The sequence below is a fragment of the Lactuca sativa genome, chromosome 3 (genome assembly GCF_002870075.4).
Source record: "Lactuca sativa cultivar Salinas chromosome 3, Lsat_Salinas_v11, whole genome shotgun sequence".
NCBI lineage: Eukaryota > Viridiplantae > Streptophyta > Magnoliopsida > Asterales > Asteraceae > Lactuca > Lactuca sativa.
In genome coordinates this window covers 229,658,097-229,730,185 of record NC_056625.2, presented here as the reverse complement: position 1 = coordinate 229,730,185, position 72,089 = coordinate 229,658,097, and the positions used below count along the sequence as shown (strand labels likewise).

The 72,089-nt window shown below is 37.0% G+C and overlaps 1 protein-coding gene and 1 pseudogene across 1 annotated transcript; one reads left to right on the top strand and one right to left on the bottom strand.

Annotated features, from left to right (window-relative positions):
* Positions 1–27,726: 27,726 nt before the first annotated feature.
* Positions 27,727–32,687, bottom strand: LOC111909523 (uncharacterized; annotated as a pseudogene).
* Positions 32,688–46,812: 14,125 nt separating this feature from the next.
* On the top strand, positions 46,813–49,047 carry LOC111909518 (protein SRG1). The gene is made up of 4 exons (XM_023905330.3): positions 46,813–47,107; positions 47,323–47,570; positions 48,249–48,573; positions 48,700–49,047. The coding sequence occupies exons 1-4, from the start codon at positions 46,856–46,858 to the stop codon at positions 48,940–48,942; spliced, it is 1,068 nt and encodes a 355-aa protein (XP_023761098.1). The 5' UTR covers positions 46,813–46,855; the 3' UTR covers positions 48,943–49,047.
* The last annotated feature ends 23,042 nt before the right edge of the window (positions 49,048–72,089 follow it).

Here is a 72,089-nt window from a genome sequence, read left to right as displayed (position 1 = left end):
GGAAGGGGTGGGGTGGATATTTGTTTTGTTTTTTCTTAACCTGAAAATGATAAATAAATAAAATAAAATTGAAAAAGAAATCACTTAAGGGCAAAATGGTCATTTTATGTTTGCAGGGACGGCCCGAGTGAAAAAATAATGATACAGGGACGATCCGAGTTAAATTTTGAAAATAGGGACTAAACGTGTATTTTGACACCTACACGAGGGACGAATCATGTAAATTACTCCAAAAGTTTTCTACAAGTTCTTCAAGTATTTTCAAAATGGTGAAATCTAGAGCCTCAAAGAACAATCCAAAGGATTTGGATCAGTGCAACCCACTGGTTCTGAATCCACTACCAGAAACCAATCACTAGCAATCGCATCAAGCAATTTTATGGCAATTTTTGAAGATCATCCCTCGTACAACGAATCAATTCGTCTGATGATCAAGTTCTTACCTTCACACCCTCTTTGGAGCTTTTGACTCATTTACTAATGTTGTTCCTCTCTCACCCTTTTCAAATGTGCATTCTCAGTGTTTCGCCCAATCCACAACCTACAGGTAGTTCGTCTTAACCTAATCGATGATTCTTTGGTCATCTTGACTAAGGACAAATTTATAAATGCCATCAACAAGGTGTTATCGTGTTACACGCCAAGCATGAACAACATCATCGCTACACTCTATCAGATGGGATACCAAAAGAAACTCAAAGGCATACAGGAATTCAAGAAGAACTAGTTGCCTGCGGTCTGGCAGTTTCTTTGTCACTTCATCATCCGGAGTCTCTCTGGCAGAACCGGAGGAACTGGCAACATAGGCCTGAAGTTACTTGAAATTGTGTGGAGCTTCTTCACTGGGAATGACGTCAACTACAGTCAAATATTGTGGAACGACTTCCTTCAATATATTCCCAAGGAGCATCCGAGTGTAGGCGCCACAAAACTCACCTTTGCACACTTCTGGTCCCTGTGCATTTCTGACCTTCACCATGACGTAGGAATCAGCATGGTCAATGACATCAATTTCTTCGTCACACGTGATCTCAAAAGGTACCCTCCATCTAAAGATCAATCTGTTTTTGGACCTCAGAAACGTTTACCCATATACTTGTTAATGTCTGTTGGACTGGAAACCAAGGAAGTTACAGACCATATAGAGGCTACGGAAGGTATTGACCCATAACTTTCTACCCCGCCTCTACCCAGTCATTCCATTTTAGTCTCATCCGAACCATAATGTCCAAAGAGTATCGCAGCCCCAACTACCACTACACACTCAAGCCAACCTTCAGCCCAAAGGAAAAAGTTGTTAGTATCCTCAAGGAAATCCCCTCACCATAAGTCAAAGAAACTAAAGTTCTCAAAGAAACGAAAAGCAGTTGTGTCCTCAGATGAATCCCCTCTTCATCCGCAACCCTCTCCTGTACACTTTGCCGAAGAATCAGACAGTGACTCCTGTCCACTTATTGTTCGCAAGAAACGGAAGACAAACCCAATTCCTAGCCATATACACGACTAGACTAATATTGAAGTCTCTAAAAAGACTCCAGTAGTCCTTGGGGTCCCCGCAGACCCATTTGCTTCAACCCTCCCCAACCACTCAGACACAGTAAGTGTGTCTGATTCATCTGATCATGGAGACTCGACCCTAATTGAATCCCAAGAGGATCCAGTTGGTTCCAAACGCCCTAAGGTCTCCAGGGCTTCCCATCTCCACTTTTTAACGAACAACAGTTGCGCTCCATACTTGACTCTGTCATCCAAACACTTGATACACATTGCCAACCGAAGGGCAATTCTTCAGCCCTTACCAGAACTGAGCCGAGGCCAAACTTGACTACGGGTCAAGGAGACCGGGGAAGCTCAGGAAATCCTACTCTTCTTACCTTACAATCAGATGGTTTAGGCATGGTGAGCACAACCGTGCAAGGATCCATGAACCCGGGGGACACCTCGGTGCGACAAAAAAGATTTGACAGTTATAATTCCGGTGACTCTTGGGTTTAGTATAAACCTTAGACTGAATCTGAATTCAAGAAGTATGAAGCTTTCAGAAGGGCATTCCAAGCCCGCAAGGATCAGCATACTAAGCGGCAACAACTGAAGGAGCAGGAGATTCAGACTGTAGCCAAGTACTGGGTCGATGCAATTAAAAATTCCAACACCATGGCCAATATCCTCAAAGTCCAAGATTGGATGACCTCAGCGGCTGAAACCATCCAGAATGCCCAAGCTCTTCAAAGTGGTGCAGCTGACTCTAAGCCCACTCAACCTGTTGAAACTCATGCATCCAACAAAGATGGTACCGCAATAGAAGTCAGCACCGGACCGATCTTTGGTCTGGATGATATTGATATGACTGAAGTTAATCAACCACCTCATTCAGATGACTTCATGATGGTGTTCAATGATGAAGATTCTAGCGGTTCTCTGCAATCAACTTCCAAATCGAAAGAGAAGAAGAAAAAGAAGAAAATGGTTGTGACGCGCAAGGAGTTTCTACGTCTCTAGAAAAGGTTGATAAAATTTTAGCTGCAGTGCCCACCCCTCCTCAATTTAAAGTTATTGGTCCTCAGTCTATTGTTGAAAGACTTGAACAATTAGAGACAAGAGAACGCCTAGCTGCTGAATGAATATCGCCCAAAGTTGAAATGGGGATCCATGCCCTTGATAACAACAGAACCACAGACCACAAGGAATTCTTAGCCGCTGCTGAAAGACTCATTCAAGAGGTCACCGCAATCAAAACGGACCTTCAATCAACAATTACGGACCAGGCGATTCAATCCAAAAAGCTTGTTGAGGAAACTCACAACGCTTACAAGTCAACCATTTCAGTACTCCAGTAAACGATCAACAATCTTCACAGATCCCTGACCTCAAGCTCTCATGGCCATGAACTCCTCAATCTAACCAAAGACATTCATCAGTTGCTGTTGAACACCAAAATTCCTAATAATCAACAGCTATCTGATATTTTGAAGTCCCAGTTCAATGATGTATTCACAAAGATTGATGGACTCCGTTAGTGGTTTGAGGATCAACATATTGATTCCTCAAAAGGGGGAAGTGAGCACTCTGATCCGCAGCTCCATCAATCTCTGATCACACCAGACTTCGATCCATCTCACTTCACTTCAAACACCCAATTGCAACCCCTGAAGCTCACTAATCTCCGATTTTAACTATGAGTCAAACTAAATCTCCAACTCCGTTGCCTTCTCCTCAACAAATTCAAATTGAGCAACATGAATCTCCTCCCCGCCAAGAAACCCTACCCCAATTCAAGAGCTTAGCACCAACCATCTCATCAGATCACTCATATGACTCCCCTGCAAAAAAAAAACAAAGAAAGATCGACTGGAGGGCGGCCAAGCTCGCAGAACAAATATGGAGAGACAATGGGTTCGATACTACCATGGATGAAACTCTCATTAACTCATGGGTTAATCCAACCCGCTGCCTGCTGGATGATTACTACAGGCCAATGCTAATATACGCTGAGCCCCCGGAAGAGGGCTACTGGGACATTCCTATTTCTCCGAATGCCATGTTTTTCAAAGTATTTGAACCATTTGACCTAATTATCCCTAATGATCAAATACTACCTCTGGAGTTTGAACGTCTCAACAAATTCCATGGAAAGCATGGATCCAAATTCTAGGACATATGGTCAAGTGATAAGCCTTCCGGAGTCAAAAACTTCAAGGTCCGTAAATTCATGAAGTCCAGTTTCATCCAATACACGTTGACTAGAAGAGAATGCGATTACATCTGGGTCTAGGCCGATTTTCCATGTATGAATCCGGAAGAAGTGTTTCTCATTGCAAGGGTGTTTCAACTCAAATCCGCAAAACACTCTAAAATGAAGATTGCCTTTGAAAGGGCATGCAAGTACCTAAGGAGCAACATATGTGATTTTGCAAAAATAAATCCAGATATTCACCCAACATTGGCTCAAAGGTTTAATATCCATGCACTCGAACCCGCACCCGTCTTTACTGAAGGATATGAAGAACGATCCTTGGGTGCAACCAACTTTCCATAGTTGGGAGTTATATACAAAAGGGTGAACAACAATGTCAAATACTTTGACCCTATCATTACCATGCACCGCATGACCAAAAGGCAACTAGAAGTCACTCTAACTTCGGTGCGAAGATCAAAACACATAACGTATGAAGTTAAATTCGAGATCACCTGAAGGATCAACTGGTTGAGTGAAGTATGGAAGTTCTGGTGGATGCTGATAAAATTTCAGAAGCTCAACAAATGAGAAGGTTAAAAAGGTCACTTAGGGGGGAATTGTTGAAGCAAGAAGTGACCCTCTTGAACCTCACATCCGAAGTCCCGCTCATCATTGCGGATTCATCTACCACAACATGAATTGATGTCATCCGCAGTCTACCACAACTGGAATGAGGACTTAGTTTTTATCTTATCTCTTTACATTGTAATGTCCAGTGTACCTTTCATGGACACTTATTTTGTTAGTCTTTATTCAGACCCTGTATTGTTCTTGGACCTCTATAAATAGAGTGTTCCGCTTCTATGTCAACTTACATCTCTAATATACATCTCTCTTGAATCTCATATCATATATTTTTCTCTCCTTACTCTCAAAGATCTTACTGAACTCAAACTCTTATATTAAGATTGTAATCTCCCCTTCGGAGCAAGTCACTCTTGACTTAATCAATTTGAGCTGATCACACTCATTAACTAGGTTTGATTGCATTCCTTGTTACGAATCCGCCTAAGTGTATACTTGATATAATACTTGTTGTCATTTATATTTCCTTATATTTTCGCACCTAACTATCTAACTATCTAATTCTAACTTATTATTGTTGAGCTTTATGATCCTTTGAGTTAAACTTTATTCCATAATTTTACTTTTACTAACATTTGCTTAAGTGTGTTACTCAAGTTTTTCTCTCAACAAGAAACCTGCAAAAATTAAACAGTAGAAAATCATCAGAGAAATTCGTCTTCATCAGATTTGCTACCATGTAAGATTTAGATGTAAATTAGGGTTCCGTATGATGGAGATTCTGATTATGATCTGTAACACCCAAATTTTCAAAATAATTTTTCACATTTTATAAAACACATTTTCATTCATGATCGTTATAAAAACACCATTGTATCACTTAGTCAAAACATAACATCGCATCCCAAGATCAAAATGTAAAAACTCCTCGTGTGTGTACTGATCAAGCTGGCGCCTTCCCGTGATCCTCACTGGTACCTGAAACACATAACACAACACTGTAAGCATAAAGCTTAGTGAGTTCCCCAAAATACCACACACAATACATATTAGCCACTCGAGGCTAAAACTTTGTTTGACCCGCTGGTTAATCTGTCTCAGCGGGACCCGCCAGTCCCATAACTCTGTGGGCCCTCTGGCCCTAACTCTGTGGAACTTACGGTCCTAATTCTGAAAACTCTAGCACATACATAGCATAACTCACATAGAAATCACATCATGCAAAAGCATACAAAATAATCTGTCACATAACTCTAATTACCACTCTATGTAAAGTATAGTGAGAAGACTCACCTCGGGTAACTCGGTGAAATCTTGACCACTTTAAAATCCGATCTAGCGTTCGCCTAATCATATGAAATAAACACTCTAAATCAATACATCTCTCAAGGCTACACTATTCCTCCTCTTAGTACTCTAAGAAGGGTAAAAGACCATTTTACCCCTCTCATGGCTCAAAGACCCTAAAGTTGACCAAACCCTATAAGTCAACAAAAGTCAACTCCCCGGGTTACGCTGCACGTACCACACATGTACGCTGGGCGTACCCGGTCTCTTCACAGAAAGCGGGGTGCGCGACCCCTTACGCCACGTGTACTAGGATTACGCCCAGTGTAACTCCTAGTTTCAGACTCTAAGCATTTTGGGGTCTTAATCCGTTAAAACCCACGTCCAACTTCTAGATCTGACCGTTTATAACCCTATTAATCCATAAAATCGGTGACTTTAAGCCTTTGCATGACTGGACAAGTCACTAACACCCATAATACTCCATTTCCTAACACTAGAAAGCTCAATACTCATGCATAATCTCATATCCACGACCAAGATGGAAACTTTACGGATTTATAACACAATACCACTGAAATGGGACAGATCTAGGTCCATGGAACACATTACACTCATCAAGTCTCCACCTTTGGGACTTTTAAACCTAAAATGGTCCATGAAACATTAAGCCAAAATGATGAGGAAAGTTTTGAACTTTATACCTCCAAATGCAGCTCCTTCCTCTGTAGATCTCAGATCCAAACTTGCACTTCAAGCTCTAGCCTCCACAGGCTCCTCTCCTTCTTCTTCACACACACACCAAGGAACTTTTAGCTCCAAAACACTCACTCTCAAGCTAAGTACGATTGGGAGGCTCTCTTAGGGTTTTACTCACTGGTATGGAGGCTGAGAAATGAGCCTTAACATCCATTATATAGTGCACAAGTCAAATATTAGGGTTTGCATCTGGACCCATTACGCCCATCGTAACCCTGGGTACGCCCAGCGTACCTAGGCGAGTCCGCGTCCAAATTAAGCGCATAAGTACGCACAGCGTACTCCCCAGTATGCCCAGTGTAGTCATTTGCTACTAGAATTCTCACAAAGGACCACTTTTGACAACTTGACAAAATGGAAGGATATAATAGCTTTACCTGGATTTTGGGATGTTACATGATGATGATGATTCTGATTATGATACTGATGAAGAAGACATTGAAGTATATGATGGAGATTTTGATTAAAAAAAATTAAATGTTTTTTTGTAATAGAAACTTTATTTGATGCTTAACTTTTATCCATATTGTTTGTTTAACTTTTATTTATGTTGTTTGTCTATATTACTCATCTTATAATTTAGCAGGGAACTAACTTTTATTAATATTGTATTTCTATATTGTACATCTTGTAATTTTACTGGCTACATATGAGGTTTACTTAGGCAATATTCTTTGTCATGATGGCCGATGTTATGGGCATTGGACACGGAGGTGATGGAACTGGGGATCCACCAATTCCAGGAGGCTTTGGTCGCGGGCAGCATGAACAGGATGGTAAGTTTTATTATGATATATTTATAAGTTATTTTTATTAATTTATTATAAGTTATCGTGACTAATATTTTTAATTGTAATTTTTCAGCCGAGCTTCCAAAGAAAAGGAGGGGCTTGTCAAAGAACATCAAGCTAGGAACATGGATACGGGAAAACAAGGGAAAACCCGTGGATTTAGCTTTCGACAGGGAGATCACATATTCCCCTGTCGGGAAGCCTGGTAATTGTTTGACACATGAAATTGGGAGGTATTTATGGAACAACATCCCTTTGAATGTATCTAGCCTGGTAATTGGTTGACACATGAAATTGGGAGGTATTTGTGGAACAACGTCCCTTTGATATGGAGGCTGAGAAATGAGCCTTAGCATCCATTATATAGTGCACAAGTCAAATATTAGGGTTTGCATCTGGACCCATTATGCCCAGCGTAATCCTGGGTACACCCAGCGTACCCAAGCGAGTCCACGTCCAAGTTAAGCGCATGAGTACGCCAGCTTACTCCCCAGTACACCCAGTGTACTCGTTTGCTATAAGAATTCTCACAAAGGACCACTTTTGACAGCTTGACAAAATGGAAGGATATAATAGCTTTACCTGGATTCCGGGATGTTAACTTTCTCCCTTACTAGAACCAGACTTCGCCCTCGAAGTCTCATGCTGAAAACAACTCTGGATGCTGCTCCCGCATCTCTGACTCCGGCTCCCAAGTCAGCTCGAACCCCTTCCGGTGCTACCACTGGACCTGAACCAGTGACACATCCTTGTTCCTCAGAATCTTGACCTTCCGGTCCAAGATCGTGATCGGTCTCTCAACATAATTAAGACCCGCATCCACCTGGATATCCTCTAATGGTACCACTGCCAACTCGTCGGCTATGCACTTCCTCAGCTGAGACACGTGGAAGGTATCATGAATCTCGCTCAACTCCGCAGGTAGCTCCAATCGATATGCTACCCTACCCACCTTCACAATATCCCTAAACGGTCCAATGTACCGGGGCCCCAACTTGCTCTTTTTCCTGAATCGAATTACTCCTTTCCAAGGAGACACTTTCAGGAGTACGAAATCTCCAACCTGGAACTCGAGCTCGGATTGACACCTATCCGCATAACTCTTCTGGCGACTCTGGGCCATCAACAATATTTGTCTAACCTGTTGTATATGCACTGTAGTCTGAAGCACTATCTCAGTGTTGTCCATCACTCGCTGCCCTACCTCTCCCCAACAAATGGGATTTCGACACCTCCTCCCATACAGTAACTCAAAGGGAGGCATACCAATGCTCGAATGGTGGCTGTTGTTATATGAAAACTCAGCCAAAGGCAGATACGTATCCTAACTCCCTCCAAAGTCAAACACACATGCTCGAAGCATGTCCTCGAGCGTCTGAATCGTCCGCTCACTCTGACCGTCCGTCTGCGGGTGGTAAGCGGTACTGAAATGCAGCCTAGTACCCAACTCCTCATGGAATTTCTTCCAGAACCTGGAAGTGAAATGCACATCTCGATCCGACACAATCGAGATCGGCATACCATGCCGCGGTACCACCTCTCTCACATACACTTCTGCCAACCTCTCTGCGGAAGAGCTCTCACTGATAGCAAGAAAATGAGCGCTCTTTGTTAGCCGGTCGACTATCACCCAAATTGCATCGACGCCTCTCGCAGTCCTCGGCAATTTGGTGATAAAACCATGTAAATCTGTTCCCACTTCTATTGGGGAACCTCAAGCGGCTACAACTTGCCATGCGGACACTGGTGCTCAGCCTTAACCCTGCGACAGGTCAAGCACCTCTCTACAAACCAAGCCACATCCCTCTTCATACAAGGCCACCAATAATCTATTTTTAGGTCCAAATACATCTTAGTGGCCCCGGGATGGATCGAAAACCTCAACCTGTGCGCCTCCTCCATCAAAATAGCATGTGCCCCACCCTCAAATGGCACCCAAATCCAGCCCTGGAAGGTCATAAGCCCCCCGGCTATCGAAAATGAACTATGATATCTTCCCAATCACCCGCTCTCGATCAGGGTGGTCTGGATAGACCCAAACATCTCTGGAATCTCAGCGCGGATGGCAGCAGCCACCTCATCAAGAATCATCTGGTGGAGCTCCTCATCGCTCACACCCCTCTCACTAGTCTCTGGCATATGGCGTGTCCCCACCATGATGTCTCTTTGAAATACAACACAAGATATCAGAGACTCGCTCGAGTGTACACACACTCGATATCCCAATCCTACTTGATCTCTGGTACCCTAAGGATTCTTACTTGGGCTGCACACTGATCTGGTGCCTTTGGTAGTACGGGCCTAATACTACCGCCCACACTGCACCAATATTCACCCCAAGTCCCCCTCTTAGGATCCGAAATCCCAAGCACTCTACTCTCTCTCTCTCTCTCTCTCTCTATTCATAGTCTACTCTCAAGCAGATCTCTCATAAGGTCCTCGCTGCTATCTATTCACTCTCAAGCATCTCCTAGCAGCAAAATCCCTAGGCTAAGGCATCACAAATCAGGCGACTCTAGTCCTAATAAGAATACCTAGCCTACTCTAGCATGCATATCATATCATAATATATCTCATAACTCATAATGTAAGGGTATTTTGGGAAATCACCGTTCGGGCGCTGGCTGATCGTACACACTGCTTTGCTCTGCTTTTTCAAAAACTTTTTACTCTTGATAAAATTTTGTAAATTTGATTTTGAAAATCTCCCAAATCCTTAGTTTGAGTTCAGATACGCCAGAAGGTGTACCCGAATCCCTCAAACCAAGACTCTGATACCAACTTGTAACACCCAAATTTTCAAAATAATTTTTCACATTTTATAAAACACGTTTTCATTCATAATCGTGATAAAAACACCATTGTATCACATAGTCAAAACATAACATCACATCCCAAGATCAAAATGTAAAAACTCCTCGTGTGTGTACTGATCAAGCTGGCACCTTCCCGTGATCCTCACTGGTACCTGAAACACATAACACAACACTGTAAGCATAAAGCTTAGTGAGTTCTCCAAAATACCACACACAATACATATTAGCCACTCGAGGCTATAACTCTGTTTGATCCTCTGGTTAATGTGTCTTAATGGGACCCTCCAGTCCCATAACTCAGTGTGCCCTCTGGCCCTAACTCTGTGGACCTTACGCTCCTAACTCTAAAAACTCTGGCACATACATAGCATAACTCACATACAAATCACATCATGTAAAAGCATACAAAATACTCTGTCACATAACTCTAATTACCACTCTAGGTAAAGTATAGTGAGAAGACTCACCTCAGGTAACTCGGTGAAATCTCGAACTCTATAAAATCCGGTCTAGCCTCCGCCTAATCATATGAAATAAACACTCTAAATAAATACATCTCTCAAGGCTACACTATTCCTCCTCTTAGTACTCTCAGAAGGGTAAAAGACCATTTTACCCCTCTCATGGCTCAAAGACCCTAAAGTTGACCAAACCCTAAAAGTCAACAAAAGTCAACTCCCCGGGTTACGCTGCGCGTACCACACATGTACGCTGGGCGTACCCGGTCTCTTCACAGAAAGCGGGGTGCGCGACCCCTTATGCCACGTGTACTAGGATTACGCCCAGTGTAACTCCTAGTTTCAGACTCTAAGCATTTTGGGGTCTTAATCCGATAAGACCCACGTCCAACTTCTAGATCTGACCGTTTATAACCCTCTTAATCCATAAAGTCGGCGACTTTAAGCCTTTGCATGGTTGGACAAGTCACTAACACCCATAATACTCCACTTCCTAACACTATAAAGCTCAATACTCATGCATAACCTCATATCCACGACCAAGATGGAAACTTTATGGATTTATAACACAATCCCACTGAAATGGGACAGATCTAGGTCCATGGAACACATTACACTCATAAAGTCTCCACCTTTGGCACTTTTAACCCTAAAATGGTCCATGAAACATTAAGCCAAAATGAAGAGGAAAGTTTTGAGCTTTAGACCTCCAAATGCAGCTCCTTCCTCTGTAGATCTCAGATCCAAACTTGCACTTCAAGCTCTAGCCTCCACAAGCTCCTCTCCTTCTTCTTCACACACACACACCAAGGCACTTTTAGCTCCAAAACACTCACTCTCAAGCTAAGGACGATTGGGAGGCTCTCTTAGGGTTTTAGTCACTGATATGGAGGCTGAGAAATGAGCCTTAGCATCCATTATATAGTGCACAAGTCAAATATTAGGGTTTGCATCTGGACCCATTACGCCCAACGTAACCCTAGGTACGCCCAGCGTACCCAGGCGAGTCCGCGTCCAAATTAAGCGCATGAGTACGTGCAGCGTAGTCCCCAGTACGCCCAGCGTACTCATTTGCTACAAGAATTCTCACAAAGGACCACTTTTGAGAACTTGACAAAATGGAAGGATATAATAGCTTTACCTGGATTTCGGGATGTTACATGATGATGATGATTCTGATTATGATACTGATGAAGAAGACATTGAAGTATATGATGGAGATTCTGATTAAAAAAATGTTTTTTTTTGTAATAGAAACTTTATTTGATTTTTAACTTTTATCCATATTGCTTGTTTAACTTTTATTTATGTTGTTTGTCTATATTACATAACTTATAATTTTGTAGGGAACTAACTTTTATTAATATTGTATTTCTATATTGTACATCTTGTAATTTTACAGGCTACATATGAGGTTTACTTAGGCAATACTCTTTGTCATGATGGCCGATGTTATGGGCCTTGGACACAGAGGTGATGGAGCTGGGGATCCACCAATTCCAGGAGGCTTTGGTCGCGGGCAGCATGAACAGGATGGTAAGTTTTATTATGATATAATTTTAAGTTATTTTTATTAATTTATTATAAGTTATCGTGACTAATATTTTTAATTGTATTTTTTCAGCCGAGCTTCCAAAGAAAAGAAGGGGCTTGTCAAAGAACATCGTGCTAGGAAAATGGATACGGGCAAACAAGGGAAAGCCCGTGGATTTAGCTTTCGACAGGGAGATAACATATTCCCCTGTCAGGAAGCCTGGTAATTGGTTGACACATGAAATTGGGAGGTATTTATGGAAGAACATCCCTTTGAACGTATCTAGCCTGGTAATTGGTTGACACATGAAATTGGGAGGTATATGTGGAACAACGTCCCTTTGAACGTATCTGGTTGGGATAATGTTTCCCCCACGTTATGGAATACAACAGTTGTCCATCTAAAGGTAACTTGGATAATATTTTGAAGTTTAGTTGTGATTGTTATTTAATTAACTAACTTTTGTGTATTTGTAGAGTACGTTTTATTTGGATAAGGTTAACTTAGATCTGGAGTGTGCACAATTGTTGTGGAGCATTGATTCGAGTCTTGCAAAAGTTTACATAGGCCGAAAAAGTAAAGCCCATTCTTATTTTAAGAAAATCGGGGGGCCTGTAGATCACACTATGTCATTTGAAAATTGGGCGAAGGCGGTCGAACATTTTCAATCGCCCGAATTTTTAAGGCGTTCGACGTGAAACACATAAATTCGTGCAAAACGACTAGTTGTAAACAGAGGGGGGTCAAGCTCGTACAGCAATTCATTTTTCAAAGAAGTAAGTTATAATATATTTAAATGTTTATTTAAAGTATAATTAATCTAATTTTTAATGTTAAATAGGATATCACTTGAATCGAAGCATTCCGTAAGGCTAATTCCAATCGCCAAGGGGTATTTTATAGTCCTGCAGTCGAGCAACAATACGTAAGTGGTTAATTTGTATTTTCATATAAGTGTTTATATTGTCAAGGGTATTTAGTAATTTAATTCTTATGATGTTTATCATTTTTTGAAAATACTGAATGCTTTACTCCAGGAGATCAATCAATAAACCCAAGCTTCTTTTGCAGCAAGCGGTCTAACACCAAGTGATATAAGAAAATGTTTTGAAAGAATATTGGGTGTTCCATGCGTACATATTAGAGGCATTGGGCGTAAACCTCCTACCGTTGTGTCTATGTACGATTAGGAACAACCGATAACACAAGAACCACCACAATCATAGGTAATTGTTAGTTTAAGTTGAAAAGTATAATGCTATAATGGAAAAGAAAGTAGGATGCTATAATGATATGTTGGTAATTTTTTGTTTAGTATATAGTACAATGCTCTAATGGAAAGTAGAATGGTATAATGATATGTTGGTTATGGTTTGATATGTTGATATTTTGTAGTTTGGTCATTTTTGGAAATTAGAATGCTATAATGACATATTGGTTATGGTTTGATATGTTGATGTTTTGTAGTTTGGTAAATTTTGGAAAGTATAATGCTATAATGATATGTTGGTTATGGTTAGATATGTTGATTTGTTAATTCTAATTATAACATGAAATTAACCAGTGGTTGTGTATTTTTTTAAATTTTGGCGACTCATGGCCCAACTGACAGATTGTAGTCCCATGATTAGATAACATATATTTTAAGGAGCACGAGGAAATCGAAGAGATATCACAAAACAACCCAACACTAGCATCACATCGACAAGAACAATTCATGGCATATTTCCTGATTTAGAAGTGCCTTATATCTTCATAATGATTTCGATGATTCAGCAAATGTTTAATACTCTTAAACTTTTGCTGGTTTTTGTTCTAGGTACCTATTCTGTAAAATGATTCTCAAATGCCATCATTATCTTTTGGATGTTATTCCTTTTCAGCAGGTATGTTCAATGGTTACTTATTTTGCATTTTCAGGATTTGAAGACCTGCTGTTACTTGAGTTTCTTGATGAGGTTTGGTTCTTTCTGTACTTCTTTTAACATGTGGTTCTCTCTCTCTCTCTCTCTCTCTCTCTCTCTCTATATATATATATATATATATATATATATATATATATATATATATATATATATATATATATATATATATATATATATAAACCCTAAACTAACTCACCATCATCTTATAATGTTTTTTAGTATTTTAGTATGATTTCATTCGAAATCTAGGGTAATATCATTATATACTACCATGGTTTGTTTTTTCAAGTTTCTTCCAGACATAAAAAAAACTGTTTGGTTGCCATTCTTATGGACAGTCACAACCAAATAGTGCACAAGCACCATCTCCTGTAACTAATGCATTAATGGGCTCTATACCAAACCTCTAGGTGCTCTTGGTGTAAGTGGAATTACCTATTAACCCTTCTATATTTTAGTTGTTTAACCTCCAAAACTAAAGCTTTAGGTCTAACTTTGATGATATATAACCACCACCTTCTTTTAAATGGCCCCTTTAGGGAACAATTACATAAATACGATAGGAAGAAAAGAAGTAGGATGCTATAATTTTTTTTTGCTAAAAGTACATTGCTATATCTTACACCTGTTAGATATGTACAAGTATGTTTTGACAGCCCAATTCAACCCCTGTTTTCCCATGTCTACACAGTCCATCTAAGTCAATTTAAGACCAAACAGGTCTACTTGGATCACACTATTTCTGCCTTTTTCCCCTTTTCGACAGCCCCTAAAACTAATTTTCCTTTGGACTTTCCTTTGTTTAATATATACATGAGAACATGTAGATGCATGGGGTTCTCTTTAATTTCAGTTATGGGTTTACGTATAATTTTTTTTACTTCTAATTATAAGGAACTTGAGTCCTTTTTAAAAAAATTTCCCTACTAAAACTACCACCACTTGAATTAGTAGATCATACATCGTTATTAGTTTTTAGATCCCCCTCCCATTCTTGTGGACTCAAGGTTTCAAATGTCATAATTTTTATAGGTTAACATATTCTAAATTAGAGTAGGTATGAGGGAAAACTTTTTAACATTCATGATTTTTTCCCGTTAATAAGCATTATGTGATTCTTAAATTTGTTTTTTTTATCTTGAGTTTGGTTTATCAACATTTAACTTCTCTTGTGAACCCTCATTTTATTTTGGAAGATGGTTAAAGTCTACCATTGTTATAATCATAAATTTGTCTAAATATTTGTTCGTGTGTCTATGGAATCTATTTGTTTTGCTATAAAATGTTGAGATCCATTATACGTGTGGTATCATTGCTTCTCTACACGCTTACATCTGACCACCATGAACAACTCTACTTGGCCTTTTTCTGTACACAATCATATACATTCACATTCACATGCTCTTCTCTTTTTATATGTTCTCCTTAATTCGAGTTATAAACTTTAATTAAATCTTTAACAATTGCATCATATCTTTGGTGTGTTGTATATTTTACATACAATAATATCTCTATATGATGAACTATTTTCTGCATCATTTAAATCTTATTACAACCTTCAATTACAATGACTATAAACATGCGTGTATGATATTGAATTATTTAATACATCATATTAAAAGAAAATTATATTAGAGGAAATAGAGGCACAATGACTAAGATCAAATGAATTATTCAATATTGGATTTCGAAATTTAATTTTGACATTTAAGTTGAAGAGTTTAGATTTCAACGTCTACTATCTTAGATTATCATTTAGATTCTTAAAATATAATTTTTTCATAATAAGTTTTCATATTTAATTTTGAATTTGCAGTCCAAACTTTTTTCGTTTATTAAAAGGTCGATCAATGCGAATATTAAGATAAATGTCAAATTATTTATTTACTCCATATGTAACATCTTAAAAATATATAATATATAAAATCGACCAATATGTTAATTTTGAGTAAAATATTAAAATTTGATTTAAATAACAAATGGTCAAGATCAGGGCAGATCTTAAATAGGGCCGGGGGTTGTGCCCTCCCTGATTTTTTTGGCAGAAGTAGTCTCTATACTTTAATTTTATATATATTAGGTTCAAAAATATAAAACTTTGACTATGCCCCCCCCCTCCCCCGGTTCACCAATTTTTATACAAATTATATTTTCGGCCCCCAAATAAAAAACTGAAGCTCCGCCACCTGTCAAGATGATTTCTAATAGTCCTCCTCATACAATTTTTTATGACAGTAGGTCCATCGTAAATACTGATGAATAGTGAAGTATATGACAAATTATATGAATAGTAAATCTAATTAAAAACACATAAGCATTAAATTTTAAAAATTTTAAAATTACATCAAAATTTTCAAATTTTCAAATATTACACCGATATTTTAAAATTTTAAAATTTCAAATATTTATTTTCTTAGGATACTTAAATATATGAAAAACTTTTTTAATAAATTTCTTATATTCTAACAAAATAAGTAAATAATCGAAAATTGTTATATTTATTAATTTAGTTAGTAGATAGATATAACTTATTTAAAAAAAAAAAAATTTCATACAATTAAAAATATTAGCCTAGACGCCGATTATTTGTTTAACCTAAGTCGACCACCTTAACCAATTAAGGGTCTCCAACTAAGCATCGATTTATCAGTTGCCCATTTGTTGTGACAAAAAACAATACAAATAATAATTATACTGGAAATACGAAGATTTAATCTGCGTTTTAATCCAAAATAACATTTTTTTTCGAACAAAAAACATCAACATACTTCAATTTTTAACGAAAGCAGCCAATAAAATGGAACATCTCCGAATGACAATAAAAACTTAAATGAAACGATTTGTTGAAAAGTAAATTGTGTTCTTCTAAATATAACATGTTTCTAAATGATAGTGAAGTCTTATGAACAATTCAACGGAAGTGAAGTCTATACATCAAATGTTATGTATAAAAAAGTGTTGCACGATTAATAATACACAATCAATCATGTGTTTATGTACATTTTTAAACAAACCCAAAATTTCATTTTTTATTTTTATTGATTTCATTTATGTCAGCATTATTCTTATTGGTAATTGTTTAGATGTCATAACCTTTTGTGCAAAATAACTGACCGCATTTAGAAACTAATTTTCTGAAAATAATTATTCACACCCGTCGCTTGGCTCGGGTAAACGGCTAGTGTGTGTGTGTGTATGTGTGTGTACATATATATATATATATATATATATATATATATATATATATATATATATATATATATATATATTAAAGCAGAAACTTAATTACATCACCTAAAACAATCTGGCCCTTTTAATGTTTTTCATTGATTATTTTAAACCACTAGATCAATTTCACTGATGTCATCGTAACAAAAGGGAACTAGAAGTACGCCTTTGTTACCGTCTATAACTATTTTTCCTCCAAAATAGTGATTGCTCTCTTCCTCTTTCTCTCTCTGGTGAAGATAATATCAAGAGCCGATGATCTCTTCAATTTCTATCCATGTTCTTCCTCCTTAAGAGCCGATGATCTCTCCAATTTCTATCCATGTTCTTCTCCATCAATGCATCGCATGCGTCGTGTTTGTCACCAACAACTTGAAATTGAGATTCACTACCAAAGATTATTCCCATTACGTTTTTCTTCTTCTCAAGGTATTTGAATTTTTATGAATCTGCAACTGGTTTTCCATTTTGATTATTCTAACGGGAATTTTGATTTGAATCACTCTTTATTTGGGTTTTAGGTTTATATTATGTGTATCTGATTTATGTTTCTATCTATGGTTTTTAGGAAACAAATAGAAATGGTATTGATTCGTTCTGGATTTGACTGCGATTAATGAAATCAAACAGGCTATTAGATGTGAAGCAAGGTGTACACAAAGATGGGATGACAATCCCCTTGGGTGAAAATTCTTAAAAAAGTATCATTTCGATTGACAAAATGGTTAAAATTCATAAATAAAGTTAATTTGAATATTGCTAAATAACTTATATCATTTCAGATATTAACCCTTTGGTATAGAGCTCGAGAAATCCTTTTGGGTGCTACTCATTAATCAACAGTTGTTGACATGTGGTATGTTGGCTGCATATTTGGTACTCATTCTTTCTTAATTAATTAAGTTCGTTATATATTAAGTCAAAAAAACACTAATGTGCTCTTTAAATTTGAAGACAGCAGTAGTCAGAACACAGCTGATGGCATTGTTACCACCTACACATACTATGATTATACTTCTGGATTCATCCATCATTGCAATCTTACTGATTTGGAAGTACTAATTTTGATTTCTACTACCAAATTTTCTTATAATTCATCAACATTTTGGATCTTTACCCTAATTAAAAGAAAACTTTGTTTGGAATCATGTTTACAGCATGATACAATTATATTTCAACTATTTTTTAAAAGTATATATACACATTATATCATCCCACTTTGCAAACCTGCAATAGGATCCCAATATTTGACTTTACTGATTAGACTTTGGCCAAAAAGTTACTTCTTCATCCCTCAATCTTTGACTTAGGCCACTGAGTTTGTTATTCCACAAACAAGATTTTATAACAATAATTTTTTTTAATTGTTCGTAACAAACTATGTTAACCAAGTCTGTTATTGTCAATTTTTTTATTTTTTTACTGTCAATTTGTTTTAAACTTAAATAACAAACTATGTTGACATGTGGTATGTTGGCTATATATTTAGTACTCATTCTTTCTAAATTAATTAAGTCCTTTATATATTAAATCAAAAAAAAAATACTAATGTGTTCTTCAAATTTGAAGATAGCAGTAGTCAGAACATAGGCGATGGCAATGTTACCACCTACACATACTATGATTATACTTCTGGATTCATCCATCATTGCGGTCTTACTAATTTGGAGGTACTAATTTTGATTTCTACTACCAAACTTTCTTATAATTCGTCAACATTTAGGATCTTTACCCTAATTAAAAGAAAAAAAAATGGAATCATATTTATTAGTTCTGTTTTGCAGCATGATACAATTATATTTCAACTATTTTTTAAAATTATATACACATTATATCATCCTACTTTGTAATCTGCAATAGGATCCCAATATTTGACTTTACTTGTTAGACTTTGGCTAAAAAGTTACTTCTTCGTCTCTTAATCTTTGGCTTAAGCCACCGAGTTTGTTATTCCACAAACAAGATTTAAAAAAAAAAAAAAAAATTAATTGTTCGTAATAAACTATGTTGACCAAGTCTATTCCTGTCAAATTGTTTTAAGTTTAAATAACAAACTATGTTGACCAAATCTATTATTGTCAATTTGTTTTAAGTTTAAAGGTAATCCCCTTAATCTTTGGCTTAAGCCACTGAGTTTGTTATTCCACAAACAAGATTTTATAACAATAATTTTTTTTATTGTTTGTAACAAACTATGTTGACCAAGTCTATTATTATCAATTTGTTTTAAACTTAAATAACAAACTATGTTGACCAAGTCTATTATTGTTAATTTGTTTTAAATTTAAAGGTAATTTCCTTGTGCCCAAGGGTATAATTGTCAACACGAGCACATACTCTACAAATTTTAATTTCTTTCATGACTCTTATATTCTTACTTATGCAGATTACTATTCCAATTATACCGTCAATCATAAACATTTTCCAAAATAATTATATGTATATTTATCATATTTCAATACATAGAATTCATACATTTATGATTAAATTGTTTAATAAGGAAATATTATCTTTAAATCTTTTCAAATTCATGTACCCTTATCAATTTCAAATCCGTTCATTTAATTATATCTTATTAATTATGGATGTAAATCATATTATAAACTTTTAATAATTATTTTAACTTAATATAATATCAGGACTTATGTTTTCCAATTATACCATTTTCCATATTTTGTTATGATATATAGATATAGATATCTTATAAAATCACTGTTTACTATTCAATATATCCTTATTAACCCTATATAATATTACATATCATACAAATAACGAAAAAAAAATTATTTCTTCAACCTCTCAATCACAAAAAAAAAAAATGTTTCTTCAACCACTCTTTACACTCGTACTTCCATCATCCATCATCCATAACAAGTTTCATTATCCTCTTCAATGTTTGTTTTTGTTGTTATATTATGAATCATGTATGGAATGGTGTTTTGAATATGTTTATCATATATGCAAACTACTTTATTTTTTCATTTCTTTCATGTTAAAATATTTAATAATTCTAACTCTTCTTAATTCACATTCTGTCATCAAACATCCTTTGCTGAATGCTATTTGATTTCCGTCTTTATTGAATTGAAAATTGTTATTTTGGTGAAGGTGCGGTTTATACTTTTTCCTTCATTAAAACAACAATCATGACAGCAACAATCATTGTCAAGGTGCATAAAACCAACATACTTGAATATATCGATGTATTAGGCAACAATGTTTACAAATAATATGGACCATTTATGTTACAATCTCCTAAATGAACATGTATTCAATATATTCTGCCACATGGATCATAATATAATTATACTTTCAATGTTGTGTCATATTATCATTAATAACAATTATATTTCAACTATTTTTAAAGTAAATACACATTATATCATCCTACTTTGCAAATCTGCAATAGGATCCCAATATTTGACATTACCGTTTAGACTTTAGCCTAAAAGTTACTTCTTCATGCCTTAATCTTTGGCTTAAGCCACTGAGTTTGTTATTCCACAAACAATATTTTATAACAATATTTTTTTATTATTGTTCGTAACAAACTATGTTGACCAAGTCTATTATTGTCAATTTGTTTTAAGTTTAAATAATAAACTATTTTTCCCAAGTCTATTATTTTCAATTTGTTTTAAGTTTAAAGGTAGTCTCCATAATTTTTAGCTTAAGTCACTGAGTTTCTTATTCCACAAACAAGATTTTCTAACAATAACTTTTTTATTATTCCTAACAAACTATATGGACCAAGTCTATTATTGTCAATTTGTTTTAAGTTTAAATAACAAACTATGTTTACCAAGTATATTATTGTCAATTTGTTTTAAGTTTAAAGGTAATTTCCTTATAACCAAGGGTATAATTGTCAACACGAACACATACTCTACAAGTTCTAATTTCTTTCATTAATCTTATATTCTTATTTATGCAGATTATCATTCCAATTATACTGTCAATCATAAACACTTTCCAAAATAATTATATGTATATTTATCATGTTTCAATATATCTAATGCTGACATTTATGATTAAATCGTTTAATAAGTAAATATTATCTTTAAATCTTTTCAAAATCATGTACCATTATCAATTTAGAAACAATCATTTACTTTAATCTTATTGAAAAGGATTTAATTCATCTATTTTTGATATATATTTTTATTTAATATAAAATCACGACACATGTTTTCTAATTATATCTCTATATTTGTTAACCAACTTTAATTCGTTATTGTCTTCACCAATATTCTTTGATTCCATTATTTGTATAATCATGAGGACTGTTATAGATGCTTTAACAGCTCTATTTGCAAAAGGTGTTGGCAAAACTGTTATTTCCATATCTTCAGTAAATGGACATTGTTTACTTTTGATTTATTACCATATCATATTAGACAAACCTCACAATTACAGATGCTTTCATTAAATTTAATAAGAGATATAAGTTTTTTTAGATTGTTATACTAATTATTTTAAATTAATATATACTTTTATTTTAATATTTGATATATGTTATGTATGCTAGGACATTTAATATAATTATGCCCTATAGAACATAATATAATTTTAAGATCCATTTATAGGTTAAAATCTGTGTAATACACATGTTGATAACATAAATGAGCAAAAATAACAACGTACTTTGAAAGTATGTTGCTATAAATAATAGAAATTGTTCATGTTACTATTTTTTGTTAATAATTTTTTTTATAGTTTTTAGAACTCAATAAAATTATATATTGCCGGACATAACCCTAAAATAACAATCGAAGTTATATTGGTTTTGCTCATAACCCTAAAAAAACAAAGTATACTTCGAATTAAAAAAAAAAAACAAATAATATTTAAATAATAATAAATAAATTCCAAAGACATTTGTATGTTTGTAATGCGTTCATCCGCGTTTAACGCGGGTTATAATCTAGTATATCTTTATACCTTAATAAGCATTTACCCTTAAATGCTGAATTTTAAGAGGTACAGTCCTTAAAGCATAATATACAACAATTTTATGCATTACAGAAAAATAGATCTTATCGGGTTATTGAACTAGGCAGAATTTGAATAAGTCAATAAGTCTTCGACTCTTATCTTCTAATTGAATTTCTCAAATATAACTAGTATTCCTGAAAGTTCGGCCAATTGAATCGGTGAGGAGGGAATACATTTTATATATTATTAGCGTACACCCACCTGCAACTGAAAAGCTTTCATTCTCTCCCAATGTCTTCTTCTTTAGACTAAAATCTGAAATCCTTTAAAATATCACCGATTTCATTGTTTTTGAATTTTGTATTAATATGAATTTGGTTTTTTTTGGTGTAGGTGAAAATGAAATCTGCCTTTGGCAAAGGAGCAACAGTTGTAAAAGTATCTGATGACTTTGGGGAAGCTACCAAACAGGTTTAAGGGGGTGTTTGGCTTAGCTTTTCAAACCTCAAAAGTTCTTTTTGGAAAAGTTACAAAAAGTCAGGATTTCTTGACTTTCCAAAAAGTTCCTTTTCCTTATGTAAAAACTTCAAAAGTGTCTTTTAAAACTAGTTTGCCAAACATCTTTTGCCTTTTTTTCTTTTCCAAAAAGGACTTTTGGCTGTGAAAAGCTAAGCCAAACACCCCCTAAGACTTGTGTCTTTTCGTTGTCTCTTCTTTCTCGATCTACCACCATCAATACCACGCCAAACACCACCATTGACCAAGAAAAATACCGCCACATTTGACGAACACAAGCACCGAACACTCCTCTCCAACTGCCGACAAACCTCGCATCACCACCCTTGTGAGCCCCCACCATTGACTTTCATATGCATGTTTGATTTAGGTTTTTGACCGTGAAAACTCACCTTGTGAACCCATATAAATGGTTTTACTGGTACACCATCTCTAATATCTTTCCATTCTTCTTATGTTCTCTTCTGATTTACAAAGCCCTAATTTAAACTCTAGCAGTAAATTGAAAACCAAATGATAAATTGAAACCCAACTGGATTTATTATATGATTGAATGATGCTTGGCTTATGACAGGGGGAAGTGAATTCGTCACACAACATTGAAGTCATAAGGAATGGTAGTTCATCATAGTTTCATATGAGGTATTATTGTTGGATCCCATGTTTTTTTAACATTTCTATGGATATCAAGAAAAAAACACAGTCAGATTAGGAAGAAAAAATAAGTGTGACGAAGCAGCAAAAATGGTGAAGATTTTGTTTTATAATCACATTTATTATTACAAGTGTCCCCATTTTCCCTTGTTTTCCTTCATCCATGTTTTTCTTCTAGTCTGTTATCATCCATTTCGAGATCTACGGAATTACATGTATATCTATGTTCTTTTTTGTATGTCTCTTTTGAGTTTCAAATATCGGTTCCTTTTGAATTATCTCTCAGCTTGATTGTATTGTTAATGGAATCTTGTGTTTATAGTTTTTTTAACCAGATGTGTGTGTTAGTTTGTTTGTGTTTATAGGTCTTGAAATGGGTGATTTCATCTTCATCGAGCTTTACATGGTCATTTTGCTCAAAATTACAAGGTAAATTTGTTATTACAGATATTTTTAAACTATTATACGATTAAGTTGGATATATGATATGATGTGATTTAGTGAGAATTATCTCTTTGTTGTGCATTTCGCCCTTCTTCCCCACCAATCCAATCATCCCCTACCTACTCTATAACTCGATAGCTACAACCACACATAATATTTTTAGAAAAGTGAGTTTGTAGAATGTTCATCGAGTAAAAAAGCTTGAAAATACCTTGAATTTTTTAAGTTTTCTTAGTATTGAGGGGTCTGGTTTCATAACGGAATGTTATAATAGAATTCCAACAAAAATCACATGTATTATGTACACATGGCTACCAGAGTACCAAATGAGAATCTTGATGATTACAAAGTCATACAATATGTGAATGAGGGATTTTATAGAGAATATTTCAAATTTGTATATCAAATGGTGTCATATGGAATGTTAGATTTTAGATGTTACCATCTAATGAAAAATAGCAAATGGTTCTTTTTTTAGATGATAGTTTTTGTCCATGTAAAGCTTTTTTAATCATGTCACCTTAAATAGATTCATAGACAAATTTATGCATATCATTGAAAATGACTATATCTTCAACATATTTTTATAGATGACCAATTTATTTCCTTTATGAATTATTTCAGGGGGCACTTGGTACCATGATTTTGAAAACCGGACCGGACCGGCCGGTTCGCCCGGTTCAACCGGGAACGGCCATGGTTCCGGTTTTTAAGGCCTAAAAACCGCTTATGAATCAAACCGGAAAAAACCGGCGGTTCAACCAAAAACCGGTGAAAACCGGCTTGATCAAACTGGAAAAACTGGTGGTTTTTAATAAAACAAAATAAATAAAATTGTACTAAAGAAAAATCCAAAAGGACCCACGATTTTATACTAAAGTGCATGCTTGGCTTTTTTTCAATTCCTTAGTAACCCACTCCTTTTATAGAACTCCTAATCCCTCTTACTTTTGTGTTTTGGCCGATGTGGGATATGTGAGATGGTTGTCTTCAACATAAAACAATCACTAACTTGATGGGAATCATGCACGCCATTGGCGTTGGGTTACTGTATTTTTTCTTCTTTCAGGTTGTATGATGTACTACAACATAATATTATATTGATAAAGACATATTTAACATACAATGGGTCTTTGGATAGGGCTTACATAGAAATTTAGGAAAGAATGTATTTTAACGCAGCAACATATTATTTAGAGTAAAAGATTATAAACAAACAAACAAAAGTAATACTTTCTTTTTTTCAATCAAACAAGAAAATTTTCATATATTTTTCCAAAATAACCGGTTTGACTTGTTATATCATCTTTTAAAGTATAGTAAGGGTACTTTGGTCTTTCAATGAAAAGATAGGATGGAATTGAATTCTTTCTATCCTCCCATGGAAATAATGAATTCCATCAAACAAAAAAACTGAATTATTTTATATCTGTTATTAGGTCTGAATATATGGGCTTATTAAGAGAAAAAGCAGTTGTTATCACATCTGACAAGTTTTTGAATTGTAGTTCAGGAGCCTCGAACACTATTGACTGCTGAGTCACACCCATTTCTTATATGTATTTCATCAGATAATCTAATTCAACGATTTTGAATCATTGTTGTTCTTACATGAAACCTACACAACTTCTTTACCAGTAAAAGTTACCTCACAACTTTACACTTTTCTTTAAATGTATATTTATATAAAGAAAAAAGAAAAAGAAAAAAAAAACCTAATCAGCTTTGAAGAGACATTCAAATTGATTCTGTGTGCACCAGTGTTCTTTAATGACATCCTTAAAATTCTCTTGTGCTACCGTAAAACAATTATCGAGCAGAGGAAATCTAACCTGAAATCCAATAATACAAAATATCATTATTCAATAATCGTTAATGATTAGTTTAAATCAAATAAGCATAAACATGAAAAATGAAAAATTAATGAATAGTTGAATAGTAACGAATGTTGTCTACCAACTTTGAAGATTCCATACGTCAATCTGTGTTATGAATCATACTTGATAGGTCTTTAAGTTAATAGATAATAAGTATTTTATATTCTAGGAAGTTATCTTGTTTCCGTTTTTAATTTTGGCAATTGGAATATTTTATTATTCGAGTCAATTTTAGAGTCTTTGTTTCCTGATTTTGGTCTTTTGTTTATCCCTATTTAAAGGGTAGTCATTCATGAAATAAGATATGCTGGAATTTGAAAACAATCAATAGAGTAATATTAGGTTAATAGCTTAGTTTAGTCTCCTGCAAACAGGAGGCTAGGTTACAGGGGAGTTCATGGCTTTTTCAGGCACTAGCATTGGTCATGTCACGAGGTCTAGATCTCGAGTCATAACAAATTTGGTATCAGAGCCGCTCGTGATGTCGACACAACATGAAGAGCTGATGAAGAAATTGGAAGCATTCATGATCCAACAAACACAAAGCAACAATGATTTAAAGACACGAACCAATGATTTAAAGGCGGCTATGACAGCCTTGCAGACCAAGCAAGCAGCGATGTAAGAGAGATTGCAAACCCTAACCCAAAACAAATCCAACAGACAAGAAGATGATGATGAAAGTGTGGACAACATGTTCGAGTCTGATAGATTTGATGACCCATCGGAACAGGTACGTGGAAGAGGACGTGGCGCCACCTTTGATGCCAATCCAAATAGTATGTTTTTGTACCAAGGAGGCTTTACTAGAAAAGGTAAGGGTGTCATCCGGGAAGGAGCGGAAAGAGGATTAAGCAAGGCTTTTGAATCATGGCGGACAGGTGAACACCAACCTTTCAAACACCATTTGAATTCCCTCAAACCAGAAGGGTCAAACATAATGGATCAGGGGGCACCAAAAAACTGGGAAGAGACGGAAGATATGGGATACCGTGGGGGAAGAGTACTGAGATTCGCCAAGATGGAGTTTCCCACCTATGATGGGAAGGGTAATCCAGTCGAATGGCTTCAAAGATGTGAAGACTTCTTTGAAGAACAACAGACCCCTACTGAAGCTTGGGTTAGGCAGGCCACCTTTTCACTACAAGGTCAGGCTAGTGGGTGGTACCATAACCTGCAAAGAATGAAGACCCGCTTGAATTGGTTTGAGTTCTCAGAAGAGTGCGAAATCAGATTTAGACCCCCGATGAGCATGAACCCGTTAGGCGAGTTAACTCGATTAAGGCAAACAGGTACAGTAGAGGACTATTTTGAGTTGTTGCTAGGGCGAACAACAAGTGTGACTCCGGAGCAAAGCATTTGGCATTTTTGTGCAGGTTTGACTAATGTTATCCGTTATGAAGTAGAGTTTGCTAGACCCATCACACTATATTATGCTATGAACCTAGCCAGACAGATTGAGTTCAAACTTGCGGAGGAGGGACGACTAAGGAGTTTTGGAGCACCTCTATTAACTGGGAATCAACCCTCGGCAGGAAGCAAAAACCAAGAAGAAGCAGGTGGTGGAGCCGAAACAGTGAAATCTGAAGTGCAGAACCCGACTTTGAAACGGCTTACGGCTACAGAGATGGCAGAAAGGCGAGCAAAAGGATTATGCTTTAACTGTGATGAGATGTTCTCGATTGGCCATAAGTGTGCGAAACTGTTTGGTTTCATGTTGGAGGATGAAGAAGATATTACTTGGGATGATCGTGCTGTTTTTACCAACACGTACCCAGGTTTTGAGCTTGCGGACAAGCTCAATGCAAAGGAAGGGAGTAATGTTATGAATCATACTTGATAGGTCTTTAAGTTAATAGATGATAACTATTTATATTATAGGAAGTTATCTTGTTTCCGTTTTTAATTTTGGCAATTAGGATCTTTTATTATTTGAGTCGATTTTAGAGTCTTTGTTTCCTGATTTGGGTCTTTTGTTTATCCCTATTTAAAGGGTAGTCATTCATGAAATAAGATATGCTGGAATTTGAAAACAATCAATAGAGTAATATTAGGTTAATAACTTAGTTTAGTCTCCTACAAACAGGAGGCTAGGTTACAGGGGAGTTCACAGCTTTTTCAAGCACTAAAACTGGCCCTGTCACGAGGTCTAGATCCCAGGTCATAACAATCTGAGATTAACACCAAACAGAAACAATATCATTCCTTTATAAATATTTGGAATAATCTCTAAATCTTCTATTAGGCGGGACCGGTTTTGTAATTTTTTGCTGTTAGAAGTAAGATTTGCCCCTGAACATTGAAGAGGCCTCTCCTGTCGAAGCTCCTAATAACCACAATGACAAAGTTATGAGATTCATCACATAATTGATTTTTTGTGTATTAGGGGTGCGTAATAACATACCTCATCTTTTTCCTCTGTGGTTCAGCATCGAACATATAACTGAGTTGAAGATTGACATCCAAATCAACCCGAAACAGAAAAGTAATCAAACAATATATCCAAAGATATTTGATGACCAAACTCACCTTACCTGCACTAAGATTAAAAATATGTTACAATTTATAGCAATTGACTAAATAAAGGGTAAATGAAAGAAATAACAGTGTATGTTTATAGATTTTTTTCTTATAAAATCTTACTTTCAGGTCTTCCTATTACAACATTGTACTTTGGAAAAAAAATACAATGTTATAAATTGGATATATTTTTCAAAGTACCTGTCTTGATAAGAAAAGAATATGAAAGTACAACGTTGTAATAGAAAGAAATAAAGATTGGATACTATAAATATAATACATAAAACAAAAAAGTGGAAGTACAATAATATAAATGTTTCTTACCTCTCAACCAATTGCAAAATAAGGTCTCTGGATTGAGGATTACCACCTAATTTACTGCTGACTATTGGCAAGAGCAAATGCACCCACATGAAAAGCCCCACAACCAGGTCCCCTTGACAGGACCATAGTTACCCGAAACGCGGTACGGTACGGGGAACGAGGTACGGTACGGGGTTCGTGGCATTTACTGTATCGGGTACCGGGGGAGGCTCATTTCGGTACGAACCGGTACAATGTAATGTATATTCCGGTACAGTGTGCATAGTTCTAAGACATTTCATAAAATATATGTAATTATGTATTCTATTACTTAGCAATTTAATACTTCAAAGTTATAACATGAAATACTTCATAACAAAACTACCAATTATCAAAACAGAAACAAAAGAAATACCACAATTACTTCATCATAATACTTAATAACAAAAATATTAAAATACCATAAAGGCATAAACTAGTTTATCCACTTTCTTTTTCCTCTTTCATTCTCCACACCTTCATCATCAAGGTTCTCCCACACCATTTCTTCTAGACGAGCACTTGAACATTCAATGTGATCAATTTCCGGATTGATGTCCCATTTTTTGTTGGGTCTGACTTTGTAAGATTCTAAAAACCGAGACAAAAGTCTAATATTAGAGTGAATATACAAAAGTCTAATATTGATGCTATGTATATAAGAGTATGTACTCCAATTCCTCTCAGCTAAAAAGCTACTAATCGGCTGCAAGAGGATTCGTTTTTCCACGTCCGCCAAATCCGGAGTCTCCGCTCCATATGTTTCCCACCAATCAATCGCATCCATAGTCACCGCATCAGCTTGTGTCCCGGCCAATGAATAAATTCATTTCTTCATGTGAAAGGTTGCAAATTGCTCTCTCAATTGTTTCTCTTCTTCTTCACTCTCCGATATTTTTTCAAATGCTTTCAAAACACCAACAATTACTTCTCTGTCTTTGTTGGGAGGATTTCTTTTCATGCCTCCTGGTGTCAACTTTGCAAGATAATGCTTGTCATAATATTTAGGATTTAAAGCAAATCCTAAACAATGAAGGGGGATAGTCATCTTGTCCCACCTTTCGAGCACAATTTCTTCAACTTTATTGTAATACATTGAGAATTTATTGTCCCTCATAGACATAGCCTCTTTGATTTCACCCATCATATTATCCATTCGTTCATATATTTCTGCCATTTTCGGACCTTCACCATCATAAAACTTTACCATGTAAAAGATAGGTTTTGTGACAGCTAAAATGTGAAAAATATCATCCCAAAAATGTTCATCTTTAATTGTATCTGCCACTTTATTAGCAAGTCCATGAGTGTGCTCATCCACCTTGTTGACCCATTCCCGCCACGAGTTGACAACAATAGTAGTAGCAGGTGCTTCCCTACACTCGGTTAGTCTTTTCAACAACATGTAATGCGATGCAGATCGTGTTTGTGCAACCTTCAACAATTGCAATTTCGAGTTGTCTCTAAAGAAAGCTAAGGCATGTGTGTGGTTTAAAAAAAACGTGACAATACCCTTCCGTATGTTATATGTATCGGTCAGCCAGTCAAATTGCTTCGCCATGTCTTTAAAAATCAAATTTAAAGAATGTACACAACAAGGGGACCAGGAAATATGTTTATATACCTTCTGTATTTCCCGTCCATCCGCCTTGCAATTCGCCGCGTTATCGGTTACAATTTGAATAACACTACTTGGACCAATCTCCTCAATAGCTTGTCGAAGAAACTTAGCAATCTCCACCCCCGTCTTCTCAATTCCCGAAAAGGCCTCCGTGTGCATAAAAGTTGCACCACATGAATTTTGTGCAATAACATTTATAAGCGGTTCATTTTTTACATTAGACCAACCATCCGAGATAACAAATACTCCTTGCATTCACCACGTGTCTTTGATCAGATCAAGTTCTTTGCCCACATCTCTCACACATTGATCAAGCAACGAAGTTCTAGCTTTTTCATATGAAGGTGGCTTGTAACCTTCCGGTGCTTTCTTAATAGCTTGAATCATTTCAATGAATTGTGGGTTTCGTAACACATTAAAGGGAATTCCATTAGCACACAAGCCTCGAAGTATCTTCATGTCAACCTCCTCTCTCTCGAGCATCTTAAATGCATCTTCAATCCTTCTTTTTGGCGCTGAGTTTTTTGAGAGCAACGAATTCTTCAATGATTTGGCAACAACACCATTCTTTTCCGCTTCTTTCACCCTATTATATAGAATGTCATAATACGGGTTACTTTTAACAAGAACCGGACACCTTTTGATCTTAGTCGTTTTCCCTGCAGGAGGTCCAAAAAAATGAACATGGATTCTAGTATAAGAGTTGGTATATTTGCCTTTACAGTGGTTACAGGTCCAACGTTTAGAACCTCCACTATTCTTGTTGTTTCCAGGAACTTCTTCATATGTAACTTCTTCATGGAGAGGTTTTCTTCGATCTTTCTCAACATTGTTTTTTGGGGCTGTTTGTTGAACCTCATCATCAACATGGATTGTTGTTTGATCTTGGGTCTCACTAATGTGAGTGCCTTCTGTTTCACTGTCAGAATGAGTTGGCTGAGACTCTGAATTTTTTTTCTTCCAAATGCCATTCTTCACAATGGGATGTACAATTTATAGTGGAAAGTGGAAACTAGAAAATTAGATATAACTAAAATCGAAATTGAAGGCAAGAAGCTGAAATGGAAATTGAGTTTGAATGTCCAATGCAAGAATACAAGGTCTATATATACTAATCTCAAAGATTTGCAATTTACACTTTTATAGTGTGAAATTAAAATTGAGAAGTCTAGGAATCGATGATCGATCCATCATATCTAGCTTAGTCAACGATTGGAGAAATCGAACCGCCTCTATGAAACGCGGCTTATCTCCCGCCCAAATTGACATTCAGTCGATGCATAAAACCCGATCGGAAGCAAGAAATCGACTTTACGTGTGCTCTATTTTGACTTCAGGGATGCTCGATTTTGACTCCGGATACGATCGATTTAGACTCCAAGAACGTTAATTGGTTCGATTGGGATCGCTATTAGGTTTGATTTCGATCGCGATTGGGGTCGTCTGTATAAATTTTGAGGTACGTTCATATATCACGTACCGGAGCGATTTCTAATCGATTGGATACAGGGCGTTTCGGTATGTGGTACACCACTACTTCGACGTTTCTGGTAACTATGGACAGGACTATACAAAATCAAATCTTATTGAACTTGATTGTTATCCTCCAGAAGATATTAAATGAATTAATAAGTTACCTGTGTGATAGTCTATAATAGAACTGGAAGCTTATCTTGACCTTGATATTTAGAACCCTCTTTTATTATTGGAAGAAGGCCGATTAAAACATCAGGCTTACGCCTTAGTACCATTGCTCGAACCACAAATATGGCAAACTATCATGATAATTGCATGATGCTTGATCAATATTGAACATCAGTCATGTTTCAAGGAAAAGCTCGTTTTTGAATAAAAAAAATTCTAGTTGGAGAAGATCTATACATCATCATTGTTAAACATATCATAGTTTATACCATTGTTCATAAACCATTTACCTGAGATTTTGAAGGTGCTTGGTGAACCACCTTCTTTGAACCCTTGATACCCCCTTGATGGAGAGCCACGTCTGAAAGTATGTTATCTAAGGACCACACAACAAAGGACCCAAGAGCATCTACTAGTTGGTGGTTAAGCCAGTCTGCTGATGTCCTATAAACATCTTTAGAAAGATGTGAAAAAGGGATTTGCATAAAGTCAACTAAATCAGTCTAAAAAGGAGTTTCCTACTCATCAGTAGCATATTCCTCTAGAAAGTAAAGCTTAGAATATAGAGAAACAAAAATCCAAATGTACGATGATGAATCTTTGGAAAATCTTCTAGATCATTAAAAGCAGGTAGGTTCTCATAAGCTTAAAAAGTGAAATTTAAAAGTAATAAAAAGGAAGAGGATGCTCTTACATCAATCATCTTCTCGACGGAAGCCTCCTTGAGAGTTTTCATCCATGGGAACTGAGACGCGTTTAAGGAAGCAAATGCTCGACCAAAATACTCGGCGAACCTCATTAGTCGTATGTCTGGTTGTGATTCATACGATTCCTATGTACCCCTTCAGATTGAAATTTGATTGATGAACCCTAGATAAAAAGACGTGGGCGGTAGTGACTGGTCCGACGATGAGTGCATCTGAAACATTTATCAATGATTTTTGACTGCACGGAAGAAGAAGAAGAACAATTAATATGAATAGTAAGAACATATTTAAAGAAAATCATCCTAAATTGTTTGGATTTCATTTAATACCTGCCACTTCTTGGGTTGTAGTATGCCTTCGATCTTCATAGCGGTGAAGCAAGGTGATGGTGGCGGCTGTAAACATCAAGCGTGATATGTAAGCAGCAGTTAATAAGCAAAAGGAGAGGGCAAAAGGCAAAATTAAAAAAATAGGATTCAAACCTTTTACACATCAATGAAACCCTAGACAAACACCTAAACCCTTAATCTCAATTTCAGAGTCGAAATTCTGCTCCCTTAGTACCGATGCTCCTCACCACCGCACCCTCTTAACGCCGATTTCAGGTGTGTACTTCGATTTCATAAACCCAGAAACCACTACAACATATCCACCTTCTTCATCTGAACGGAAGAAGAAGCTGATTGAATAACAATAACGGTGGTTGCGGTGGAATATGATGGAGGAATTTGAGACCTACGTGAATAAGAACGCAACAGCGGATAAGGGTTTCTTGCATTGGTGAGGGAAGGCGGTGGTAAAAAAAATGTTTGATAAGAAGTATGAGAAAAACTAAGATAACGATGGAAAAATGTATGGCGGTTTGTGTATGGGGGGTTTGTGCGAGAGAAAAAGGAGAAATAGAAGTTTAGTGGCAAAATAAGGAAGTCAAAAAAGTTGTGTGTGATAATAACAAAGCAAAAAAGAATCAGAACGTCTGTGGCCAAAGTAGTAAATGAAGGAAAAAAAAAGTGGCAGAAATGAGAATTGACGAAGTTTCTAGTTCCTCAAGATTTTAACAATTAATAGTATATATAATACTCCATGAATATTCCTCTTCCACATTAACATATAACTTATTATTTTATTTTATTTTTTTTAGAAGGATGTATAAACTTATTAGAACATAAATCGTGATGTTTTATTAGTTAATATATTAGAAAATATATTAAAACTTAAATGTGTTGTTTTATTTTAAATCGTGTGTGTGTGTGTCTATATATATATATATATATATATATATATATATATATATATATATATATATATATATATATATATATATATGACGTTATCTGGTTCATCTGGTTTTTGGAACCAGTTCGACCAGTCGAACCAATTGAACCATCGAACCGGTAAGACGGCCGGTTCGATGTCCGGTCCGGTTTTCAAAACATTGGCTGGTACAAAGCTTCTAATGGCTTTGGTTCTGTTACCAAATATGTGGACCAAGAGAAGCCAACTTTTTTTTAAATAGCCTAATTAACTTTAAATAGTAAATCATTTTACTCTTTCACCCCATTTATTATTCTTTCAAAATGATGTTACTTTTCAATTGGGAATTTAAAAAAGTTAACACTTTTAGTGTTACTTTAGTGTTCTGTTTTTTATAGTTCATTCACATGAAGTAGATAATGACAAATGTGAAGTTGGAAGTTAGATTACAAGAAATAACAACTTACTTGCTTTGATGACGGGTAAGATGACGAATGGGTTATAGATTAAGGCCTAAAGGGGTTGTCTAATGTCAAGTTTATGCCCATAAATGTTATCAGTTTAGGTCCATTAGAAGAAACAACCATGTAATCTGAAGAACAATGCTATAACAGGAAAAGTATGAAAGTAGGGTGGTATTTCTTGCATTTACCCCTTAAAGCTTTAAATGTAAGAAAAGGAAACATATTTTCATGGTTTGTTTATTATTGCATCCTACTTGCATTATTTGACATTCTAGATACACATGCATCCTACGGTACCTACATATTTCATTTTTATCTAACATCCATGCAAAAATTCTTAAGGAATAAAACTTGGCAGGATTAGGTCACTGTGATGGAATGGATGCAGATCAAGTGGAAAAAAGAGGAGATGGAGCTACTTAAGGTAAAATGTTAGTTGATGTTGAAGGGCAAAGAGTCACAGGAGTTGGTGTTGATGTAAAACAGTGATGATAATGTTAGGTTGTGGTGGAGGAGGTAAAGACGGCGAACACAAGCAATAAAAACTTGTGTTGTGGACTTTTATGCACAAGTTGATCGTCTAAAAGAAGCTGAGAAATTTGTTAAGGGATGCAACTTAAACCAGATGTATGTGTTTAGGGTGCCTTGGTTATTTATTTTAGATTTTATAATGATTCTTACTGCTATAGTTTTGTTTATTTGTTTATTTGTTTATAATAACACTAGGTTATAATCCGTGTGATAAAGGGTTGGACAATTTGTCATTGTTACAATTTTTTTTTCTTATTCTTAATTTAGACCACTTAAATTACATATGTTGAACAAATAGCAACGTGCTTTATTGAATGAATTATAACAGAAATGGTCCATGGTTAAGTAATTATACAATAAATTACCATTTATACTTTTTGATCAATTTAGTATATTTGACAATTTTTGTTCTTTGTTATCATTTAGATGAGTAAAAATAGAACAAAAGAGAAGTTTATAATAACATTACAGTCTTAAAAATTGATGTATAATTATTTTTGTAAAAATGACAATTGTGGCCAAAATGGTCAATTTGACCATTTTGACAAAAAAAAAGTTATTTTTGTTTAAATGGACGTGTTAAAAAGGAAGGGAAAAGAACTAATAATAATATGAAAAAGTAAAAGACAAAAAATTGGAGGTTTTTTTGTGGTTCTCATTTTGACTGTTTTGGATAATTTTGTCATTGTTACTATTTATTCTTTTTTATTCTTAATTTGTACCACTCAAGCCTTCACATATGTTGAATCAATAACAATGTATTTTTATCGAATAAATCATGTTTTTCATTTTTTTCATTTGGATGAGTGAAAATGAACAAAATTTGAAATTTATAATGATATGAAAGTCTTATAACATGACGTATAATTGTTTTGTAGAAGAATGACAATTCAAATACCGCCTCCATTAAGACATTAAGTTCCTCCGTTGCAAGTATAAATAGAAATGGAGACAAGGGATCTTATTGTCTCGCACCTCCTTAATTTCAAATTCCTTGGTTGCAGATCTATTCACCAAGATAGAAGCACAACTCGATTTTAAACACATATTTATCAATTATCTCCATCTGACACATACTTGGTGTGATGGGTCCATATGTTTATGTAGTAGAGTGCCAAAACATGTTTTGCCACATGAACGACTAAGGAGGTGATATGATGTCATTAATTAGTTAAAATGTAGTAAACTCTTTGTGCAAGAGAACTAATTGCTTCTCGAAACTAAACTCTAAAAAAACTATTCGCACCCGTCGCTTAGCACGGGTAAACGGCTAGTGTGTGTGTGTGTGTGTGTATATATATATATATATATATATATATATATATATATATATATATATATATATATATATATATATATGTTATGAAAATTTAGTAATTTTAAGAGGTACATGACTAAATGCAATTTGTATAATGAATTTATGCACTTGAAAACTAAAAATCTGATTTGCTCTTAAGGTGGTATAGTTACATTCTCCTTATCTAATTTGTTACCACCATCATCCCACATTTAATTCAAAATTTTAATTGATTATCTTCAAGAATTACTTTAAAAACCCTAACACCCGCACTCAAGATCGATTGTTTTTCCGGTAAGTATCAACTCTAGGTTGTAGGCGATTTGATTTTTTGCCTTTTCATGTCCCAGGTTAAATTTTATCTTTTTTATTCTCTATCTAATTTCGATTTTCCATGGACGCAGAATTCTAGGAAAATCTGATAAATATCACTACCACCAACATGACCAAAATATGAAAGAGTTTTAACCCTAAATCGGCATCCCCAACTACCTTTCGAACAATAGGTTTTGGATCCCCAAAACACATTTGTTTTTCTACCTTTTAATATCGATTATTTTTCTGGTAAATATCAACATCTGTAGTGAAATTGAGCAGAGCATACATTTAAGCTCAACAAAATGCTGGAATGCAGAGCCATTATCCCAATTATTATGGGAAGTACATTTATAGGTATATAAAATGTTGCTAAATCTGACTCGTAAACATCTTTATTTAGCGCCCTTTTCGTCTTTTTTTCATTTGTTTCTTCTTTAAATCTAGTTTCCCTATTGTTTCTTTTTTAACTAAATTATTTTGCGTTTACATCTACTAGGTTTTTTGTAACATCCCAAAATTCAATGCCAAAAATTTCATTTTTAATTAAGTTATTACATAAAACCAAAGTGTGAATAATCAAAATATAATATTATGAAACCATATCAGAGAATAATCCCAAGGATCTCGTGTGCGGAAAACATAGTGTGATGTGCTGCGACCAAGTCGACTCCTTTCCTTTGGAACAAAGTACCTGAAACCAAAACTGTAAACCGTAAGCACGAAGCTTAGTGAGTTCCCCCATCATACCACATACCACATAACATCATCGGTATCTCTCAACCGGTAACTGCCATCGGTATCTTTCACCCGGTAACCGGGGCCTATTTTACCCCTACCACTATCACATAATAATATGTCATAAACATATTGATCACATACTAACATCATAAACATGTTGATCACATACTGACATATCATAAACATGCTGATCACATACTAACATATCATAAACATACTAATCACATACTAATATACTGATCACATACTAACATATCATAAACATACAGATAAGCGTTGCATGGGTTCTGTATACCCCTTCGGTATCTTTCAACCGGTAACTGCCATCGGTATCTTTCAACCGGTATTTGTCATCGGTATCTTTCAACCGGTATCCGCCATCGGTATCCTTCAACGGGTAACCAGGGATTATTTCACCCCTACCACTATAATATAATATCATAATATAATCATACAGTCAGGCATTTCTGGGGTACTGACCTACTATTTGATCCTAACGACCGAGTTAGGGAAAAACTATTCCCTGCTACTACCACTAACACACATAGCATATCATATGAGCATATCACATAAACATACCAAGATAATTATCACAAAGACAATTATCTACCAACTACCCCTGTTGGTGGGCCGACATTGTGGCCTTAGACCCACACCTACTGGAAGGTAACTCACCTCATACTGCTGAAATCCCGAAGACTCAACCCCACATTGTTGAAGTCCCGCAGACTAAACCCCAGTTGTTGGATGACATATTCCCGATCTGTCAATATCAAAACATCACCCAATTAGCGATTGGGTTCCACTACATAACCAAATACATACTTTGGGTAATTACTATATTACCCCCGGCTTCGCTTATTCAAGCCCAAGGCCCAATTCATACGCCCAAAGTCGAATAGGACTCAAAGTCCATCATATGGCCCAACTTTCCAAATTGGGCCCAAACCCCTTATGTGACTTTATTCTAAGGCCCAACATCACATATAATCATTAAGGCCCAAACTATGGCCCATCTATGGCCCAATTTTCCAAATTGGGCCTAACTCCTCAAAGCCCATTAATTACTCTAGTCTACTTGCTTGACTTTGGATGGTACAATAATCCAATCATCAAGGCCCAATAGAAAGGCCCAACAATAAACCCAAGTGAAATTAGGGTTTCACGTAAAATGATGATTAGGGTTAAGTGTTTCTCACTTAACCCATTAGGGACTTAATCCACTAAGGACTTAATCCATTAAGTCCGATATTGCTTATATTAATTTTTGCCAATGATTATAATATAATATTCCAAATTATTAAAAAATTCCCGAATGTTCCAATTAGTTCCCCCAAATTAGGGTTTCATTGCATTAGGGTTTTCTAAACCCTAATTAGGGTTTCCAACCCAAAGACTAGCCCATTTATTAACTTGTTGGGCTTCTAGGCCATTTAGGGCTTTATTGGGCCTATCAAGCCCACTAGAATGTCATCAAGCCTATTAGGGTTTTATTGGGTCCAATAGAGTCCATAAAGCTTCATTGGGCCCATATGAGCTTCTTTGGGCCCATTAGGGTTTCAAGCACCCTAAACGAATCAACTCAACAAGACAAGCACACCGCCACCCGACCTGGCGGCCGGTGGCGGAAGGAGGCGGCAGCCACCACCTCACGGTGGTGTTTTGATTTTTCCTTTCATTATTCCAATTGTAAATTACACATCACAATGACAATACTCAAAATAAACACACACACATACTAAACAAATATCACACACCACCACCTTATGGTAGCCGGCGGTGGTAGATGTTGGTAGCCACCATGGCTGGAGAGTAACCAGAGCGCCGAATCGCTTGGAGCTACAGCGACAGAAGAAGGAGGCGTCGTACGAGCCCCCGACGGCGTCGGAGACGAAGAACGAGGATGGTGGTGTTTGGAGAACTCCAGCGATGGCGGCTGTCTTCAACTTTTAGGTTTAGGGTTTGAAACGGGAGTTTATGATGTATATATACTCGGCTTAAACAAGGGTGACGGGAGTTGTCTCGTGCTCATATTTAACTTTGCCTTTTAAACCATTCTAGTCCCTCCCCATAAGATCTTATCAAATGTAATCCCAATTTTACCCTTTCTACCCTGACTTTGGAAATCTTCTTCAAATTAAATCTGATAATTACCATTTAAACCTTCCGCTTTAAATCCTTTACATCTTAGGTACAAAATTTACCAAACAGCACCCAATATCTTATTTATGAGATATTCAGCCCTTCCACATCATTTCGTTTAAAATTAATTCCAAATAATTACCACGGAGTCCCTGCCTTCATAAATATTTATAAACGGGGTCCAGAGCTTACACTTTTAACCCTCAACTTCCAAATTATGACAAATAGCTCCCTGTAACCAACACCCTGCTACAAAATTATTGATTTTAGGGCTACTATATCTTCATAAATTTATTTATTTATTTTATAAATAAACAGGGTGTTACAAGTCTCCCCCACTTAAATTAGATTTCGTCCTCGAAATCACTCCTTACCATTCCTTACACACCCAACCACTCCAGTGACATCGTCACCATCCTAGTCACACCCTAGCCTTCCCGGGGTAGTTGTGACCATTCTTCACAAAACCCTAAAATCCGAAAAGGAAAGAATTCCTTGCAACAAGATCACCCCTAATCCGTCTGTAATCTGCTGTCTCGAGATGGTCTCGAATCCTCGTCAGACTACTCATACTGAATTATCATCGTCCAGTCCTGCCTGTTTGTCCCTTAACAGGCTACTCAGCTCCTGATAGTTCGAGGTTCCCACTATCAACAAGGTCACAGACCTAATTATCTATGCCGATCACTCGTACTTGACTAAGGTTCAGATACTCCTGTTGTGAGTGAATTTTCACTCCTCCAATCATCTAGCTATCCCATCCGTACTCGCAACGTCAAGCACGAATGCTAACACTGCCCAAACGTTGAAACTGCTCGAACACTGATCCGCTTGAAGCAGTATGTTGTCACATGCCTGCTTCCCAAAATCTACCGAGACCTTCCTGGTCTCAATTCATCCATTAATCCTTTGAAACATCAGGTTCCAGCCCGGCTGCAGAGTCAATAGGAATCCCACCTAGTCATCTTACACAACTTCTGAACGAAATCCTTATCTGGAACTAGTTGCCACTAGTTGTCATACCATTGCGACTCCAACAGTCTCCTGATCCAACCGGTCGGGTCCATATGTCAAACCCTAACGTCACCAAATACAGGCTAAAAGTGATTGCTACCTAACAGATGGTAGCCTTATATCACAAGCAATCTTATACAGTCCATTGCTTCCCTGATCCAACAACTGTAGTGGCACTCCTACAGTGGTATCACTGACTCAACCAGATCTAATCCGTTTAGGAAATTCTGAATTCCAATCTGTGGATTTCCATCTCCTTACTGCTACACCCAAACTAGTGGGTACCACCGTTCCTTTCCGCGTTCCAACAACACGCTCATGCCACCTACCAGATCGCTAGTAAATGTTACGGCTACCCCCATAGTCTTACAACACTTCCCACACTACCTGATTGCTAGTGAATGATACGGCTACCCCCGTAGTCTTACAACACTTTCCATGCTATCTGACCACTAGTGAATGCTACGGCTACCCCCATAGTCTTACAACACTTTCCAAACCAGGTCGAACACACACCCGACCTAACACTCAACTGAACTTGAGACCAACCGGACCTCTAACCTGGTTCCCAAAACCTGCTCTCTTTTGTCAAGACAAGCGTGAATCAAATGTTGGAACGTTTTCTGAACTCCCAATTCACCCAATCCTCGACCAAGATGGCCACTTGTCCGCCTCTTCCCCGACGGGGATGCAAAACTCATCCTAGTTTTACACCTTTTTCTGCCACAGATACCTGATCGATTCTCCCCCACTTAGCTTCGGCTAAGTCTTCACAGCACGTGAGAGTTGAAGGGTTCCCAGTCCTTCTTACTTTTTAATAGTCCACTGCCAACAATCTGAGCATACTAATGCTACAATCAATTACCAACCAAACCTCAAGGTTGCCCACCCTCGGATATCCGGAAGAGTACACCAGAATTCTGGTCCATTCTCACCTCAATCCACTTCTCATGCTGACCAGTGGAGGCCTTAACTTCCACCCTGGCTGACAAATTCTCATCCCCACTTAAAATCTTGAAACACCATTGAACCCTAAATAAGGACACCCATGCGAAGGTGCATTTCTCTTGAGCCTCCAAGGTTCATCCATAGACGATTGTCAATCATACCTGAACCATGAAAGAACTACTGAACTCCAACTTCCTGGAGAATTATCGCTTTAACTATGACTTGATATCCTCTGAACACTACTCCTGCACAGATCTCGAAAAAGATCCAGAAAGATAACGGTACATGCGGGACCCACTCCGCAAGGTACATTCCTCCGTGGGTTCATCAAGGACTCTTCGGCATGCAGGATGGCATATATGATCCTTGATAACCCAAACACTAGTAGAAAACTGATCCGATATCTGACTTATCCACACTCACCCATAATGCTGAGGCGATACAGATTCCTAATATCCGCTCAGAAGTAGCAAAAAGATGACATACCCGCCAACATCTGCCAAAATCATGATCCTGATAACAGGAACTAACTACATGAGCTTTCTTCCTGAAGGATCCTAAGAATCCACAGACCTTGAGTTCCAAATGAACCCCTAACTTCCTCACGACAAATCCGGCCCAAAGGCCCGATACGAATACCAAGAGCTCCCAAATTCCTCCCTTGGACGAACGGAATATCATCATGGTCCATCCCCGTAACTCTACAAGTAATCTCCGATGAGATGAGCTCTTACGATTGCGTACTAACTGGCCCAGGCTTTACTCCCGAGCCTGTACCAGAATCTGAATCTTACTCTTGGGTGCTTAACAACATACTAAACTGACATTCCAAGGATTCGATTATACACAAGAATTCTTACCACGTTTTGCTAACATGACCAACCCTGCCACACCTGTAGCAGCCTAAACCCTTGGAGCGACAAACTCCCTCGTGCACTCTCCCGAACGTGCTGTAATGACTACGGCCCTGCTGGCCTTTCACCTGATGGTCAAATCATGGGTCTCTTCCCGGGACCCTTCACTATACGCACTGGGTACGACCCTCTCTTCCCAGGGTGCTCCACACCAATGTCGCATATACAAACTCTTGGAAATCATATCCTTCAGGGTCTGACACCCTGCCACGCTCACTAGCTCACTTGCCAATGGCTAAGCGGCAACAACTGGAACATCCTCTGTTCCCAACCGGGTCACAAACTCTTCCCCGAAGCTTCTCAAATTCTCCAAGACTCTCACCGATTTGAGTATGGATCCTGTGCTTTCAGTAGTACGGGCCCAATACTACCTTCCACAACTATCCATACTTTCCTCAGCAATCCTCCCGGATCCTCCAAGTTACTCCCTTAACTGGTACACCCAAGTCTTACTGAGCCTCGCTACTAACCCACTGAATCATATCCTAGGCTTCCCTAGGTTCTCGATCTCGCACTACCATCAGCTGCTGAAGAACTCCCCATGATGCCAGTCATCTACCTCCTAGATGTCGTCACATCTACTAAGTAGCTGACTCCCATCACTTAAGAGTTCCATAAAGCACAAAGCAAGCAGCATTCGGACAATGGAGAAATCTAACCAACATAATCCAATCAGATCAATCTATCCTCTTGTCAGGGATCTATACTAGCATGCAATTCTAAGGCTCATTCAATCGGGCATAACCTAAACAGGCTATCCTATCACTGACTGATCAATACTATCATGTAATTCAGTAAGCACATACAACAGGCACATAAGGCATCTTCCTAGATCCTTAGCCCTACTCTAGCATGCAGTTCTCATAATCATATCATATCGTAACATATCATAACATGTATAGGTATCATGGGGAAAAACTTACTCGAGCTTGGTTGATTGCACACATCACACACTTGTTCTTTTTGAAGTTCTGTTCTCTTTTCAAATTCTTTTCAGACTTCTTTTATAAAATAATCTTACTTTTGAAAATTTTCATACCAAGTCCTTAGTTTGAGTTCAGACACACCCAAGTGTGTGACAGAATCCCTCAAACCAAGGCTCTGATACCAACTTGTAACATCCCAAAATTCAAGGCCAAAAATTTCATTTTTAATTAAGTTATTACATAAAACCAAAGTGTGAATAATCAAAATATAATATTATGAAACCATATCAGAGAATAATCCCAAGGATCTCGTGTGCGGAAAACATAGTGTGATGCGCTGCGACCAAGCCGACTCTTTTCCTTTGAAACAAAGTACCTGAAACCAAAACTATAAACCGTAAGCACGAAGCTTAGTGAGTTCCCCCATCATACCACATATCACAAAACATCATCGGTATCTCTCAACCAGTAACTGCCATCGGTATCTTTCAACCGGTAACCGGGGCCTATTTCACCCCTACCACTATCACATAATAATATGTCATAAACATACTAATCACATACTAACATCATAAACATGCTGATCACATACTAACATATCATAAACATGTTGATCACATACTAACATATCATAAACATACTGATCACAAACTAATATACTAATCACATACTAACATATCATAAACATACAGATAAGCATTGCATGGGTTTTGTATACCCCTTCGGTATCTTTCAACCGGTAACTGCCATCGGTATCTTTCAATCGGTATCTGCCATCGGTATCTTTCAACCGGTATCCGCCATCAGTATCTTTCAGCTGGTAACCGGGGACTATTTCACCCCCTACCACTATCATATAATATCATGATATAATCATACAGTCAGGCATTTCTGGGGTACTGACTTAACCTTTGATCCTAACGACCGAGTCAGGGAAAAACTATTCCCTGCTACTACCACTAACACACATAGCATATCACATGAGCATATCACATAAACATACCAAGATAATTATTACAAAGACAATTATCTACCAACTACCCCCTGTTGGTGGGCCGGCATTGTGGCCTTAGACCCACCCCTACTGGAAGGTAACTCACCTCATACTACTGAAGTCCCGAAGACTCAACCCCACATTGCCAAAGTCCCGCAGACTAAACCCCAACTGCTAGATGACAGATTCCCGATCTGTCAATATTAAAACATCACCCAATTAGCGATTGGGTTCCACTACATAACCAAATACATACTTTGGGTAATTACTATATTACCCCCCAGCTTCGCTTATTCAAGCCCAAGGCCCAATTCATAGGCCCAAAGTCGAATAGGACTCAAAGTCCATCATATGGCCCAATTTTCCAAATTGGGCCCAAACCCCTTACGTGACTTTATTCTAAGGCCCAACATCACATATGATCATTAAGGCCCAAACTATGGCCCTTCTATGGCTCAATTTTCCAAATTGGGCCTAACTCATCAAAGCCCATTAATTATTTTAGTCCAATTGCTTGACTTTAGATGGTACAATAATCCAATCATCAAGGCCCAACAATAAACCCAAGTGAAATTAGGGTTTCACGTAAAATGATTATTAGGGTTAAGTGTTTCTCACTTAACCGATTAGGGACTTAATCCACTAAGGACTTAATCCATTAAGTCCGATATTGCTTATATTAATTTTTGCCAATGATTATTATATAATATTCCAAATTATTAAAAAATTCCCGAATGTTCCGATTAGTTCCCCCAAATTAGGGTTTCATTGCATTAGGATTTTCCAAACCCTAATTAGAGTTTCCAACCCAAAGACTAGCCTATTTATTAACTTGTTGGGCTTCTAGCCCATTTAGGGCTTTATTGGGCCTATCAAGCCTACTAGAATGTCATCAAGCCCATTAGGGTTTTATTGGGTCCAATAGAGTCCATTAAGCTTCATTGGGCCCATATGAACTTCTTTGGGGGATTGTAGTTACCGTCTAAACATAAACTATTTTCTTTAGTGGTGCACCAAATACACAATTATAATGTGTGAGCTTGGTGTGCGTGTGTTTGTGTATCTTTGTCCCAAGGGTAGAATCATTTAGGTTGTTTAGTACTTGTGTGTATGCCGACAATTTCTTCCTCCGAGCTTTTACTTGCGGTATGATATATGGGTAGGTTGCTTTTATTATGTGTTCTTTTTCTTGGCCTGTGTTTCATTTGATTTTACATTCAATTTATCATGTTTTTTTATCACATTTTCTAGAGTTCAAGATGATGTTGGTGTTGTAACTGAATTCATGTTATGGATGAATATCATATGCTCAAGGATATTTTCTCAGGTGAAGAAGGTGAAGAATGGACAATTATGCCTTTGTGCTTAAAGTTAGTTGTTGATCCAAGCCTCTTTATCAGTTTTTCTTGGTACGTAGGTGGTACTCCTTCAAGTCTGTTGTTGCCTAAGTAGTTATCTCGGTTGAAATTTCAATAGCGGTCAAATGCCGCTGTTTGAAATCGCGGTTATCACGGTAACATAGCGATGATATAGCGGTTTTTAATATTATGTATAATTTGTATTATATACTTATATAAAAATTATATATTAGATTATTAATACTATATGGAATTAATATCATAAAAGAAGGGTGGCAAATTGGGCCATTGTGTTGTGTTTTTGTCTGACACGACACGACACGACAATGTTTTATTTAACAGGAACATGACACCACATGATGTCGTGTTTTTTTAAACTAACAGGAAAGCGAACCAATTAAAAAACGACAAAGACAAAGATAACATAATATAACAATTAGTTCATTTAATTAATATTTAAGTTTACATAACACGATAAAAACAAATGTTGAATCGTGTCAATTTCATGTTGAATTTTGAACATGAACACGATACGATACGCCATCGTGTTTTTTACACTTGACACGAACACGACACAAACACAAATTCGAATTTCAATTTTGTCCCAATTTCGTTTCATTTCGAGTATTTTTACTTTGTCATGTCAACAATTGTCACCCGTAATAAAAAGTCATGTAAAAACATAACATAAACCATATATATAATATTCTAATATAATAATATGGAAACTAAAAAGTATCAAAATGTCATCACAACTCAAGTTGTTCGTCGTTTCTAAGTACTGAAACAGACGAGAACGAGAAATTTTCATTCGTTGCTTTGTAATTTGTAATTAATTAGATTTATTATTTGGACTTATTAAAACAAAAAGTGTAGTGGATTAATTAAAAATTTAAAGATTTAATATTGAAATAGCCCACAATCGGTTTTTTCTTTATCAAAGTAACCCAATTTGTACGAAATTGTAAAAACGGATGTAACGTCGCTATAGTGCTAATGGAGTTCGTAAATAGCGGTTAATAGCACCGATAATATCGTCACCGCTATTCGTAAACGTTATTTTAAAATAGCGGTTCCGAGCGGACGTAGGAATACACAGTAGGTGTTGCCGAGATTGAAATAGGTGTTGCTGATGTAGAAAAATAAAGTAAAAAAATCGAAAAATCAAAAATTTTTCCACTACGGACAAAAAAAGTAGGTGTTGCCGGTGCCACACCGAGACACCTACTAGGTCCGCTCCTGGCGGTTCGGTACCACCGCAAAACGCTATAGCACAGCTATAACGTGATATTGATAGTATAGGTTGTTGCACACAACCATTGTTCTTTACTACAATTGTTGGTGTTGCGTTTACAATGAAGTTTTGTTGATTGTTACAAGTTCCCACTTCTTGTCTTCTAATTTCCTTTACATCCAGTAGCTTCAAATGAAGGCATTGTATTTTTATATTAAAGAAAAAACTAGTCATTTGTCTTTATATGTCTAACAAAAATTATTTATATATATATATATATATATATATATATATATATATATATATATATATATATATATATATATATATATATATATATATAACCAAGGACACATTAGAAGATCTCTAAGATATCTACATAAGAACACATACTGAGGAATACCATGGAACCAAAAGGAGTTGGTTTGGGGGCTTCTTTATTGGTGCCGAGTGTACAAGAACTAGCTAAGGAACCAGTTACTAAGGTTCCAGCTCGATATGTTCGCCCTGATCAAGACCCCCCGGTCGTATCATCGTTGTTGTCTTCACTGCCTAAAGTGCCAATCATTGATATGGAGAAGTTATCATGTGAGGATTCAGCTGATGATGAATTAGAAAAACTACATCTTGCTTGTAAGGAGTGGGGCTTCTTTCAGGTACATGCTAAATCTAGTTTATTATAATAGCTAAATCTTTTGTAAGATTATATGTCATACATGATAAACTCTATTTTTTTGGAGTTTTCCTCATCTGTTCATTAACCCAAAAATTATAAACTTTAATTTATAAATATACAAATAAGATTAACTTCCTCTCACATGCCTATATAGGCTCGTGTTTTAGAAATTTGATTTTGATATGAATATTATAGATCATAAATCATGGGGTGAGTTTACCATTAGTGGAGAGAATGAAGAAAGAGACACAAGAATTCTTTAAGTTGTCAATGGATGAAAAGAAGAAGTTTTGGCAAACTAGTGAAGACCTTGAGGGATTTGGACAAGCTTTTGTTGTGTCCAACGAGCAAAAGCTAGATTGGGCCGATATATTTTACCTGGTTACTCTTCCTGAAAATATTAGGAAGCCTCATTTGTTTCCTAACCTACCTCTTCCTTTCAGGTCAGTCATCCCTCTCCTTATTTGTGTTGGGATTTATGCTTTCAAACAAGTTGTTTATAAAAGTCAACTATGAATAGTTTTAATAAAGTCAACATAGGAACTGATCATGATATGAATGATTAATCATGTTACTATCACCTTTTGTAGAGGTAATAATACATTTGACATAACTACTGATCAATGATATATATATATATATATATATATATATATATATATATATATATATATATATATATATATATATATATATATATATATATATATATATATATATATATATATATATATATATATATAAAGTTCAATAGAGAACCATAATTATTGGTTCTTCAAAAAACCAAATCTTTTTGTCAATTTCTAGAGCTTATTCTTTATCGAAAAAAAAATCTAAAAATATCTAAGTTTATCTATTATCATTGTGAATGTGAAAAATATTTTTCGGATTCATCGTGTGAATCCGGATTCACATTGTGAATTTTCAAAAATTCACATTGTAAATTTGACGTAATTTTTTTTTGGTATTTTTAGTAATATATGTGTGAAGTCAAGCATTGAAACGTTTTTGAAGTAAAGTATAGTTTTATTTATGTAGTTTTATATGTAATTTTTTGGATGTGTGTTATAATGATTTATATATTAATTTAATGGCTATTTTTATTTTTTGAAAAATAACAGAGATACCCTACATGCATACTCAAAAGAGCTTAAGAATGTTGCCTTAAAAACTCTATGCTTCATCGCTAACGCTTTGAAAATGGAAAGTACCGATATGATAACTCTGTTCAAGGAAGGAATGCAAGCAATGAGGATGAACTACTACCCACCATGTCCACAACCCGAACAAGTCATAGGTCTCACCCCTCACTCAGATGCTGTTGGAATCACAATTCTTCTCCAACTCAATGAAGTAGAAGGCCTTCAAATTAAAAAAGATGGCATTTGGATCCCAATCAAACCACTCCCTAACGCTTTCATTGTTAATATTGGAGATATCCTAGAGGTCATTTCTTTATCCATGATCACTTATATTTAACATCTCCATTTGTCTTATACGATTTTGATTGAAAATAACGAAAGATAAATTTCGTATTTATTGTCCTATTTATACGGGTTTGTTTATTTTCAGATAGTGACAAATGGACAATATAAAAGCATTGAACATAGAGCAATTGTGAACTCGGAGAAAGAGAGGTTATCGATTGCTACATTTTTAAACCCGAATTTGGATGGGGATTTAGGACCAGCACCAAGTCTAATTACTCCAGACACACCTCCAAAATTTAAAAGGGTATCTGTCGTGGATTTCTTCAAGGACTTATTTTCTAAGGAACTCAATAGAAAAACTTTCATTGAACGCTACTATATATAATGTCTTATGGATGTACCTAGCTAGCAAGAACGTTGCCAATTATACTCTACTTTAGCCATTTGTATCTTATGAATTGCAGTGTATATTGTAAGTTACTATCATCTCTTAATACGTATAATTAATTACATATAGATATTTAAAATAAAGTCATAATAAAAACCATTTACATGAAGGTTTCTTAGTCGTTACAGTTAGTTCTTTCTATATGAGATTTTCTTCATCGTCATTCATGAATGGACAAGTTAATTAAACAAGAAACACACACCATATTTTTGTAGGATAAAGTTGAAGGTTTCCATGAGTCACATATGGTATTAAACGGTTGTATATGGGTCTATTACATTTACATTGAAACATCAAATTCTTTTAATGGATAAGAGGCAATTTGTGAATCATTTTTATGTGTTTCTACCCAAATTGTATTATAATTTACATCGAAGTTACATGAAAAATACCAATAAAATAAATTCATTATGTAAATGTGACAAACTTTTTAGACTCGGATAAATAGCACAAAAGAGTGAAAGACACTAAGTTTACACCAAAATTCTAATATGACACTGTGTTTTCGAATTTTTTTATAATTCTCACCACTTGACCAGTAAAACAGGTTACCTATTAACATTGCATGATGACGTGACATGCTAACGTGTCAAATTTGATTTTTTCCCACAAAAGGTTTTTACTTTTTTCGATTTTAACACTAAGTTAATTTTTTTTTTCAATTTTGACATTTTATTTTTTTATTCCAAATCGAATATCATTTTTTTTTCAATTTTGTTCAATGTTGATCATTTTCCATTTGAAATTGTATAAATATTTTTTTTATTACATTTTAAACCATATAAATATAATTTTTTTCGTTTAAAAACTATATTTTTATATAAATACATGTTTTTTTTTTTATTTTTTATTTTTTTTTTTTTTTTTACATTCAAAGCATAATGATATGCATTAGTTATATAATGAGAACCAAAATAATCATAAGCTTCGAATAAGATCAACAAAATTTTATCAGTTATCGCTTATGAAATATTATTTATTTTATGTTTTGGTGTATATTTCACACATATTTTTATTTATAACTAATTAATTCTATTAGGTATATATTGATATCGAACGGTCGTTTGAAGCATTGAACAAGACGTGGGAAATATATAACAAAATACTAAAATTTAATGAGATGACTAAAATAAATGTAATAATGATGATATTTATCTTTCATAAATATTTTTGAAAACAATGAGCTAAAAAATATGATTTAATGAGAGTCACACAGAGAGATTTAAAATGTTCCTAATAATATTATGAATAAGATATGAGATGTAAAAATTTCATGGGTTGCAAACCTAACCCCCGGTCATTGATCGACTACACACCTCCAAACCTTCAAACTCTTTTTAAAGTTGCATATCTAATATAAAAAACGGTTTTATATAACTAATACATATCTATACATAAAATTATGGTTTAAATGTAAAAAACCCTTGTATTTATACAAAAATATGGTTTTTAAATGAAAAGAATGTATTTATACAGTTTAAAATATATTAAAAAAATATTTATACGGTCCCAAATGTAAAATTTTCAACATTGAACAAAATTGAAAAAACGATGTTTGATTTAGAAAAAAAAAAAAACAGTGTCAAAATTGAAAAAAAAAAAAAATTAAACTTAGTATCATAATCGAAAAAAAAATAGTGAAAATTTAGTGTTTTTGTGGAAAAAACCAATTTTGACACATCAGTTATTTCAGCATGTCACGTCATTAAAACTGACATGTCATCATGCCACACCATCAGATAACCGGATTGACTAATCAAATGTTCAAAATTAAAAATAAAATAAAATAAAAAGCACATTATCAAATTAGAATTTCAATATAAACTTAATGTGTTTTGTCTCTTCTCTATTTACCATTTAAACTCTTTAAAAACCTGACAAGCCTTTAACGGTGGTGAAGCGTAATGGGAAAAGTAACATTTATGTCACTTTTTGTAAAGTGTGGAAACTCATTGAAATTATATATTATTATAAAAAGGCATCCGATAAAGAACCACTAAATTTATCATTGGTACATTAAAGAATAATAAATTTGTAACAGTTTACATCGTAGGGGAAGTTGAATCGAGACATAAAAGTAAACCTATAGGAATTGGGAAATAAGGTTGGGCCAAAAGGCTGAAAAATACGATTGATAATTAGTTACTACTTAAATAGTTTAAACCTTAAAAATATGGAGATTTATATATCCCTGGCACTTTTTCACTGCAGGAGCTCACACATACTAACTAAGGACGGTTTGGACCGGTTTTTGGCTAAAACCAAAAATAAACTGTAAGAAATCGGTTTTTCGGTTTTAAACCCATATAAATTCGGTTTTTGAATGGTTCGGTTTTTTAGTTTTCCAAGTTGGGTTTATTGGTTTTCGATTTTAACCTGTGGGTTTATGAGCGTTTTTTTTTTTTTTTTCTAGTTTTTGGGTTCAAACCCAGTGAAAATACGTTGCGATAAATAGTATTATATCTACTTTAAATATATTAAAATAAAGATTACATTCTAGTATTCTAAAAGCAAAAAAATGTTCAAAAGATCAAAGTTTAACACCATTAACTGTTTGTAAAAAATAAACATAAAGTATTAAAGGGATGAAGTCTAAAGTATAAAATTAAAAGTTTAATATGTATATATATATATATATATATATATATATATATATATATATATATATATATATATATATATATATATATATATATATATATTAGCCGTTTAGCCACGCAAAGCGGCGGACGACAAATAGTTTGTTTCGACGATTAATTTTTTTCGATGGAGAATGATTATTTTCAATTCAATCATTAGTTTGTTTTATGAAACATGTTATATTAAAAATAAAAAAAATCATGAAATGACCAAATTATAGGGTGTTGAATATTTATTTGAATGAAAAAAAGATGTGGTCAAAACCTTGAAAGAGAAGATTTGTAGAAGTTTGTTTAAATTTTAATATTATTTTATTAGTGATTAGTTGTACAATTAGTTTAATAAGTTGGACGTCTTAAAAAAAATATTATTATTTTATTCAATCTATTTTTAGAAATAGTGGGATTTGTTTTATAAGATAGTAAAGATATATATATATATATATATATATATATATATATATATATATATATATATATATATATATATATATATATATATATATATATATATGTCAAAACCAAACTAAACTGTTATTTTTTGGTTTTTGTAAAATTCAAACCTAAACCATCTATTATTGCTTTGGTTTCGGTTATGTCGGTTCTTTCAGTTTTTTGGTATTCGGTTCGGTTATTGTTCAATTCAAAACACAAATTAACTCAAAACATTTATATAGACATGGTAAGATTCAACAGAGAACCATTATTAATAATGGAAACAAGGAACCAATCGTTTTTTTCAACTTTTGGAGCTTATTTTTTATCAGTAAAAAAACATAAAATAAAAGAAATTTATAACTTTTTATCATTTTTTCAATGATATAAAATTCGATAAAAAAATTATATATTTTTTGTCAAATTCACAGTGTGAATTTAAGCAGATTGTGAATCTGAATTCACACGTTGATTCCGAAAAATATATAATTTATTTTTTAGCATTCATAATATAAAGTTATGAATTTAAATATTTTTAGTTTTTTTTTCGATAAAAAATAAGTTGTAAAACTTGAAAAAATATTTGGTTCCTTGTAAAACATTTATGATTATCTTATACTGAACTTTTCTGTATACATGTGAAAGTTGCTCTCTTACATTATGATTAATAATCATGTCCAAGCTTTTTCACTTTCTAGTATTTTACATAGATTTTCACAAAAATCAATAAATATCTCTCTAACTTCCTATTACAAATTCCTATATATTTCAAATAAAACCACACCAAATAAGTATGGTTCCTAATTTTCTATACAAAACCTTCATAAATATTTCAAATAATACCACACCAAATGAGTATACGTCTGACTCTTTCATCAAGCATCATTTGTTAACGTATATCACAATACACCCTCGTGCCTACATGATTGGAGACAAGAAATGTGTATTGTTGGTTAGCAGGGTCGCTTTTGAAAATGCCATAGTCTGAAACCTTAGCTGTACAATTCTCATCTAGCTGGATGTTAGCGCTTTTAATGTCTCGGTATAACACTTGCTATTGCATCCCCGTGGGATTATGAAGGTATTGTAGTCCTCGTGCAGTACCAATGCATATCTAAAAGAGTTGATTCCAACATAGATATGTGCTATGTTGGTAAACATCAACGATTTTGTCTAGTAGATAGTCGTACACAAGGATATACTCATACATCTCATCACAAAGGCCTAAGAGAAAAACGAGAGTTTGATACTTGTATTCGGTAAGCATCATCATCTCCTCCCAAAACCTAGTGGTCTCTTTTCACAAAACAGAGAACTGTTTGCTGATAGGAAAGAAAGAAAGATAGAGTAAAGAAATTGGGGAGTATGAAAGGGATAGGAGATGTGTTTGAGTGGTGAGAAAACTTGTAACGTATTTAACATGGAGGAGAGCAATTTAGTCAACAGATTCTCTCTCTATGTCTCGATCAAGTAAATTACAAGCCTTTCCAAAAAAAAAAAAACAGTAAATTAAAGGGTTAATAACACCGACGGTTCTATTAAAATAAGAAAAGCTTGATTTTTTAATCCGATTATTTGTTTACTTAAATTGTCATGATTCGGATTAAATATATAAAAAGGATTGTGATATGATACCACGTAATATGTATTGAAAAGCTTGTGAGCTGTGAGAGAAAGAAAGATTCGTTTTCGAAAGTAGTAATTTTTCTTGGAAGAAATGCAGAAAAAAGAAAGCAATGAACAGCATGTGGTTTTAATGTTTATGAGTTATGAGTTACGGCAATACCAACCATTTGAATAAGCATCACGTGATACACACACTGCCGGACAAGAAGGACAGCGAGTCAGCAACGCTGGACTGGTGCTTGATTTCTGGGCTACAAAGCCCAATACGAACTTCTTACTTCTTTTTACAGGCCCACTAAGTGGGTCGACATTTTCGCTCATTTATTGGTTTAAATTTGTATTCGTATGTTAATTATATATTATTAATTTTTTTTACCTGTTATAGGTATGATAAAAAGTAAAGAAAGATGAGGACTATAGCAAAATCAGGGACTGTGGATTTAAGATAAAGAGAAATTAAATATCTTTTGTTCTTACAAATTTTCATACCCAATTAAATGATGATAAGTCATCTTAGTATTTTAAAATATCATTAAATCTCACATTAAATGAGCATTAAATATTACACATGTCATTATTTAATTCGAAAATTTGTAGGAACAAAAAATAACTAGAGAAGTATCCCCACTTTGCGGGGTTCGGATTTCAATTCAAAGAGTTTACAGTAGATATTTTATTGATTTATATATTGAAATAGACATATTATCTAATCATTTGTTAGACATTTATAGTTTCCATTACTTTTATGGATTGATCCAAGCATAAAAGCTATGTTGTTGAACCATCCCAAAAATACGATCCAAAATTTTCAATTTTAATTATTAATAAAACCATAGTTATCAAAACATCACATAAAGTCATAAGTCTTTGTTTCTCAAAACATCAGTCAACATATCAGAGTAAAAACATTTCAGGCTAAAATCATGGTGTGTGCGCTGTAGTCATCCCGAACTCTTCCTCTTGCTGTCGGAAGTACCTGAAACCAAAACTAAAAACTATAAGCATGAAGCTTAGTGAATATCCCCAAGATACCACATATCATACACATAATCACATAAATTGCCCCCCACCCCTTCCTCGACCCCCGCCCGGCATCGGACAGTGTCCGGCCTCAGACCTTGCCTGGCATCGAGCCTCGTTCCGTATACAGATCTGTTTCTACCAGGCACCGCCTGTCTCTAGGCCCCGCTCGCTATACATGTACAAACAATAACATATAATCATACTTGTACATACATAATCATACAAAGTACTACATGTTTTGATCCTAAGGCCTCGCCTATCATGGGCCCCACCCCTACTTTGCTAATGATGAGATATGGAACCCCGTCCATACTCAGCTAGTGGTGAGAATACGAGCCCCCGCCCACACTCACTTCGCTAACCAGGCACATACAAGTATCACACAAACAACAAGTATAACTAAGCATGCATACATTCCTCGGGCACCACCCGACATTGAATCGTAGTTCGGAAACATAAACATTCTTTGGGCCCCGCCCGACATCAGACCTTGGTTCGGAACATACTAACATAAATATAAGGGCCGATATTGGTGCCTTCGACCCACTCCTACAGGAGAAAACTCACCTCACAAGCTGACTGCAGAATCCCACGGATAAACCTTTGGCTGCTAGCTCTCCCCGAACTGTTGATCTCTCGAATCCATGAGTTACTGATGATCATACAAATTAGATAAGTCCGAGATTTTCATAACTTAACCATAAGTCCTCACTGGGGTAAAAGACCATTCAACCCCTCTCATACTCTTGTCCCAAATTGAACTCTACCCAAACCTTGGCCCACAAGATAAACACTTCCATAAGGCCCAATATATGGCCCAATTTCCAATTGGGCCCAATCCCTTCACATGGGCCTCAGCCTAAGGCCCAAAACCATAATATGAAAGCCTCAATACTAGGTAGACTTCCCAAGCCCACCAGTGGCCCACTAATGGCCCAATTTGCTAAATTGGGCCCAACCTGTCTACTAGTCTTACCCTAAAGCCCAAACATATTCTTGGCCCAAAATATCTGACTTTTGGTGGCCCACTAAGGCCCAAAGAAACAAAGTCCAATGTATGCCCAAACACGCAAACCCACATTTGTTGAGTACGCGGGGCGTACTCCTTTGTGCGCCAGTCGTACAGTTGTATGGCTTGTACGTTGCGCGTACATGCATGTACGCCCAACGTACTGCTTTGTTAATCCACTTTTCCTATTAAGTAGGGATGAGCATAGGCGGGTACCCGCCTCATTTGGCGAGAATCGGAACCAGAACCAGAATTGGCGGTTCCTAGAAAGTTAGAACTGGAACCGGAACCGCTCTAGGCAGTTCTTAAATGTTTGGAACCAGTCCCGAAACCGGCGGTTCCGGTTCCGGGAGCGGGTAACCCGGTTGCATTAATTTTGTTAACTTTTTTTGACAAAACCGCAATTTAGTTCGATCCAAATCAAATCAATTCGGACTAAAGACGGACAAAATCAGACCAATATATTCTAAACCGGTATAAGTAACACACACACACACACATACACACACACACACACACACATATATATATATATATATATATATATATATATATATATATATATATATATATAAACCGGTTCCGGCGGGTACCCAGCGGGTAGCGGTTCCGAAAAAACGAGAACCGGAACCGGAACCGGAACCGCTTAAGGCAGCTCCATAACTTTAGGAACCAGAACTGGAACCACTTAAGGCAGTTCCAGTTCCAAAACTAGCAGTTCCGAGGTGGTTCCGGTTCCAAAAGCGGGTACCCGGTTCCGGTGCTCATCCCTACTATTAAGCACTTAATACTCTATTTCAAAGGCTATAATCACAGATCCAAGTCTTCTTCATCGTCTTAATCCATAAATTCGATTACTTGGTGGCTTGCAACCCACCAAATGGACCCAAAATTGGAATATAGCAACCAACTTCCAATGACTAGAACTCATGCATGGTCACAAAAGGACCTTAAAGATCGAAACTTTACTAACATAGGGACACATTTAGCACTAAGGGTGGCAACTCTAAGTCTAGAAACGAAGTTGAATCATAAAAATCCATTTTTGGGACCTAAGGATGTCCAAAACTCCATTAACATAGATCTAAACATTCATGAGGCAAGTTGAAAGCTTTATACCTCCAACGAGTACCAAATGGTGATGTAATCTTGAATCCTTGAGCTCAAGGTACTCAAGATCTTCTTGTCCAACTTCTCCTTTCTTCTTTCAAGCCTAAACACCACCAAGAACTTCACAAAGCCAAAAACATACAAGAATGGAGGATATGAGACTATCTAGGGTTTCTGAGGTTGAGAGGCTGATAAGGAGGCCAGGGGTTTGAGTCATAATGTTCCTTATATAGTGCTTAACCCTAAAAATTAGGGTTTATGGACTCTGAACGTACGCTGGGCGTACTTCTCGTACGTTGGGCGTACCAAATGGTGATGTAATCTTGAATCCTTGAGCTTAAGGTACTCAAGTTCTTCTTCTCTAATTTCTCATTTCTTCTTTCAAGCTTCTAAACACCACCAAGAACTTCACAAAGCCAAAAACACACAAGAATGGAGGATGAGAGACTATCTAGGGTTTCTGAGGTTGAGAGGCTAATAAGGAGGCTAGGGTTTGAGTCATAATGTTCCTTATATAGTGCTTAACCCTAAAAATTAGGGTTTAGGGACTATGAACGTACAATGGGCGTACACCTCCAACACCCACGGCCATTTACTCCTTTACGTTGGGCGTACTTCCGTGCTGGCTGCCTTGCATGCATGGTATCTTCTTGTCACTTTTCTCCATTAGGGACCAATATTGCCTATAACTTCAAAGTGTCGTATCTTCCTCATCTGAGGTCTGTTCCTGACGAACCTTATATCCACGAAAAGGTAGCAAGAAGCCCTACGCTCCTAAAAACACGCCCAATCCTTAAAGCCTTCCTAATAAAACCTAAATTCATAAAGAGTTTGAATTGCCACTTTACCGATATACCCTTTGACTCCAAGACACAACCCAACTCCTGGATCATCTCAATTACATTATCCATACCTAAATGGGTCTAGATCTCTCTTTTCCAAAGGCCCTAAGCCTTATGATAACCTATCCTCAGGCCATAGTCCGAAATTAGGAAAGCGATTCGGAACAGGACCTTATAACTCTCCCCTACTTAAATTATATTACATCCTCGAAATCTTTCCTTACTAACACTCATATTCCTATAATGATCTGAGAAATGCCACCGATGATTCTATGCATAACACCATCTTCTCAAGACAACCGAAAACCTATCAAACTTCCATCCTAAAGAAAGCGAACTTCAAGCTTCAGCAAATCACTTTTGCTTTCCAGAGTCTGAATCCATACTGGTCTGTCTCCCTAACAGACGGTCCACACATAACTATCTGCAGGACAATCATACTTGACAGAAGGCTCAGATAATCCTTCGAGTAGGAGATTCATCCCTGCAACAGTTAGACTCAGACGGGAGATGCACAACAGGGTCAAATCAATTACTATGAGATTATTTAATCCAACTGTAAGTGTCTTTGGTATTCCGATCCGCAAGCTACCCCACGCACAAGAATCCTCATAATCACTACTTCTGCCTGAACATCCCGCTGCCTCTTATCTACCTTTCGAAGGAACCAGGACCTCCCATGTAACACCCAAAGTCAGAAAGGCCAAGAAAGGAAAGGAAACCCTAAGTTTAGGGGACGACTTAGCGAGTCCAAGGAGGAACTCGGTGAGTCCAAGCGGGATCCGGGTCGAGGAGTAAGTGAACGACTCGGCGAGTCGGCCAAGGAGACTCGGCGAGTCAGGTCTGTTCGAGGAAAACCCTAAATTCGGGACTTGGAGCCTATTTAAGCGTCTCATTCTCTTCCCTAGGGTCCCTTTACTGCCTCTTTAACCCAGAATGCCAAACCCTAGCCGCCATATCTATTGATTGAGCCAATTGCTGTCTTGAAGAGTGCATTAAAGCTTGGAGAAGGAAGAAGGATCTTGAAGGTGCAAGGAGGGGGCTATAGATCTGGGATTGGGAAGATATTTCTGAACATATGAAGGTATTAAGTCATTTTCCTTCCTTTAGATCTATTTTGGTGGTGAGTTTTAGGGCTTTTGGCCATGAGTAGTGATCCATTTGGGTTAGAAGTCGGATCTGGAGTTGCTACTTCAGATCTAAGCATATTATGGTCTTGAGAAGCATAAAGTTTCATCCCTTGAGTTGATTATGGAGCCTATTTGCCTTAAACCCTACTTCATGGTGTATTTAGCCTAGATCTCCTTCTCTACACGTAAAGTTTGCAACTTTACGTGAGGAATAGGCTTGGGGAGGGTAGATCTACTGTTTGGAGCCCATGCGTGACTCAAAAGTCCTCTGCATGTATGTAGATATGAATGAACTCGGCGAGTCCTTTGAGTGGACTCGGCAAGTAGCATGAAGGTTTGGAGGAACTCGACGAGTGGGATGAACAGCTCGTTGAGTCAGATGAAGTTGGGTAGGAACTCGGTGAGTTGGATGAACAACTCGACGAGTCTGTTGAAGGTTGACTTGGACTCGGCGAGTCAGGTCGCGAAACCCCAAACCCTTCGAGTTGATACTCGAATCAGTGAGTTGAATGGAGACTTGGTGAGTTGGACAGGTCAGGACTCGGAAATCGGTAAACTCGGCGAGTCATGGACTGACTCGGTGAGTCGAGTCGTGAATAGAAGGACTCTGAACATATGAAATCGGTGAGTCAATAGGGTGACTCGGCAAGTAGGGTTGACCTGGAAGGTTGACTTTGACCAGGACTTTGACTTTGACCAGAGTTGACTTGGTTGACTGTCGGGGGTCAGTTAGGCTAAGTATTGCATTGATTTTGGTAGCTCGGGGAGCTATTGGAGCAGGAGTTCAGAGAGTTGTCGAGCAGCAGCTAGTGGGATCATCAACAAGTTCAGTCAGTGCAGGTGAGTTTCCCTTTGTATGAATGGGTCTACGGCCACAATGCCGGCCCATGTAGTTGTGAGTAGAAGACCCGGGGGTTAGCCCTAGGCACAGTATGCTAGTATGATATTCTGGACGAGGTCCAATGATAGAGGGCGGGTGCCCAAGGAATGGTTTATGTGATAGTTTATACTTGTTGTCTGTGTGATACTTGTATGTGCCTGGTAGGGAGGTGAGTGTGGGCGAGGTCCCTTATCTCACCAATAGCAGAGTGTGGATGGTGTTCCACATCTCAGTAGCAGCAGATCAGGGGCGAGGCCCAAGTTAGGGAAGGAGTAAGGGTGGGCTGGGCCCGTACCTCACTAACAGTAGGAGTATGGACGGGGTTCCATGACTCATCAGTAGCAGGACAAGGTCGGGGCCCAGAGATAGGCGAGGCCTTAGGACAAGATCCGTTAGTATGTGTTTAGCTTATGTGATGTGTTGCGATATGTTTATGTGCTATTATATGTTAGTGGGCGAGGCCCTGTGAGAGGCAAGGCCTAAGTAAAACATATATGTATCCGAGCGGGGCTCGAAGCCACGCGGGGCCTGGAGCGGCGGGGCCGTTGTAGCGGGCGAGGCCCGAGGTAGGGGCGAGGCCCAGGATAGCGGGGGTGGCCCAATATCTGCAGTATGTGGTTATGCATGGTATGTGGTAGGGTGGGGAACTCACTAAGCTTCGTGCTTACGGTTTTCAGTTTTGGTTTCAGGTACTTCCGGTAGCGGAGGGAAGAGCTCGGGGTGATCGCATGGCACACACCATAGATTAGATAGCCTGGGAATGTTTACTCTGATAACGAACATGTATTTTGGAAACTAATACCCCGTTTATGTTTTGAAATGATGAATTTGCTTAAAGTAATGTTTTATTAAAAGAAATTTTTAGTCTTAAATTTTGAGACGTTACATCCCAGGTCCAAACTGATCTGTAAACTATCTGGAATACTAGATTCCCACCTGGTTACTAAACCAATGAACACTTTATTAGTCGCTCCCCACGACTTCCGAAGAAAACTTCAGCTATCGAAACTGCCTTATTCACCTTGCCACTCATGGCTTTATAAATCTAGGGATCCCCGATCCCATACCTTGACCCAATGGTCACTACCAGGTCCCACCTGCATTGCTATAAGCATATGGGCCTCGCCCAAGGGTCCCACCCAAACTATATCCCGGAGCGGCCTTTCCCACAGGTTCCACCTATGTAAGGCTATACAGGCCCAGCTCCACCTTAGTTTCCCACTAGCTATCCCTTCCTGATTCCGATCCTGCGGTGGCCTTTCCACGATCCTACGAACTGACCCACCCTGGTATAACTTATATGAATGAATCTGTGAATGTAACGGCTTATTCTGCAGTCTAAAAACACTTCCCCACACTATCTAACCGTATGAAGAACGCTACGGTTGCCCCGCAGTCGTACTATACTTTCTGTGCTATTTGGATACTGGTGAATGCTATGGCTATCCTACAGTCTTAAAAACACTTCCCACACTAACTCAACCACTGACCATGGTCTTACTGCTAATTACCAATCTGAACACGTCTAAAGTCGAGCATTCAGACTTAAATCACGTCCTAACGAGAAATCCCAACCTAATTTCCTAACACCAGCTATCAAACACTAAGAAGACACGAACCCAACGTTGGGACGTTTCCCAAACTCCCAACTTACACACTCCTCGACCCAAACAGCCACTTGGGTCGTCATCCTCCCCAGCGGGAATGCGAACTCATCCAAGTTTCGCATTTACTTCTGTTCCTGGATACCTGAACGGTTCTCCCCCACTTGGATTCAACTAGCATCTTATAGCACACAAGACTGGGAGGATTCCCAATCCTTCTTCCCATTCAATGCTCAATTAACTGGAGACCAATGCTTACCACTGTTTGTCACACCCCAAAACCAGAACGACGGAAACGTTCTGGGGTGGATGACGTCATGTCAAGTATCACAACATATGCAGTATAGTAATCAAAGTACAACAACCATTGCATTAATAGTAATAATTTTACATCAGTTACATGTTATAGTAATATCAAAGTAATTACAGAACATAACATAGATGCAGCTCGGTACTAGGCTGTCTTCACAAAAGCTCCTGGGATGTACTTGTCTATCGCTGACCTGAGAATACAAGTTATTTTGAAAGCGAGTATCAGCATTTTATAATGCTGGTGAGTCCATAAGTATTTAGTGTCATTTGTATAAATACACATTTTTATTCAAAATAACTTTATGAAAAGTATTAGTTTAGAATCTACGGTGTAATAGCGTCCTTTCCAGAAAATCCTATATTTTCTAAATAAAAGTAGTCTTCTACCAAGACTCGACAGAGTTATGTTTTAAAGAGTAATTTTCCCTTAAATACTATCATTAACAAAATACGGTATTTGACTTTAAAGAAAGTAGGAGAATATCACTAGTAAAAATACTAGGGGAAAATAACATATGCCTCAGCAGTTATATTGCTGACCAAGGCAAAAAAAATCATAGACTCCAGGAGAGTATCGAATAAATGATATGCCTGGCTCAGTCTAACAAAAGGAAACAGAGACCCCAGACGGTATCAAATGAACGATATGACTAGCAAGGTCTAAAACAAAGAAACACAAACCCCAGACAGTATCAAATGAACGATACAACTAGCAAGGTCTAAAATAAAGAAACACAGACCCCAGACAGTATCAAATGAACGATACAGCCAGCAAGGTCTAAAACAAAGAAACACAGACCCCAGACAGTATCAAATGAACGATACAGCTAGTAAGGTCTAAAACAAAGAAGCACAGACCCCAGACAGTATCTGTCACACCCCAAAACCGGAACGGCAGAAACGTTCTGGGGTGGATGACATCATGTCAAGTATCACAACATATGCAGTATAGTAATCAAAGTACAACAACCATTGCATTAATAGTAATAGTTTTACATAAGTTACATTTTATAGAGACATCAAAGTAATACAGAAACTAGTATAGATGCAGCTCGGTTCTAGGCTGGCTTCACAAAAGCTCCCGGGTGTACCTGTCTATTGCTGACCTGAGAATACAAGTTATTTTGAAAGCGAGTATCAACATTTTTATAAATGATGGTGAGTTCATAAGTATTTAGTGTCATTTGTGTAAGTAAACATTTTATTCAAAATAACTTTATAAAAAGTAGTAGTTTAGAATTTATGGTGTATTAGCGTCCTTTCCAGAAAATCCTATATTTTCTAATTAAAAGCAGTCTTCTACCAAGACTCGACAGTGTTATGTTTTAAAGAGAAATTTTCCCTGAAATACTATCATTACCAAAATACGGTATTTGACTTTAAAGAAAGTAAGAGAATATCACTAGTAAAAATACTAGGGGAAAATAACATATGCCTCAGCAGAAAATACTGCTGACTAAGGCAAAAGAAATCATAGACTCCAGGAGAGTATCGAATGAATGAAACGCCTGGCTCAGTCTAACAAAAGGAAACACAGACCCCAGACTGTATCAAATGTGTGATACGGCTAGCAAGGTCTAAAACAAAGAAACACAGACCCCAGACAGTATCAAATGAACGATACAACTAGCAAGGTCTAAAACTAAGAAACACAGAACCCAGACAGTATCAAATGAACGATACAGCTAGCAAGGTCTAAAACAAAGGGACACAGACCCCAGACAGTATCAACTGAACGATACAGCTAGCAAGGTCTAAAACAAAGGGTAATCCTAAGAGTGTTGTTTTATGAACACAGTGTTAATTCTCCTTACTTTAAGGCCATGAATTATAAGGTAAACATGGAGATACTCGTAACCATACTGATTGACACTAGAGTACTTGACGCCCTACAAGCGTCGGAATAATTGTGACATTTGTCACCCCTTGGCTTGGTAGGCCGAGGACTGTAGCTAGCAGTCAGGGTGTGGGAGTGTCAGTCCCGTATAGATCTATACACATAATGCCCGCTCTCCCCCCAGGAGACTCTGGTTACCAACTTGACAACGGGGAAATTTGTGTCCTGAAGATGCATCTCATATTCTGAATTCTATTAGAGGCGCTGGAGAAATGATATAGACTCGCGAATGAACTGACTCCTTTGGAATTCTCATACTAGAAAGAGTAAATAGAACCTCCTAACTATTCCTATAATAGTTACTAGTGTCTCTGATTTATGAATGATGAATGGAAGGATGCCCTTGCTACCCAAGGGAAATGAACTGGCCGATGTAAACCTTTATGTCTATACGTGTATACATGATATATAACTAGTGTTTAAACGACCTTTGGATGGATATCCGATACCCACCAGACCACATCCCAAAGAGGAAAAGGAAATAGGGCGAACTAGCCTTCCTAAGTCTTTTAAACATTATTTATATAACTATACTAGTACAGGCATGCATTTAACGAAGTAGAAGCATAGAAGTATAGAAGAAAACTTTGGTAAAACCTTTGGAAAACCTTTAAAAATAAGAATTTACGACTTGATATCTTTATGTAAAACAAGCTTTGAAAACCGTTTATAAACACGTTTTGAATATAATTTGATAACACAATATAAGTAAAGAAAACCTTTGTTTAAAACACTGTTGTAACTGGTTTAGAAGTAAAACATACAGCACGAGAGACAATTTGAGAAAAGATTTAAACCAGTAAAGACGTTTTGGATAACCATCTATAGTATTATACTTGGTAAAATAGCTGAAAGTGTGATAAATCCTTGTGCATGCGGGTTATTAATCACATATAATTGATATGATAACTAGCATGTTTTAACTTGTATTCCCCCCCTCCATAAAAGCATGTAAACACATTTAAAAGGTTAATTCAGGGGTATGAACTCACTTGTTGTAAGTGGATAGGGCGGAGGTGCCGGTTGGGTGCTCGGTGTCAAGTAAAGATTTGAACACACTTAGTGACATATTAACATATGATGACATATGTTTACATACAATTAGTAATTATAATACTAATTAAAAACGTATACGCATCCTAATGTGCGGAAAACACTTTGGTCAAGTGCTAGGAGTGTCCCGGTAGCATCTAAGGGTGTGTATGACTTGTATATGGAGTTTGCTCTTCAAGAGTAAACTCCTTATGGAGTTTTCGGCCCAAATGACCAACTCCCCATGAGTTTACGGCTGTAAACTCATGGTGGGGGTGTTCTAGGATGCTTAATGGTCTTAAACTTGTGAGGGGTGATGCTAGACTTAGTTTTAAGGCATTGGAATGGAATTTGAACAACATAAGGACCATTTGAGGAGTTTACGGCAGTAAAATTGGAGTTTACGACCGTAAACTATTACATGACCTTTCCTTGTGTGTATTAAGGTCTTAAATGGAAGGGTATAAAGTTCTAGGCATTTTTCCAAGCCATATAGGGAAGTTAGGGCATCATTTGGCCTCCTTTTGGGAGTTTACGGCCCATGGAACAATCCTAGGGGGGTTTACGGCCGTAAACTCCTAAGTCCTTGGTTTAATTGATGTTTAAAGCCCCTACTTCAATTGTGGTTGATTCTAGACATTTACCCAAGACATAGGAGGTGTTTGAGGGCAATTCTAACACCTTAAAAGGTGTTCACGGCCCTTGAAGAGGGGTTTACGGTCCAAGAGTGTTCTTGGGCCGTAAACTCATGTTTACTCCTCAAAATGTAAGGTTTTGGTGTTCTAAGCTATGGTGTGTAAGTCCACAAGTCATATCTAAGCCCTAGGAGTGATTTAGAAGGGTTTTGGGGCTTCAAAACCCCACTTATGGGTGTTCACGGTTCAAGAGTGTTCTTGGGATATAAACAAATGATTTGGTCACTTTTGGATGTCTTAAACACGAATTTACATGAGCTAAACAACAAGTTAGGGTAGATCACTTACTAGTTTGGGGCTCGAAATGGGCGGTTTTTGGATCGAAAGCAACTTGTAGAGAGAGAGAGAGAGTGTAGAGAGAGGGTGGAAAAGCTTCAAATGGAGTCCACTCCCCCTTATATAGGGGTTGAGCTTTTGGATCAGTGGAAATCTACCCGATACTGACGTTAAACGGGGCTTTTGGTCACACCCGATTAAATGGTCATAATTCGACTTGGTTGAAACTATAACTTTTTCAAGGGAATATTGAGGGTGTTTCTAATTTGTTTCAACCCTTAAGAAGTCATTATAAAAAGTCCCAATTTAATTAACCTAATCCAAAAGGTTAACGAACAATTAATAAAGTGGTTTTATTAACGGAAGATGTGGTTAAAAATGACGGGATAAATTTCGGGTTGTCATAGTATCAAATGAACAATACAGCTAGCAAGGTCTAAAACAAAGAAACACAGACCCCAGACAGTATCAAATGAACGATACAGCTAGCAAGGTCTAAAACAAATTGTAATCCTAAGTGGGTTGTTTCAAGAACACCGTGTTAATTCTCGTTACCTTAAGGCCATGAATTATAAGGTAAAGATGGAGATACTCGTAACCATACTAATTGACACTAGAGTACTTGACGCCCTGCAAGCGTCGGAATAATTGTGACATTTGTCACCCCTTGGCTTGGTAGGCCGAGGACTGTAGCTAGCAGTCAGGGTGCGGGAGTGTCAGTCCCGTATAGATCTATACACACAATGCTCGCTCTCCCTCCAGGAGACTCTGGTTACCAACTTGACGACGGGGAGATCCATATCTTGAAGATGCATCTTGTATTCTGTATTCTATTAGAGGTGCTGGACTAATGATATAGACTCACGAATGAACTGACTCCTTTGGAATTCTCGTACTAGAAAGAGTAAGTAGAATCTCCTAACTATTCCTATAATAGTTACTAGTGTCTCTGATCTATGAATGATGAATGGAAGGATGCCTTTGCTACCCAAAGGAAATGAACTGGTCGATGAAAACCTTGATGTCTATACATGTATACATGATATATAACTAATGTTTAAACGACCTTCGGACGGATAACCAATACCCTTAAGCCACATCCAAACAAGGAAAAGGAGACAGGGCGAGCTAGCCTTCCTAAGTCCTTTAAACTTTATTTACATAATTATACAAATACAAGCATGCATTTAACTAGATAAAAGCATAGAAGAAAATTCTGATGAAAACTTTGGAAAACCTTTACACATAAGAAGTTTATGACTTGATGTCAGTTGATAAAACAAGTTTTGAAAATCTTTGGAATCCTTTGAAAAACCTTTCATAACAACCTTGAAAATGATTTTAATAAGATAGATTAAGTGAAGAAAACCTTTGGAAAACCTTTAACAAGAGTTGAAAGCGAGATTGGTACATCTTAAGCTGGATAAAACAGTTATCATGCAAAAATGCATTTGGCTATACAGTTATTAATCACGTTTGACTTATATGATAACTGTATAGATCAACTTGTATTCTCCCCTATAAAAGCAGTTAAAATCATTTAAAAGGTTGATTCAGGGGTATGAACTCACCTGTTGTAAGTGGATCGGATGGAGGTGCCGGTTGGGTGCTCGGTGTCATGTGAAGACTTGAACACATTTAGTAACCTAGTAACATATGAAGGCATATGTTTACATACAATTAGTGTTTATAATACTAATTAAACACGTATTAGCATCCTAGTGTGCGGAAAACACTTTGGTCAAGTGTTAGGAGGCTATTGGGTTGCAATAAGGGAGTGTATGGCCTAGTTAGGGAGTTTATTCTTCAAGAGTAAACTCTTTATGGAGATTTAGGCCCTAAGACCATATCCCCATGAGTTTACAGCCGTAAACTCATGGGTGGTGTGTTCTTGGATGTTTTAAGGTCTTATATCACTCGTAGAATTAGGCTAGGTTCAAATCTAGGGCATAGGAAAGGGTTAAGGCTCCAAATGGACCATTTAAGGGAGTTCATGGCTGTAAACCTAGATTTTACAACCGTAAACTCTCACTTAGTCATTCCCTTCATGAATTAAGGTCTCAAATGAAAGAGTATAAAGTTCTATGCATTTTTCCAAGTCAAATGGAGAAGTTAGGGCATCATTTGGCCTCATTATGGGAGTTTACGGCCCATGGACCAATCCTTGGGGGGTTTACGGCTGTAAACTCCTAGGTCCTTAGTTTCTTTGATGTTTAAAGGCCCTACTTCATTTGTGGTTGATTCTAGACATTTTCCCAAGCCATAGGAGGTGTTTAAGGGCAAGTTTAACACCTTAAAAGTGTTCACGACCCATGAAGAGGGGTTTAAGGTCCAAGAGTGTTCTTGGGCTATTAACTCATGCTTACTCTCCATATGATAAGGTTTTGGTGTTCTAAACTGGTATATGCAAGTCCACAAGTCATATCTAAGCCCTAGGTGTGATTTAGAAGGGTTTTGGGGCTTCAAAACCCCACTTATGGGTGTTTACGGTCCAAGAGTGTTCTTGGGCCGTAAACACATGATTTTGCCACTTTTGGATGTCTTAAACACGAATTTGCATGTTAAATGAGCTACACAAGTTAGGATAGATTACCTATGATTTTGGAGCTCGAAATGGGCTTTTTTGGATCGAAAGCAACTTGTAGAGAGAGAGAGAGAGTAGAGAGAGAGTGGAAAGTTTTAAATGGAGTCCACTCACCCTTATATAGGGTTTGAGTTTGTGGCCCAGTGGAAATCTACCCGATACTGACGTTAAACGGGGCTTTTGGTCGCACCCGATTAAATGGTCGTAATTTGACTTGGTTGAAACTAAAACTTTTCAAGGGATTATTGAGGGTGTTTCTAATTTTTTCCAACCCTTATGAAGTCATAATAAAGTCCCAATTTAATTAAGCTATTCCAAAAAGGTTAACAGACAATTTAATAAAGCGGGTTTTATTAACGGAAGATGAGGTTAAAAATGACGGGATAAATTTCGGGTTGTCACACTGTTAGTGTTTCGAAAACTAACCAACACTAAAGTAGTACAACTCTTGAAGACTAATGGAACACCTCCCGAGTTCCAATCACACTTGATACAGCTACCGCATCCTGAGAACCCACTATATACGGAGACGACCTTACACTACTACTCCAAGATTGATGGTATGTAGAGGGCATATAAACCGAACATAAGGAGGAAGTATAACTCCAAGATACAATTACTCATATAGATGCAAGGAAATAGCAATAAAATCATAAATAAAACTGATAGGGATGAAAAAGATATGCACCTGCAACATCAGAAACCACTCGTGCCTCCTCTGTAGTCAACTGGAAAGACCAGCTCCTCGCTGCAGGTGGCTCTGCCTGGCCCTGATAGCTGTCGGTGATCCTCAATGTCACAAAGGCATGCGCCATCACCTGTACCACTGCAGCCAAACTCAGACATTGTGCCTTCTTGTGGCCCCGCTGACTGTAATGAAAGCAGATCAGTCTGATCCCTGGGTGGTGGTAGCAGTATAATTCCTTCTACAATGACCGACTCGGCCACACTTGAAGCAGCCATAATCACCATCACTACAACTCCTACACGCACCCTCGTGTATCCTGCCGCACTTTCTATAGAGGCTACGGTCCTGATGACCCCTCAATCTAGAATCTGATACCTTTGGCCTCTTGCCCGATCCCGCAAATGTCTGAACCTTGTCTAGCTTCCTCTTCCTCTCTGCCTCTAAGTCGATCTCCCTCTCCATGGCTCGAGCGATCATATCCTATAGCGTCTTGCAGCTAGACCGACTCACAAACTGCCTGATGTTGCTCCTCGGCATCTCGTGATATCAGGCCTTCTTCATCTCCTCATCTGCTACATACTGCAGAATAAGAAGGGCGCTCTCCCTGAACTTGGCAGTGATCTCTGCCACCGTCTCCGTAGTCTGCCAAAGGCCCTGAACTCCTATGCTAGCTGCTGCACCTCAATCACTGGTGCAAACTCGGCGTTGAACCTGGCCGAGAAGTCACTCCATGTCATCGTATCAATAGATGCATTATCTCCAATAACATGTTCAACCTCCTCCCACCAATCATGTGCCCTGTCCTTCAGAAGACAAGAGGCGAGTCGGTCCTTGTCCCCCTTGGGACACCGACTAGTACGAAAATCATTGGCGACATCTTCTAACCACCGACTGCTAGCAATGCGGTCCTTAGCCCCATGATAGTATGAATCTCCACAAGCTCTGAAATCTCGGAATGTCAACGTGCGCCCCTATCATGGCCGCCATCTCAGTGCAGAATACACCGAACCTCTCATTAAGAATCTATAGGATACCCTCCTTGATGGTACCGAATATCATAGGAGTCTGGTCTAATATACTGCGCTTGACTTCAGATGAAATGAACTCTCTCATCTGCTTGTCGAGCTGCCCGGCTCCAGAGCTCGAGCCTGATCCCTCACCAGCACCTGAACTGTCAACTGGTCTAGTGCGTAGCGTCACCATACTGAAAATACACCACAACAAACATTAGTATACTCATCATAACTTGAGGGATCTCACATACTAAAAGTTTCCTAGGTTTGTCTCACCCATCCTTGATTCGAGTATGGATCCTCTACTTTCAGTAGTACGGGCCCATACTACCTTCCACATATATACATACTTTCCTCAAGGATTGCCTCAACTCGACCGAGTCCTGTTTCACTACTACTGCTCCCAGCACTAATCTCATCCTATGCTTGCCCAAGGGTAATCTCCAAACCACTCTCCATCATCAGCTGCATAAGAAGTCCCTACCATCATGGTGTGTGCACTATAATCATCCCAAGCTCTTCCCCTTGCTACCGGAAGTACCTGAAACCTAAACTGAAAACTGTAAGCATGAAGCTTAGTGAGTCTCCCCAAGCTACCACATACCATACACATAATCACGTAAACTGGGCCCCCGCCCTTCCTCGGGCCCCGCCCAACATTGGACAGTGTTCGACATCAGGCCCCTCCTGGCATCGAGCCCCGCTCGGTATACAAATCTGTTTCTACCTGGCCCCGCCAGTCTTTAGGCCCCGCCCGCTATACATGTACAAACAATAATATATAATCATACTAGTACATACAGAATCATACATAGTACTACATGTTCTGGTCCTAAGGCCTCTGTTAGAGCAAAAAAGTGACTCTCTTAAACTTGGAGATCTGCAATCATTTTTTGTCTACCGCAACTCTTTCCCTACCGCAACTATTTTTCTGCTACCGTAATTAGTCTCCCTACCACAACCTGTCTACCGCAGTGAAGACTTAGTTACGTCCAACTGATTTAGCGTGATAACCTTTGTTTATCCAGTGGACCTTGCATGGCCATATTAGTCAGTAGTTTTATCATTTGTTTATTCTGGATGTAACTTCTCGAGGCTCTATAAATAGAGTGCTCATCTTTTGTATCAAACATCTCTTACCACTTCTTTGTCACGATCTTTTGATCTTTCTCTCTGAAATATTAAGATCACTTTCTCATGTCTCTATGTTACTAATCATCATCGAAGATTCTCTTCACTTTAAACTGATCTCACATACTAACTCGTGTTTGAGTGCAAACTGTGTTACAAATCGGTTTGGTGTTTACTTGATATAACTTGTCATTTACATTTCCTTTACATTTCATCACCTTACATTTGCGCAACTAACAATCTAACAAATCTAGCTTATTATTGTTGAGATTTCATGATCCTTTGAGATTAACTTATTTCGCAACTATAATCTTGTACTAACGTTTTTTCAAGTGTTTCCCAAAGTTCTTCTCTCAACAATTGGTATCAGAGCCAAAGTGGTTGCTTTTAAACGAAACTCTGATTTAGAAAAGCCTTCTATACCACTGAAGCTCATTCTTAAAAAAAGCAAAAGAAAAATAAAGAAAAACAAAGGAAATGGCACAAGCTTTATCACTTAATGTTTCCAACAGTGTTGGTGGTTCTAACCGAGCCCTAATATATATTGCAAGCGAATATCAACACGGGTCTCAAAGAATGAAGAGGTATCTAAAAAGACTTGGTAGAGATGTGTGGAGATCTGTGGAAGAGGGACCCCATGTTCCTATTCTTACTCATGTTCAAGTTGATGGTGCTCAAGCTAGACTTGGTGGAGGTCAAGTTGTAATGAATCGTCCCATTAAATATGATCTTGATAAGATGGAAAGTGATGCTATGTGGAGTGGACCCAGACAACTTTGACATCATCAACCGCAAATCAGCCACAGAAATATGGGATGTTCTCAAAAAATTGTATGAAGGTTCCGAGAAAGCTCAAGACAAGAAGCTCACCACTGCACTCAACGAGTTTAACAACTTCAAAGCTCATCCATGTGAGGGTCTTGAAGACTCATTCAAAAAATTTAATCTTATTGTCACAAAGTTATCAAACGCTGGCCCCGTTCAAAGCAATCATGGAAGAAACCTTCAGTTTCTCAATGGTTTAGGTAAGCATTGGACTACAACAAAAATGATAGTCCAAGGAGATATGAAGATTCACACACTATCTCTCTTCAAGTTGTATGGTGAACTTCAGGCACAAGAATCAATCGTCCTAAAAGATTGTGCAGACTTCGGAGG

Excerpts from the sequence above, each read along its gene's own strand:
- LOC111909518 (XM_023905330.3), top strand. The coding sequence starts at position 46,856 with ATGGAACCAAAAGGAGTTGGTTTGGGGGCTTCTTTATTGGTGCCGAGT. Across the intron at positions 47,571-48,248 it reads AACCTACCTCTTCCTTTCAG|AGATACCCTACATGCATACT; the intron begins GTCAGTCATCCC and ends GAAAAATAACAG. Across the intron at positions 48,574-48,699 it reads ATATTGGAGATATCCTAGAG|ATAGTGACAAATGGACAATA; the intron begins GTCATTTCTTTA and ends GTTTATTTTCAG.